The 72089-nt window shown below is 40.2% G+C and overlaps 1 protein-coding gene across 1 annotated transcript; it reads right to left on the bottom strand.

The window, feature by feature from the left end:
* Positions 1 to 19039: 19039 nt before the first annotated feature.
* Positions 19040 to 64296, bottom strand: PLPP4 (phospholipid phosphatase 4). The gene is made up of 8 exons (XM_030951393.1): positions 64149 to 64296; positions 48671 to 48779; positions 44703 to 44793; positions 42179 to 42242; positions 40847 to 40971; positions 25682 to 25852; positions 21791 to 21979; positions 19040 to 20471 (listed from the first exon to the last, which is right to left on the bottom strand). The coding sequence occupies exons 1-8, from the start codon at positions 64202 to 64204 to the stop codon at positions 20461 to 20463; spliced, it is 816 nt and encodes a 271-aa protein (XP_030807253.1). The 5' UTR covers positions 64205 to 64296; the 3' UTR covers positions 19040 to 20460.
* Positions 64297 to 72089: the final 7793 nt, after the last annotated feature.

The following is a 72089-nucleotide window of genomic DNA, read 5'->3' as shown; positions in this document are numbered from 1 at the left end:
ATTCAGTATCAGAAAATGCTTCTGCTCAGATTAATCCCTTTTCATGCAATGTTTACCAAGAAATATTAAGACCTTTGGAAATATTTGTACTTTGTTTAGACATAGCAGATCATTAGCCACTGGATTAGTCAGCGGGAAGAGGAACTGTAAGAAATATCATGTTGTTACCTAGAGAGAATGCAATGGAAAAGTAAATCAAATTTGTTGAGATTATTTTCATGCATTTTACCACTTATTTTGCATAACTTTATCTTTTTACCTCTTCTATTCCTCAGATGTTCAGATAATGAATGAAAATAATAATGTCCTCTCTAAGCCCAGCAAGGTTCCATGGACCCTTTTTTCCTCCAAATCAGTTAAGATAAGACAGAAAATTGTGTCACTGAAGGGCAGCCAGTGAAGGATTATTTATTATTGGATTAAATCACTGGAAAGTTCATCTGTGTTGCCTTATGTAAAAACAAGAAACACTTTGAAGCTCTTAAAGTCCACAGAGAGAAATGGGTGAGCACATTCACAGGCAGAGAAGGGGAATATATCCATTGTATAGCACAGAACTAAAAAAAAAGGAGTCATAAATCAACCAAACTCTTCCTACAGACACTGGGAAACCACTAAGAGCACCAGTTCCTGCAATTTTGGACAAGATCTTACTATTTATGGAAAGAAAAGCCCAGATTTTCATGAAGAGAAACATTTTGTGCTCCACAGGAATCATCAATCCAAACACCACTGTAGTAAAAAAAAAAATCACATAAAAATAATATAAAAAATAAAAAAGGGGGGGAAATAGAAAAGAAAGAACAAAAGCTTCTAAAAGTTCTCTGAGCAGCTTGTCAGCTACATAAATGAACACTTGCATGGAGCAAAACTTCCCCCAGCCTGCCTGTACTTGTCTTCCTTAAGACCTCAAATAAGCAGCTCAAAATTTTGCAGATTCTTTTCCCTTGGTGTCCCAAGTCCCCCCAGAATCCATCCAGATCTTTAGCATTACAGATCATTTCAGCTGTGTTTTCCATGGCTTTCCCTGCTCTCCAAGTGCAATATTCTGCAGCTGCTGCTATAGAATGAGTTTTCTGTTTCCCTGTGCACTGCCTGTCTCAGAGTGGAGAACTGCCTGGTTTCTGAGGTTCCTTTGCATTCTCCCCATCCTCTGAGTTTCATTTGCTCTGAAGTGTCACACAGAGGGCTGCCTCCAACTCCACGTCCATATCCTGAAATTTCAACCCCCTCTTTCAGCAAATACAAAGAATAGCTGGCAAAGAAGTGAATGTTCTATAATTCCCACCATAAGTGTAAGTAAAAGCTCATTTGGCTTTAATCTTTCAGTGCCTCATTTTCTCCATCTCAAAGCAGGATGCAGGAAGGGCAATAACTTGTGGTTCAGGAATAAGTTAATGTTAATGTTAACCCATACCACCACTGTGTGGAATATTGTGCCCAGGTCTTAAATACACAATTTTTCTTTCATATATAAAGATAACACCCAGCTCTTATGCAGTGTTTTCCACCAGCAGAGTTCAAAGTGATTTATAGAAAAGCAAGTAACATCTGAGGCTAATTTGGTTAGTTTGCTTAAAGGGAAGAAGTTGACATTAAAATGTAACGGTATGATATATAAATTGGAACTTTGCCACCGGATTTCCACAATTTCCAGGCTGCTAGAAGTTTTTATCAGTGTGACCAGGATTTGAGGAAAGCTCCAGAAACCAGCTTTCTGTGGCTAGAAAGAGAATTACTAGCAGAGGAAACAATTTACAAGTGCAGTTCTTACAAACAATTTTGTGAATTTACCTTTCCAGCCTTGAAATTTATTCTCCCTCCATCCCAGGGGCAGCACCAGCCCACTCATCTGCCACTGGAGGGGGAATTCTCCTACATCAGCCAGGTCAGACTCATGAGAACCCCACTAGAATCTCTCCAGCTCCTTTTCCCTATTTATTTTCCTTTTATTTTTCCTTTTAACACACAGATGTAAATTGCCATCTCTTTCCTGTGCAAAATACCAGAAAGAAAAATTCAATTATTCTTGCTGCTGAACTATATTTTTCATTTCTATTGAGTATTCTGAGCTGAAGTCTGCAAGAAAGGCTCAATATAAAGCAAATTTTCATGCAGTGGCACAAGGCCTTCCTTGAAGGAGCAATTGTCATGCATAAATCAATGGACTCATATCCAAGGTGCAGAGACATTCAGCTGGAGTTCTGCAAATCCTCTTTTCAAAACTGAAGTAGGGTCAGATGTGTTTTCCTGGGCTCTTTGCCTCATTGTACCAAAATTTTCCTTTTGAATCTTCTCTCTTATATTTGTCATGGTTAAATGATCAGAGTGTAAAAGAGATTTTACCCTCCCATGAATTTACATCCCTCCTTTCACTTGTAAAATGCTTTTTGCCTTTTCAAGTGGCATATTTGAGGTGTTTGTGTCCAGCTGTTCAGGGAGTTACCAAAATAAAGCTAAGGAAAATATTTCTTTGAAAAACACAGAAACACAGAAAGGAAATCAGACCCTTCACAAAAATGTCTTAATAAAAAATGTGTATTTTGGCAGTAACCTCTGGAAACAGATTGTATTCCCATTTTTGGTATTGTGCAGCCTAAACATACCTAATTATTAATTAATGACTGTTCACTGATTAGCCTCAGTGTCATTTTTTCTGTACACTTGCAGAAATCACCAAACTTGTTATTGAGTCCATGCACATCCTGAAGTATTACAAGGTCATGATTACCCAATTTCACCCCCATTTACGTTTAGTTTTATCCTAAGTGAATATTTTTAGGCTAATCAGTATCTGTTAAATCAAAGGAGCCATTCCCTCTCTCATCAGCTCATGCAAACCTTCCCTTGCAGCAGTTAGCTGTGCTTATCAGAACCACCTATATTTAATATAAGTTCAGGAATTTTTGTCATTTGAGGACAGAATATGCCAAGAAACTTTTTCTTAATACATGCAGCATTTAGCAACAAGAGAGCAGAACAACTTCAAATCAAAATACATTCGTTTCTTTTCCTTTATGGTTTTTCATCTATAAACCTTTGCAATTAAAGAAGCTGCTGCTCCAGTGTGTTCAAATAATGCCTGAAATTCAGAGATACAGAGGTTTTATGGATAGAGTGATACATTTTTCATATACACAAGAGAAGGTGCAGCCCTACAACTATGAAAAAGTGAAAAAAAAAATTGATTGGAAGATTATTTGTGAGGGCTTTGGGCACAGTTAAATTCCAGAAATGATGGAAAATGTCAGAGAACTGGGCTGTTGAGGGGCTGTTGACCCCAGCTAACTGAGGAATTCAACAGACCTGTGTGACAGATCTGCATCTCTTGGTTCCTCCTCTCCACACTTGGACATCTAAAAAACCCACAGAAATTAAAGTATATTTGTTCCTGTGTGCAGCTGTTCAGTCTTAGAAGGCTCCCTGTAAACCATCATGATACTTGTGCACAAAGAAATTATTCAGTTTTAAAAGGCTCCCTGTAAACCATTCTGGTATTTTTACACAAAGAAATTATTCCAAGTTTCAGAATTAACTTGTCCCCCCTCTGCAGATGGCAATTTTTCACCCTCAGCTCCTCATAGTGCCATTAAATTGGTGGCAGCTCTGACTGGAGAGATCACGAGATGAGCAATGGTGTTAGTCCTGTGATAAATCCCCAGGTTTTGTGCTGAGCTGGTGGAATTAATACAACAAATTGCAAGTGATGGATGTAAATGATCCAAGGAATCCCAGCCTGGAGTAATTGCCTGTAAATTTGCTGAGTGTTCCTGCCTGGGAGATTCTTTGCAGAGCACAGGGCAGCTGCAGGCAGGGCTGCAGCCTCAGACTCCTGGCATGGCCTCAGGTGACTCTGCTCACTCTCTTGTACCTAAATTCCAGTCTTCACCTGGTCAAATTAATGAATTATTAACAAAAATCACCTTCCCAATCTAAATCAATGAAAGCCGTTCTTGTATTTGGTCTTCATTTCCATAAACATTTTTAAGAACTATTTCCCATTCCCTGGTTAGCTTTGTACTCCATACACTTGTTTTAATATCACCTTATTTAATATTTGTTTTAAAATTAATTTATTAAACTTCTTTAATATTGGGGGCTTCTTTCTTCTTCTGCTTAAAGACCAAGATAATGGCAGTATAAACAGAAGCACTTTCAGAGGAAAATCAAAATCTGAATGCTTTCCATTTTCCCTTTCATTAACCTCCCATGACACAAAACTGCTGCTAAGCCTCTTGGTGTGATTCACTGGTGGGACAGAAATGCCCCTTTCTCCAAAGAGATAATATCCCTGGATATATCAGGAGAGGGGCCCAGACCAGCACTGCCTCTGTGCCCAGGTCTCTTTCAGGGCTGGGAAATGTTTGCTGCAGGAATTTCACCCTGGCACCAGGAGCCTCCTGCCCCAAAATCCCCACAGCCCCTGCAGGCTGCAGAAATCAGAATGCCACTCTCATTTCTGGGCTTACTGAAGTGTTTGAGTAAACTCACAAGATCTTGTTCCATTTCAGATATGCTGGTGAATATCCCATTTATACCATTCATGGTGAATATACCATTTATGGCGAATATACCATTTATACCATTTATGGTTAATATACCATTTATGGTGAATATACCATTCATGGTGAATATACCATTTATACCATTATGTGCCACCATGCTCTGGTGAATATCCCATTTATACCATTCATGGCGAATATCCCATTTATACCATTCATGGTGGATATCCCATTCACGGTGAATATACCATTTATGGTGAATATACCATTTATACCATTCATGGTGAATATCCCATTTATACCACTCATGGTGAATATACCATTTATACCATTCATGGTGAATATACCATTCATGGTGAATATACCATTTATACCATTATGTGCCACCATGTTCTGGTGAATATCTCATGTATACAATTTATGTTGAATATCCCATTTATACCATTTATGGTGAATATCCCATTTATGCCACCAAGCTGAGCTCTGTAAGTTATCTTTAGTCCCTTGCACAGGCTTTACATTTTTAAATCAAATTACCTGACACAAAGGTATGGCTTATTTTGACAGAGTGATAGGTTCATTCAGTCTTTCAACACAAATGAAGAACAAAGCTGTATTTGCAACCCAAATCCCAAACCCACCCAGATATTCTGAAATTTCACCCACATTTCCTATCAATTTCAGGAGTTCCAGGATTTGGCTGTTCCACATCATTTCCTGTAAAATAAAATATGTGGGTGCAAGGCTTTGAGCTACCTTAGTCAGATCTTTACTTAAAAAGTGGCTAAAGGTTTGAAAGCTCTGTATGACACAGGTTATCAGGAGAAAACCAAAGGAGACAAACTCTGGAAGCTGTTTAAAACAGTTTACACCCAATAACAGCAATTCACATCACACAGCTAATGACATGAATGACATAAATGTTTCCTAGGTAACAGATTTTAAAAAACAATTGCTACATTTAATTATACAAGAACTACACCTCTCCTAGATAATGATGAGAGAACAGAACAATTTCAAATTTCTGTATATACACAACAGCAAAAGCATGAAAATCAAGGTCTGAAATAAACAAGTTATTACATGAGACTAAAATCTGGAGAAGTTTTGGTTTTTTGGGTTTTTTTAATAGCAAATTTCAAATGGTGCATTAGAAATTATTCCTAATTCAAATATCTCTCAGATTGGAGAACTTTACAGAGGGAAAAGATACAGACTTTGTTCTGATAGCATGATGGACAAAGTTAAATATTTAATGCAGACCTTTTACAGACTGTAAGAAATTAGAGATAAGAGACTATTAATTAAGTTCAAATTTGCAGTAGCCTGAAAATTGAAGGTTCATCTGTTTGTTTTGTACTGGAGCCCCTACCTGCGAGCCCAAAAGAGCTGAGGAGGATTTAAGTCTCTGTTTGAATACAAATGTGTCATTAGAAGCAAAATTATCCATTTAGAACATGTAGGCAGAGGGTTCCAGGGGCCTGAATCATGCACTCACCAGAGCTCCAGGTGCACTTTTAAAGCTCCCTTGTGAAACTGGATTTCAGCACTTTGTCAGTTCCCTTTTCTGATTTTAAATGTGTTCCTGTAGATTATTAAAGATGTCTGTGTTTATTTTGGGCTAAGCTTTGAGATATTCTTTGACTTGCTGGGAAAATGACCACAGCTCACTTGACACCACTCCTATGGCCTATGGTGTGATGGTTTAGAGCTCTCCCTAAAACCATTCTCTCCATTCAACCCTTCCCTGATTTTATGATAATATTCCTTAAGAATAACACCTCCTTAGCCAGTGTATTTATTAAAGTATCAAGATCTTTATAATTAGCATTATTGGCAAGGGGAGAGGATTTCTTCTAATTAAGCTATAAAGCTAAGCTAATAAAACCAATCATCCTGTGCACTTATGTAAAATTTTAATTTCATGTTCATCAGTTTTTAGCTCCCTTATAAAGTCCCCAGTGAGCTAATAACCTTTTGTGTGCTCTAGAAGAAACGTCCATTTTTCTTGGGGTTGCTTTTAAATACTCACACTGAAAGCCCATATTTTCACATGGGCCATTGCTTTATTGGGCTGTTCAGTGGCAACTCTTTTATTGAGCCCTCCTGGCTCTGAAAAGAATCAACAAAATTTGCTTTAAAGGAACCTGCCAAGTGCTGAAGGATCAGACTTTCTGCCCCTGAACCCAACACACTCCCCAGTGAGGTTTGTGCTCTCACTTCCTTGGCTGTGCCAGCACCTAGAGCCAAATTCTGCATTTTATGCTCAATTGTGCATTTTATTCAAGCTCAAAACTGCCTCAGGGCTTAAGCTGATTGAAATCAAATGTTGCCTGGTGTCTGTTTGTCCCAAGGAGCATCTCCAGGCTTCACTTAGAGTCAAGGTCACTCCTCTGCCCTGACAGATGCTGCTTTTCCTCTAAAAAACTCAACACAAACTGTGGAGGGAGCCTGGTAAAAGAACAACTTCCCAGTTCTTGTGGGCCTTAAGGCTGCCCCTCCAAATTTCATAATTAATACTGCTCCCTCATAATTACAAAGCAGAACAAACCCCATGTGTTTGCTTTCTCAGCATTCTATATTTTACTGAGCTAAAACCACACATGCACAACCGGCTGCGTTAGGTGGGCAAAAATAATCAAATGATTTGCATTCAGACCAAGATAACCCAAGATCCCTTTTCTGGGGGTAGATGCCTTCTTTCCCCACTTATTCCCCTTCAGAACCTCTTGGCTCCTTCATACAGGGAGCACAAGCCCTTTGCTTTGCAATGGGAATGGGAATTTGTAACAGAATTTGGAATTTGCTCTGCCAGAACGGAGAGGGATTTTCAGCTCAGTGTGTGCAGTTCTTCTGTTTGAGTTGGTGCTTCAGCAAGGCAGGCACAGTCAATAACACATTTTTAGAGGGCTTGTAGATAATTAGATTAATGAGTTGACTCTCCTCAAACACACGATTTTGCAGTAAGCCTTTCTGCTCATCTCTTTATTGACTGGCACAGTAATAATATCTATTGAACTCCACTCAACCATCAGGTAATACAAACATATTTTTGCCCTTGGAGGCAGTCAGAAAGCACAGGCACACTATCACTGCAGTACATATATTTTCTGAGACAATTAGCAACCTCAAGGTGGTGTTAATCAGGAGGAAATAGGGGCTAAGTAAGTATTAAATTATCTCTTCCTACAATAGATTTCCCAGAGGTAAGGTGACCATGTTAGAATTGTTTTGTAGGGATCCGTCTAATTCTTTATCGTTCTTTGTAATGGGATGTCAGACAATCCTCAGGGTAAAAATCCTGCTCCCTCTGAAGAGCCAGACAAGCAACAGAGTTAGAAATGGTAAGTGCCTTTTTCAAAGCATCTGATTTACCTCAGCTGGAATTCAGGATTTTAGCATGGAAACCCTTGCCAGTGTCCTTTGCTGGTCCCCAGTGAACAGATAGGAGAAGCAAATCTCATTGACAAAAACACTGTGAGTAGAAAACTGTAGAAGTATTGGTTGTCAAGGATGGTTGGTTGTCAAAGCCTTGGAAAAATGGAAGAAAAGGGGATGCAAACAGCTCCATCCAAATTGAGCCAAAGAAGCCCTGATGCTTTCTTCCATTTCACCAAGCAAAGTGAGTGGGAAAAGTCTTAAACATTGGCTAAGCAAGTCCTTTCTGGGACCTTACTGTGGTGAGAAAGGAAAAAAAAGTCCAACACACAGAAGTGCAACTGGTCCAGAATGAGCCCCTAGCAAGGCAATCAGCATCTCCAAAGCAAAGGGGAAACAGTCCTCACAGACCAGGAACTATAAACACAATAGGAAAATAAAAATTACTCAGTGAGGGGGTCTAAGCTGAGCACATAAGGGAAACTTCATTAATACAACATAAGGGAAAGTCAACAAACAAACAAAGGCTACACCAGGCAGTGCTCTAAGTGCAGAAATCCAAGAGATTGACAAGAAAGGCAAAGCACAAACCCCCAAACAGAAAAACTGCAGCACAGTTGGCTGCCAAAGGGGTTAATGCCAGCACTGCCTTCTTCCACCAGCTTTTGCAAAGCTGCAAGGCAAAAAGCATCTGCTTTAGCGTGCTGGAAAGCAGCAGAGAGAGCAGCACTGGGGTTGGGAGCACTTATTTCTCAGGAAACCAGCAAAACAGAGGGACTGCTCTGCACCCAACGTGACATACTTGATGGAAAGCAGCAAACATTGCTGCAAGTGATTATGAGTGCAAGAGCAGCGGCCTGCCTGTGCCATGGTTTGGATGCTGGGAAATGTAGCAGGGTGCAGAGACGCCTCAGGCAATAGAGAGCAAACAGCCAGCTCTTGCTGAAACTTGGGAAATAAACGCTTATTGAGGTTTTGTAAAATATGGTGGCTGCCATGGGGAGGTAAAGGGTTCATTAGAACCCTTAGAGGTCACTGGAAAAGCAGGGAAATAAAGCTTCCCATGCAGAGAGTAAGGATAGGTTCTGAGAGCGGGCAGAGATTAGAGCTGAAGGGATCTCTGTGGTCCTTGAAGCCCTTAACTCCCCTGTTCCTAAAGAAAAAGAACCTGATTGTTTACTTACACACCCAACTGGATCCCCAGCACAGAGGAACACATTCTGCTGCCTCCAAAGGCAAAAATTCTGAGAGAGAATGAAAATATCTAAAAGCTGCACACCCCTGGGGTGTGGCCACAGCTCTCGTCACTGAGAGCAGCAGGCACCAGTTCCCAAGGATTCCTCCTAAGGAAAGGCAGTGAGAAGCTCAGAGAAGCTGAATTCTTATCTCTATTCACTGCTCCTGTTGTTTTGTACATGTGGAATGTCTTATGGAGATTGTTTACCCAAAGTGATTTGTTAATTGATGCTGGTGAAGGTTGTTTTGATTCCTTGGCCAATTGGATCAAAGCTGTGTCCTGGCTGTCTCAGACAGTCAGGGGTTTTTCTTTAGTATCTCTTTTAGTGTAGTATTTTTTAATATAGTGCCTCTTTAGTATGAAATTTAGTATAGTATTAGTGTAATATAATATAGCTTAATAAAGCAATTGTTCAGCATTCCTGAATCATGGAGTGAGAGCACATAAATCCCTGGCTGGGGGATCACCTGCATCTACTATACTGGGGTTACGGATGACATCCCTAAAAATTATATTAAAAAAATCTCGAATTCATAGTATCTATTTTGAGCTCTGCTTGGTGCCCCAGAAAGGAATGTGGCAAGTGGTATAAGAGCAGGCAGGAGACAAGTACTCCAATAATGTAAAAAGCTGTGAAAAGCAGCTTTGGGAAATGCCTGAGCTGCTAGGCTTCAGCAGCAATGGAAAAATCTCTTGACAGGTGTCAAAATGCTCTGGAGGCAGCACTGCAGCCCCTTTCAGAGCTGAGGGCAGCCTTGGTGCCCAGAGATGAGCTGGGGCTTGCTCTGCTGCCCCATGCTCACACAGCAGCACCTGCAGGTGTCACCTCCAGGGCTGGCACCTCAGGGAGCCCCTGAGGCAGAGCTGGGGGGCTGAGCCCTGCAGGAGCTCCAGGGGACAGCTCTGGGGGCTGACAGAGCCCCGGGATGGTTTGGGCTGGGAGGGACCGTGTGGTGTTCTCAGGGGTCCCAGGAAAAAGGAAGAGATGAGAATCTTGACTCCATGTTTCAGAAAACTGATTTATTGTTTTAGGATGGATATTATATTAAAAGAAAATGATATATCAAAACTATACTAAAAGAAGAAAGGATTTCATCAGAAGGCTAGCAAGGAAAGGAAAAGAATGAAATTATAATAAAATCTTGTGACTGACCGCAGAGTCTGAGACAGCTGGGCTGTGATTGGTCATTAATTAAAAACAACCACATGAGACCAATCACAGATGCACCTGTTGCATTCCACAGCAGCAGATAATCATTGTTTACATCTAATTTCCGAGGCCTCTCAGCTTCTCAAGGAGAAAAAATCCTAGCAAAAGGATTTTTCATAAAATGTGTCTGCAGCAAGGGACCTTAAATCACACCCAGTGCCACCCTGCCATGGGCAGGGACACCTTCCACTGTCCCAGGTGCTCCCAGCCCCAATGTCCACCCTGGCCTTGGGCACTGCCAGGGATCCAGGGGCAGCCACAGCTGCTCTGGGCACCTCTGCCAGGGCTCAGCACCCACACAGGGAGGAATTCCTTCCATAAATCCTGTCCAAACCTACTCAACACAGGTCTGAGAGCAAGGAGCGAGCTGAGATGCTGCTTAAGCTGCTCTGGAATGCAAGAGCTGCCCCATTACACTGATTGCTCTGCCATTGGTCATTAAAATTCACCAGTAAATATTAATGTTGGCCACTTAGCCAGCTTTTCCAAGTAATTGATGGATTTTCTTTCTTGGGTGTTTCCAGACTTATCACTCTGGGGACTTAATTTTCAGTATGTAATCTGTGCTGGATAATTCAGGCCAAATTAATGTAGGGGAGATAAAAGCTGATTGTACATTAACTGTTGGTAAAATCTCCAGAGGTACAGAAGCACCACTTAGGAAGCCAAAATCTACAGCTCCTGCCAAAACCCACCTGGTGCTTTTCTGCCCAGGAGGCAGAACCCCCTCGAGCACAGGATGTCTGTGCCCAGCTGCCCAGGATCTTCATTTTGCCAGCCCTTCCCTCTCCAGAGACGCAGCAATGATCTGTTTTCATAGCACCATTCAGGCTTTCTCTGAGTAGAGCTCACACAAGCAGGCTGCAGAATGTGCTGCCATGAAAATGTCAGTCTTTGAGAGCAATTAATTTTGGTTTTATGAAGTAATAGTCCCTGTAAAACATTCTGTTCTGGTGGTCACCTGAGAAACACTGATGTCACCTGCAAGGGTTGAGTGGAGAAATGGAACATTTGGTTCCATTGGCTTGGTTCTATGAAATTTAATATACAAGAAAAAAAAATAAATTAGAGATTCCTCATTTCTAGTGCAGAGGCACTCAGGTAGTTCCATTCTACACTGCCTTTGCTCCTGGTGTTTTATTTTATTTTATTTTCTCTTAATTTTAGGCTTTGCCAGGCATTTTACAGGTCCAGGGTCAGATTTCCTGCTGCAGTCACATTGTACAACGCTATTGCTCTTTACACATTGCTCTGATTTTAATTTTGGCCAGCAGCTAGAGAGACAAAAGGAAGCTTCACCATATCCTAAATGGCCTGGAGCTGGGAGCCAGGCAGTCATTACAGGACATCCATCCAGCCAGGCAGAGACAGACTCATTTGCAAATGAGCAGCCCAACCTCAGTCTGCGTGGTTTGAGGGATGGAAAAAGTTTGCAGGATAATTTATTAGTGCCATTGTCTGCAGCTTTCCAGATGTTCTTGTCCTGGAGCATACACAGAGGAGGAGCTCCCAAATACATCAATAAAATAGTTTAGAGATGTTTTTCTGCTAGGAGGCATGAAGCTGGAGAAATTGAAGGTGTTCTTCCAGGAGTGATTTAAATTAATGAATGACTTCAGATCAAGGCCAGAGGGAGGGAAAATTGTCAGCACAGCCCTTCCTGCTTGTATTGAGGTAGAGCAGGTCCCTAACCACTGCTGCATCAGGGAAATGATAGATAAAAATAATAAGGTGATAGATAAAATAATAAACAAATATAAAAAATAAATATAAAAGAATAGATTAAAAATAAGGTAATAGATAAAACTAATAATAGATAAAATATAATAATAGTAATAATAATAATAATAATAATAAATAATAATCTGTCCCATGGGCTGGGAGACATTTCCCTGAATGCCCAGAGAGTATCCCAGGGACAGTTCTGTAATGCTCAGTGCAAACAAATGCTCTCCAAGCTGATGATATTCATGCAAATATTTTGTGACATACTGCCACTCATCCAGCATGACAAAAATATTTTCCTTAGAGCACACCACGTGAAAGAGGAAGGCGTTTTCACTGGACTCATTTAAACAAATAATTAAACAAAGAATGAACCAAAAACCAGCTCCTGCCTGTTGGGGTTTAATGCCAGAAGAGTGAAAGGAAAGATGAGAGCTGCTTTCATCCCTCAAGCCCTTTCATGTCCTTTGGATGGCATCAGGAATCAATAAAAATCAGAAAAAATAACCCTCATAGGTAATAAAGGTGATTCAAGGCATGTCCAACCCAGATGAACATCCATCCCCCACCTGCATTTAATGGGCAGCAGGAAAGAGTGAAAGCCTGTATCAGACCTCGAGCACCAGTTTGAATAATTGACATTAAGATTTGTTGAAATGGAACAATTTGACTGACCCACTTTTGGAACTTCAGGCGACTTTATCTCACATAAAGAACAATTTTGAGTTTATGCTGATGTTTTTAGGAGCTCTGTCATGCCTGCCAGCTCACCTTCTCACAGATAAATTCACAGAAAATAATGCACAGTATTAATGCCAGAGTCCCACAAATTGATTTGGCCTGCACTGATTCCAGCATTGATCAAAGGAAGCTCTTTTTCCTAATCACCACATTAATTTTAATATAACCTTTTCATTGTCAGGTTTGTAGGCAGATATCTGCATTTGTCCTAATCAGGGATTCACTTGCAGCTGTAGGTTTAAAACTTCCTCTAGAGTAATCCAAGTACAGAGTTCTGCGTTGGTTATAAAAAAGCCCAAAGCCCCTAAACCCCATTTAAGGGCTGATGTTGACAGAAACCTGGCTCAGACCCCACTCACATGAGGCAGCTCCAGATTCTCTGGGTAGACCCTGAGCTGCTCAGCTGTGTGCCCTGCACTGCTGAAAGCAAAAAAAGAAACCATCGTTTGACTGAAATAGTGAGGGCTTGCAGGAGAATCTCTCTCTCTCTCTCAAATAATCACCTTGGGGCATCACTGTTTAATAACACTGCAAATCACTGCAGATCACTGCAGATACGGAGAGAACATTTTTGAAAACCTCACACCTAAAAGCTCAGCTTCTAGACTTTCCTGTGCCGTAGCCCTAGCTCGCAGAAGCTGCTGGGGGCACTAATGCAAGGGTTTAGAAATGGCCCAAAACATAAACACACAATTTATCCTGAAGAAAAGCACGGGGTGTTTCCTGAAAGCACATCACTGGACTATAAAATGTGAGCTGTGATGCTGCACTGGGGGCAGGGGTAGAAGAGAGAAGTGCATGTGAATTTCTCCTACTTTCCTGAGCATTGTGCGATTAGCTGCCCCCTTTAGACCTAACCTTTACTCCTTTAACAAACCCAGAGACTCAATTACACCTCTTACCTCACTTTGAGACTAAGTGAAAATATATCAGGACAGGGAAGTGACAGAAAAGCTTTTAGTCTGCTTCAGCTGACAACAAAATGTATTTTTGTCCCACTCTCTCAGCAAAGCCATTGAAATTCATGTCAGGGGATGGGTTTAGGTCCTATTGCACCTGTTAGTTCTGGTGTTTAAACAAATTCTTCATGATGCTGATGTACCTGGGTGAATATCAGCAAAGACAGATCAGAGGAAAGCAAACTCAGCCCCTCATGTAGGATTTACCTCCTCCATGGAGGGGCTGCAGATCATGCAAAATTCTCAACAGCAACATTAATTATTGCACTGACTCTGGCTATTTAGTGCATTATCACAGCCCAACGAGGCACTCCTGCTATGATTTACCTTGTAAGCACTGCTCTTCATAGCTCCATTTACTGCTTTGTAAATGCTCCTCATTGCACAGCCATTACCAGTGCCATTAAACTCATTTAACCACGCTCTCACCACTGGAGTGTTACAGAAATGTGGCAGTAGAAGTAGTGTAACTTTTCCTCTTTATTTCTGCAAGGACAGCATTATGGTTAAACATGTATTTATTTGCATAACAGCTCTTTATAACTCCTGAGAAATGTCAGTATTAAATACTGTAAGTATTAAATTAGTATGTGTTCAAAACCCAGTTGGCCTCTTCAGTATAATCACTTGATAAAAGGATGGAAGAGATTAATAATATTGATTGCTTATAAGCCAGTACACTTGAGTTAAAAGCTAGCCCTTTTTAATGCCAGATAGGAGAACACAAACACTGATTTGAAGGAAAAAAACAAAAGCTGAAAAAGTTTCTTAGGTGATAATTCTGCATTGTTACCTGCTGCAGAAACCTCTGGCAAAGGGCCATACAGAAACAGAATCAATATTTCTGCTCCCCCCTTTAGCCATAGCACAGAAGCTGCTCTACAGTTTCTCCACATTAAATCTTGCAGTACTTAAACTTCACAAATTCCCAGCTGGAATGCACTCACAACTGACTTATTGCCATTTACTTTGGGAAGTCCCAAATACAGCAGAGGCTGCTTTCATCACTTCATGGAAAATGTAAATCCACTTACTGATAATGAATTCCTGTGGCATCTCTTCCTGCACCATCCACAAACTCTCTGTGCCTCCGCTGCCAGCTCTCACCCAAAATGTTGCTGCAGGGGCTGGGTTTTTGTGTGATAATCCTTGTTCCCCATTAGCCTGAGCTAAAAACTTAGATCAGCTGCGCTCACCCCTCTTGGGGACAGCAGCACAGGAGTTTTCTTTCAGTGTTTAAAATGAGGAGAATTCAGCTGATGCTGAAAATAAACTGGTCAAAAATCAAAATGAAACTATTTCCCATCAGGACAATTCACAGAAGCAGAGGTGTTGCACTGAAGTTCCAAGGGAGATTATTCAGACCAGAATGGAATTAGGAAAGGAGCAAATTAAGAAGGAGCAATTCACCCACTCAAGAATAACTCTGTTACTCTGGGCTTTTCTTGACATCAGAAGGTTGGAAGCTTCAAAAGAGCACGGGTGGATATAAAATTGTACCTGGCAATCATTCTCCCACAGGCTGGCAAAAGTTTTTATACACTGAGATGTAACAAGAGATTATGTTTTTTTCCACTAGCATATTCTTAAAATTATGAGTTTTGTTAACACAAGAAATTAAAAATATTTCCCAACCTTTATGAAATGGAACTCCTGTTTCCCAAACAAGCTTCAGAAATAGGATGTCTCTCCCTTTACCCTGTGCAAAGGTTTGTTTGAGGAAGCCAGCTCCAGTCTTTTCCACACTCAGTGACAGAGGATGTTTAAGCTGCTTTATCTTTGTTGAACAATGCTGCAGATATGAATCCCGTCACATTCACTCCCTGGACAAGTTTACACCTCTTAGATTACAGTGACATTGTGACATTGCAACGTTCTTTTCCCCTTTCCTTTTTTACTGTGTTATATTGGTTTCAGCAGGAGCCCACATCTGAAACTTTCATTGTGGCTTCAACCTGTTGGGCTGGGAATGAAGATGAAATGGGTTTTTGTATACACAAATCGCTCTGTAATGCTGATAAGGGTGATGTGAACAGAATACAGACTAACAGAAGAGAATTGTGTATTCAGCCTGCCTGGTAAAGGAGGTATTTTTCAACAGTCTGTTGAGTAGCAATAAATTATTTGTAAATAACACCCTCAAAAGAGTGGGGGCTCCTTTCTCCCAGTAACCATAACACACACAAAAACAATTAATAAAAATCTCAAGATTTTTGACAATAATCTGCCTCTTGGGAGCCTTCAGAGCCCTCTCCTCTGTGTGTCCAGCAAGGGGCACTGGGCAAGCCTGTTGGAGCTAATAAATCAAACTTTCCCTGGCTTACATCTCTTCCAGCAATTATGTGATGAGCTTGGATCTTAATTAGCAGCTCTTCTCTCTTAGTCTGAATGGTGTCAGAAGGTCACTGAGAGTGATGCTAACCAGGATGTTTTGAGGTGTTCTCTCCAAACCAGAAGTGTGACAGGGCACTCACCAGTCCCTGCCAGATCAGGTGTGAGTGTGCTCTGCCTATAACCTGAGAAATGAGAAAAACAGAAATCTGCTGTGAATCAGGGGGAGAATTCACTTGAATTCAGGAGTGAAAGTGCGTTTGGAAACTTCCCTTTACTGGCTGCCCTTTCTCACTGCAACACTAAATGTCACTGTCACATTTTCTGGAGAAATGCCCTTGCCCAGGATTGTTCTCCTGGGAAGCTGAGAAGCCTCAGAGAAAAAGGAAAACAATATGACATCATTTGCTTCTCCTGTGTTTTTCTGCTTTGGAATGTGGTTTGGAGATTGTTTATCCAACAGGTGATTGTTTCATGTGAATTGTTTTAACTTAATGACCAATCATGGTCCAGCTGTGTCAGGACTCTGGAGAGGGTCATGAGTTTTTAATTATTATCTTGTTAAGCCTTCTGTAAGTATCCTTTATCTATTCTTTAGTACAGTTTTAGTATAGTATTCTTTAATATAATATAATACCATAAAATAATAATTTAGCCTTCTAAGAACACGGAGTCAGAGTCATCATTTCCTCCCCACGGTGGAGGACCATGAAAATACTACAACTAAGAGCTGCAAAAGCCTTAAAATTCTTTAAATGCCCTTTGGCTTAAAAAGTGAGAAATTCTGTGTATTGGAGAATGGCAACCTGAGTTGTCTGGCTGGAGCTTGTCTGGATTCAGTTGGGCAATTCTGCAATTTCATCTTGTCCTTTTTGGAGCTGCACTCTGTCTTGTGGGTGAATGTTGCTTATATATAAGTGCATTAATTGGACTTGGAAATCTAATTAAGATGAAAAGGAAGGAAGACAGACATCATCCAGAAGGTGTGTACATGTCACCATCAATTCTCTTCCCCTTCTCATCACCAGAAGAGAAGCTGCTCTGCAGATGGAAAGAACCAGGGGCCCAAAGGAGCTCAGAGAGCACAGTGCTGTGGGATGTAATTAAAAAGCACAATTACATCTGTGAACAAGAAGCCAAATAAACGCAAGCCAGAGATAATCACTGTTATAAAAACCAGAGTGTCCTTGTGCCCCATCTACTCCTAGGAATAAACTTGTTTCAGACCACGTTAAAAATCTAGTACAATAATGCATGGCTGCTGCAAATCTGCCAGTGAAATTAAGAGCTTTTTTGGCAAACTAACAGAGATCCAGTCCAAAGGTTTAAGGTTCCTGGAGCTGCTTCAATTGTGTTTCATGCTTGACTTTGTGCAGTCCTCCTGAACTGGCTGAATGCATCTCTGCTGTTTTTACCCAGCCAAAGCACTGAGAGAGGATTTTCTATTTCACGCCCCATTCATACCTTGCTACTCAGATTATGTAATGTGGGTTATCCCAAATGCCTCTTGCTTTTCCCTTTGGAAAGTTTTTTTTTTTTTTTTCCAGAAAATAATAAAGGGCAGATCTTCACTTCTGTAACTTCAGCATATATCTGTTGCAGCTCAGACGTTTTTATTATAGCTATCTGGGTTCAAAATTTGGACCAGTCTGAATGCTAATTTATTATTTTTGTTTTGTTATTTCTGCAAGTTTCAGAAAAAAACCTGTAGTACCTGCAAAAAGAATCTCTGTTAATTCAGTGCATTTGGAGTTACCTACCCAGTCTTGTCATTTTAATTTTATATAGGTTGAGCAAATTTTAATTTGATGGCAAAATGAAAATGTTTTTTTCTCTGTTCAGGGCAAGTTCCTGAGCAGGGAGTAATTTGCACACCTGTAGAACAGGAGTTCTCTGTATAATAAACTGAAATAAACTGGGTGCATCCCAGTGGAAACTTCTAATTTAATTTTAACCTCTTAGGACAGCAATTTAGGTATTCTGCTTATGAGATGAGTGTGGAGTGTACTCTGGTACAGGTGAGACAATTTATCTTGTAAAGATGAGTAAGAGTAATAAGAAATTTGATTTCAGATAATGCCTGTGGGTGCTACTCCTAACTGTCCAACAACATGGTCCTGCTTAGCAATTTTAAGACAAAAAACCAATGTAAAGGCTTTATTCCAGCTCCAGGATGTGATCTGCTCAGTGATCCAAAGCAGTTCTCCTAAAGCAATTAGAATTATAGTACCACAAAACAAAAATATGTCTTTTTCATAGATTCTGTGTATTGGAGAATGGCAACCTGAGTTGTCTGGCTGGAGCTTGTTTGGATTTGGGGGTTTTTTTCACCCCAATCCATAGCCAAGTATTTTTTGCCATGGATAGAAAGAAGGAAAATGAGGTTCTCTTTTCACATTAAATAGAAATAATTTGTTGGGAAATGCACAGGGAAATGCACAGGGAAAAAAAATAGAGGGCCAAATTAGGAAAAAGCAACAAAATCTGAATGAATCAGCACAAATGCTCTATTCCTAACCCAGTGCCTGAAATTTGCAGTCACTGTGGGGACATTTTTCTGGTTCCCAGTCTCGTGGTTTCAGGATATCCCTGCTGTGTTTGATTCAATTCTGTCCTCCTGTTCTAGCCTAACCAGTTTGTTATTAAATATGGCACTTGCAGGGTTATTTGGGATATGGAATGGGACCAAGGGAAGGGACCTGTTGGGTTTAGCTGGATAACAATTGGAGAATTTCACCCTTGCAGTCTTACACTGTATCTTTGCCTGGAGGAAAGCTGAAGAGCATTATTTTGTTTAAAGGAGGGAGGCTGCTCCATTTTAACATCATCAGTAATGACTCTTTATCAGTAACACTGTTTCTTTAGGGCTTTTTTTTGTGTGATGCTCTACATGTTTTATTAACGGGAATAACTAGCTAAATTATATTCTTCTCAAAAAAATGATAACACACAGATGTACAAACCCACATTCATGTGTTGTTTTATTGGTGCATTACAACATTACATTTCCTTCACACTGAGAAAGCATGAGATTAAAATACATTGATCCACAAAAATGCCTTCCCTACGCTGACTTTGCACTGGTGATTGTGGCACCTACAGATCCCTCCACAAGTTTCATTCCATTAAGTCTTTCATAATTTTAATTACATTTTAATCAAACCTTTTACATTGTCTCCTTTATGACTCTCGATTGAATTATTCCCATTAAAATGTGTTATTCTTTACTGCTTTTCTGAGATCACCAATTACTCCTGCAATTTCAGGTTTTATGCTGTATTACACTTCATGTTCCAATCCTTCAGCAGCCACTACTCACTTGAGGGCTGGAAGAGCTTTTCCTCCTCCCAAAGACAGCCTGCCTGTACCAAAAGCCATTAAAATACTGAGAATGTGTACAGCACAGTTAGAAGGCCCCACTCCATTTTGAGAATAAGCCAGATCTATACAAAAACATGCAAAATGCTCTATGCATCAGTATTAAACTTCTAATTTTGATTGAAGATTTATTCTTTTTTAAACATTTGCATATAACCTGGAAGACTAGGGTTCCTGCTGAAAGAAAGAGCTGATGGCTAAGCCTCACCCTGGCTCTGGGGCTCTCAGTAATCCTCCCACATAAGTAATAGAAAACTATATTTGTTACAGAATTCTGTAGGATGGTTTAAAAACTTCGTAGGAAGATTAAACCTCCATTGAACTCTGTGGATTTCTAGAATAAGATCTCAACCACACCACAGGAGTGTTCTGTCAAATCCAGCGCAAATGCCAAGTAATTTTGCTTTGCTGATGCTGGTATTGTGAATTGCTGTATATTCACCAGGAAAACCATAGCTAAGTTCAACTGTCTCTGCTGTAGAGCTCAGAATTCTGTAAGTGAAGCATCCTCCCTCTGGCTCAGTTAAACTGTACCAGCTCTGCTTTTTTCTGATTTCTACAGAACCTCCCGGGTTCACTCCTGTTACCTTCTGTTCCTTAATGTCACTTCCTATTTATAGCCATTTCCAAATATCATATAAATTTATACACAGCAAGGTTGCATCCTCTTGTACATAGTTATCAGGTTTATTTTTAAGGGGACCCTAATTTACTTGCTTTTTATAAAAATTCAAGTGTTGCCAATCAGGAAGCAGCTCTTCTCAAAAAAAAAAATCTACAAAGCTTTGCTTTGAGGAAAATAAATGGCAAGCCTTACATAAAGACATTGAGCTGTTTGAATCACAAAATGTCTACGAGGCTGATGCATATTCCAACAGGAACACAGAAATTATAATCATGGCAGCAGTCTCCTCCAGTCTGAAGCACCGTAATTGTGGTCGTTGATCAACATTATCTTGATTGCTCCAAGAAATGTTCAACTGCCAGGGTGTGCATTTTTCACAGGATACCTAAGGAGAAAAAACCTGGAATCTGACATTCTGCCATCCAAAGGTACATCATCTCACAGGAATGTGATGTATACTGCATAGTGCATTCCTAACAAACAGAATCCTACTGATAATAAATTAGCTTCGGTCACACACTTGTCAACCTTTTCCATGCCAACAGTGGTTTGATTCACGTGAGCTCCGATTCAGGTACCAACCTTGGCAAGCACCATGCCCAAGAGCATGGTGGGCTGAAAATGTGGGATGGGATTGGTGGAAAACTGTCTCCAGCCTTCCTCTGGGCATGTTACAGTGCTGGAAACCACCACAGGCATTTGTGGTTGTGCACCCAAAGTCACGAATGAGAATCTTTGCATTTCCTCAGGTCACCAATGCTGCAGTGAGTCACTATACAAGAATGAGCATGGCACAACGAGATCCACAGAAAACTTTGTGTTTCTTTGTCCTCCCACTTTTAGGGGGTTTTAAACATCTATTTGAAAGATTTCAGCTTGTTAAATGCAATGGGTGTTTTCTTTCGAATTTGTTTTGATGGTAAATACTGCAAGAGTTCTCAAAAATTGCTGATAGTGCAATACCAAGTTTCTAATCCATCCTGTATGTTGTTCTTAGTCGGCAATTTTAATAGCATGGAGCTTCTTGAAGGTGAGAATCATCTTGTGGAACTACTAATGCACAAGGCTTGGCTCTCACAAGCACTTCACCAGCCACATCTTTTGCTCTCTTAGTCATTAGTAGCTCAGAACAACCTTGGCAAAACTTGACAATTAATACAAAGTTCCACCAGCATATGGAGATTTTTGTTAATGTCAGAAGGCAGCAAGATAAACATAAGGATGATGCCCTAAATTATCAAATTACAGATGTTGAACACCTGATGAAAAGTGCTCTGTGTACTCGCCACCCATCAAAATCAATGAGTGCTGAAGATGACCAGAACTTTGTAGAAGATACTCAGTACTTCAGAAAATCTGTTTTCAGATCTAGTATATACTCAACCAGATCCCAAAATTACTCTCTTAACCATTCTCCACATGAGATTCTTTTTAATAATGTGCTTTCCCCTTCCCTTGAGTAGTTCCACGTGCTTGCAGTAGAATGAAAACAGATAATTCAGCAAGTCAGTACAAACTGAAAATTTAGCTTTAAAACTATGATGGTGCCATGGCATTAAAAATAAAATATTTTAATTCCCTTTATAAAAAGGAAAGAAACAAAAGAAAAAATGTACATTAAGAACCACTGTTAAGAGACCAGTTTGGAGGAAATGTGAGAAGGCTAAAAGTTCATTCTGCACATTTCTCAAAGTCATACGGGACCTTCAGTTATTCCCTCCAGAGGCAGCCCAGTAGCATTGTCTGCTGTGGGTCTCTCTTCTTTCTTCACTGAGGTCTGATCCAGCAGGCTGACATAAGATTTGTGACAGGCTGTATTGCCCAAAGGAGGGTAGTGCTGTCTGTAGCAAATATAAGCAAAAATGAGGCCAATCACCCCTCCAACGAAAGCATCTGCAGGAAAAAAGCAACAAAACCAGAAGCACGTTACAAGGGGAAGGGCAGCCAGGAGTGAAAACTGCAAATAAAAGACATTTGGTTGATGTGAAAGTGTTTAACACAGAAAATGTGAATTTTGAATTTTCCTAAAGAATTTGGAATCAAATACCACAATCACACCAGACACACAAAATCCATCCTTGGGAATTGTGCAATATTTTGAACACCCAAACTGTAGATGGTTGGCTCAGTTTTGGGAGATGAACACTGGGAATAGAATGGCCTCCACGGGGTATCAAACACTCCTGATGTTCCAGATCACAGCTGACCACTTGTGGGTGGGCAACCCAACCCATGGATGTTCACCCAGTTAAAAAAGCAGACTGCCAAGAACAAGCTCAAACTGGATGAATTCTTGCCAAAAGCATCTGAAAGGTCAAAGACAAAGCATGCCTGTTAACTGATTTAACACCTCTTGAATATCTTTCTTTGATGTTTTTTACTATCCCATACTCCTATCAGAAAATAAAGCAGATAAGTAAGGCTACTGGATGAGATATTTGCAGCTCTCACACTTAGGCAATTAAAAATTTTCTATGGAGGATTCCTTCTGTTTCTGGTTATTAAAATAACCAGAAAATACTCACCCCACTAAAATATTCACCCCATCTTGTGCTTCATTTACAATCAACAAGAGAAAAATTTCACTGGACAGACACACTCTGTGAAAGCCTCAGATTTAATATGAAGAATAATGAAGTGAGGCAAAAGGAACTGGTTAAAATGACCTGACCACACATTTTATTTTAACAAGACTGATTCAGCACCACATCATCTGTGTGTACCTGTGATCCCATTATTTTAATTTCAAAAAACCCAAAGTCTAATAAAAATAGTGAATCATTTAGTTTACTGGCAAAGAAGAATAAATCAATACAAATTATTTTTGTCTAAAGTCCTTAAATACAGATTAAATACCCTGGTTTGACATTGTGATTGTTATTATAACAAAGGCCATGTAGTTCAATTTTCAATGCATAATAGATGGTTTGTAATCAATAGAGAAGTGAGATGCCTTTTATCAGGAATGGCTGGAGCAAGAAAACCTGAAAAATTTAATAGTGAGGTGGATAAATTTAAGAGATGTGACTGTAAGTCACATTTGAGGAACAGGACTACATGGAATAATCCAGGAGATGCCTTCTATCCTATGTTCTCTTCTTCCACACAAAAGGACAAAATGAATCCATCACAAATTAATCTAACAGGGGCTCAAACAGGAATTTACAAGGTGATTGTGTGCAGACAGTAACTTATCCTACCCACACTGGAAGCTGACTGATTTCATCAGCCTGGCTCTACCAAACTATAATGGTGATAAAGGTACTGAGGGCAAGAATTTTCACTGTACAGCATCAATCAACTTGTAAAAACTGTAGCTATTGTGACAAGATTAATTTTCTACAAACCTGTGTTGGGTGCAATTCTCAGATAACTTGCACCTGCATAAACTGTTTTTACACTGTTAGACAGAAAAATGAAAACTATCTTTCACAACCAACTTCCCTGCATGTAGAAATTGAGAGTTTGAGTGACCAATCAATGCAGAATAACAACTTGTTACTAACCAGTAAAGGTAATTGGCAAGAAAACTCCTAACCAATTAGAGTCCCACACAAAGTCTGTAAATCTGTATAAAAATGAATTATGTGAATACAGAACGGGCCTTTTTCCACCATGAAGAAAATGGAGTCCAGTGTAATTTATTCCCACAAGTTTGCAGCTCCATCTCCTTAAAATTCAAAGGCAGAATAGGAGCAGCTGTGATGAGCTGAGTCCCAACCCCTGGGTGCAGCGTTCCTCCACCATGCACAAAGCACACCACCATCACCTGCCTCACCTTTCAGCCCATTCATAATTCTGGCAAGGGACAGTTCACACTGCAAACTGTTCTAAACCTGTACTCTCCACATTTCTTCCCACTCCTCCTTTTCTCTTTAACAAGGAGCTCAGGCCAAGTGTTTTGTGCGCCTCCTGCCAGCCCGGCGAGAACGCACCTCGTGCTCAGCAGGTTTGTGTGGGAGGCTCTCCCAGCCCCAGGGTCACTGAGAAAAGGAGAAATAGGTCCTGAAACAAGACAAGGCTCTGCTGGAAAGCAGGAGGCTCCTCAGAGAACATGTCAAGGCTAATGGCTGGTGATGAAGCAGCTGCAGGAGCACAGCAGGGTGAGGGAAAGCGTGGCTGAGATTGATTCTGCTGCTGAGTGATGAGAAAGTGCTCAGGGGGACAGAGCAATGCAGCAATTAATTGAAATTATGTGAACAACCAACAGAATGCTGTGTCTTTGTACTGGGATTTGGGGCCAGGTTTTGGTAGCAGAGGGAGCTGCAGGGGTGGCTTCTGTGAGAATCTCAATGTGCATCAGAGCCAGTACCAGGCAGCTCCAGGATGGGTCTGCCACTGGCCAAGGCTGGGCACAGCAGGGATGTGGGAGCACCTCTGGGACAACAGATGTAAAAAACTGGAAAAAATCTGGACAACTGAAATAGCAGCTGGAGAGAGGAATGAGAAGATGTGAGAAGGTCAGTGAGGAGAGAGGGGCAGGAACTGCTCCAGTCACCACGACAGCGACTGCTGAGTGATCTCTCCCTCAGCTTATCTCAACTCATGAACTTTTCACTGCATTTTCTCTCACCATTCCAGCTGAGAAAGGGAGTGACAGACCTGGTGTCCAGCCAGGGTCAACCCACCACAGTGCTGGAAAACAGGAAACAGCATGGAACCAGTATGGAACTGAAATTTCAGGTAATTGAAAGGAGCACTCAGGACCTTGAGGGGAGTTCAATTTGCAAGGCCAGCAGTGCAGTACTGGCAATACCACAGAAAGCCAAGGGGACCTACATAACAGCATCAGAAATACCATGCATGATATTTCTTACAAGAATACAGAGAAAAATAGGGAAAAAGTAATTACAGGCTGGTTTACTTAGCAGAAGACATGAGTAAAAGCAAGGAAGCTACAAAGGTGGCTATAAAGAAGGTCAGGAAATGGTAAAAGAAATAATTGATGGCAGGCTTTTCTGAATTGCCACACGAGTGTGTAATTGATAAATAGCACAACCTTCCCCATCAGTTACAGAACTTTGACGGATTCTGGGACAACAGTGCCAGATGCAGTGACCTGATGGGTGTTGCACTCCTGCTGTGAGGGAGGAGAGGATGCTGTGGCAGAAGCCTGAAGCTCTGAAGGTCAGTGCTAGCTAATCCAGCCTTGCTAGGAAACCCCAGCATCAATCCAGGAGCAAAGGAAATCTATAGCACAGCATGGTGTTTTAAATCACACCATGTACTGAAACAGGAAAAAAATCAAAGAAATATGTCACCATGTTCTTCTAAAGTTCTTCTAAACCTTCGGATGTTTACATTTTTGTAATAGAGTTTCTCACGCACTTTTCATATAAATAATAATTGTTTTACATTCCTTCCTAGAAGAAAGGAGAATTGATAAACTGTTAGTTTGACTGGTGTAGTTAAAAAAGTAGCAATTTCATCCTCCAATCCATAATCACTTATAAATATCAGAGTTCAGAAATAAACCTTTTTTACCTTAAACATCTCAAAGCATGAGCGTCGCTCATTTTGTGTCGTATTACAACAGAAATCCATGGCTAACTCAGGAAAAAAAGAGTAGGAAAATGGGGCATGTCCATGCCTGACCTTGCCAGTGGTGTTTGTAGTCACACATCCGTGACAGGGCGATCATCATGGCACAGTAGAGGGGCAGGATGGCTGCACAGAGCCTCCAGCTCTTCCCCCGGCCGCTCTCCGTGAAGCAGTGCAGCTTTCCAGCCAGGTAGAAGGTGGTGAAGCCAAGGCCTGAAAATGCAACTGATAAAGCAAAGCACATCACTGCAGTGAACTGTAATTACTGCTGGTTTGGTTGGTTGGTTCTTTTGTTTTTGCTTTTTTTTTTAAATTAAAGCAGTCATCATCTTGCGAACTTTTAAAAAAATCACATTTTTGGGGAAGGGAATGAGAAAAAATATTCTCCAACAAGATCCATGACACAGATGTATTTTCCACAGCAGTAGTGTTACCTATGGAGGAATGCAAGCAACCAGGAAAGGGAACACTCAGAAGCAATTTGATTTTTTTCTCATATATACACTCAGCTTTCACATAATCTGACATGTCTGCAAACACTGTGTTGCCTCTAGACATTCACCTATCCAACAGAAATTTAAATTTTTTCTTCCTTCAGCAATTTACCTTTTTCCTCTGGGGGAGACAGCAGACACTAAATTAAACATTTAAGCAAATTTTTAACTTCAGTCACAAAAGCTTTTTCATGCTTCAACCTTCAGCACATCTTTCCTGATTTTAGACCTATTCTAAAACGTTGAGGTTCAAAGCAGAAAAGGATTCAGACAGTTTGCACTGTAATTGAATTACATTTAAATGAGATTTTTAGGTTCCATTACCCAGTTTCTATAGAACATGCACAAGTGGCAGTGACAAGAGAACTCAGGCACCAAGTTTCTGCACTGAACTTTCCTGTTGCAGCTCTTGTACCTTCCAGAGAGACACTGGACAAGGAAAGAACTTGTTTGCATCATTTCATCTTCCAGATGAGTAAATTGAGTGATCAAAATGAAATCTGTCTCGGATATGCAACATCAAATGCAATCCTGAAGCAAAAACTTTCCCACTCCAAAAATATTTTTGTCTTCATTTTTCTATTTTTCACCTGAGGTTATTATTTTTTAGGTGAACTGATATCTGAAGGCAGCGTTCCCAGGCAGAAGAATCAATTGCTTTGTGGTTTCATTTTCAGGTAATCTGCAATGCCCAACAATCTAGAGGGCTTACAGGAATATTGCCCAAAGTACAAAGTAGGTGTTCAGTTCACACAGACTCATATTTAGGACTAATACCATTTACCAGGCAATTTTACCAGCAATTGTCAGCATGGTGCACAGCAGCAGCAGATGAAGCTAAAAAGACTTTAGAGAGAATCTGGTGATATTTTAAAAAGACTATTTCCCCCTAATTTGTGGGGTTCTTTTCAGAGTCTGCCACATTTCCAGAAGGAGGTGCTCATGGAAGAACACGGAAATTCAGCAGGTTCTATATTTTGTAATAAACACAAAGGTTGATCTTGCCTTAGGTGGTGGATGTATTCCTCTAAATTAAAAGGCAGAAAGAAGAGAGTCACAAACACTCCTCTAGGGGAACCCACACCTAATATAAGAGGGAAAAGAAATATAACTAATATACTCTCTCTATACATATCTCTCTCTATATATATAGATATATATAATATACTATATCTAATATACTGCAATAATATATTAATATATAAAACTAATATTGTGGTTGTAGAACTACCATTGTGCAGAGAAGCCTTACACTGCAGAGTTTCAGATTGACTTCCCTTACCCTGGAGAGTGCAAATCCAGAAAGAGCTGCTTGACCCAACAGTCCCAGTGCATGCAGAGTCAGCAGCAAAAACCATGGAATTAACAGCAAAATGCTCTGGGATGTGGGATATCCATTATAAAAGTAACTGCAGAATTCAAGACAGCTCAATTGCTGTGCACCCCATGTGGGCAGCTTTGCCTGATGACTCTGTTTTGAAAATGTCAGTCAAGAACATAAAGAAAAACAATTCACTCTTCAAGAATCCTGGGCCTAAAGGTGATATTTACACTAAAGAATGGATCCATCAGTAGAATATATTTGAGCACTTTTTCCTGCACCAGCTGGAGTCCATACATCACTGCAGCATGAAGTAAATGCAAATACACATATGCCCTGAAGGGTCACACCCTGCCTACTGTCTTAGTAAAAGTTATTAGGAAGACAGATCCCAAAGATTCAGCAGAGCAATACAAAACCACTTCTAAGCTGCCTTCTTCCAGAAAATAAATCAAACTCTTTTTATACAAAGAAGGGAAAAGCAATATAAAATACCAACCAGCCCTTTTTGGAGGCATTGATGTAAATGAACAGAAGAAAATCAGTCTGAATTAATTTAAAACAACATTAACACAAGAAACACGTTGATACAAATTACAGACACAAAAATTCAATTGATTTTAAATGTTGTAAGAGGAGAAAGGAATGAGGAAATGAGATATTTTTACCAACTGGTGTAGCTAACTCAAATCAAAGTCCTGATGCCACAAGTTGCTGAACTCAGGAAAAACTCTCATGAGACAAGCCACAGGTTCTGTCACGGCTCGTTAAAATGCTTTAAAATGCACTGTCACTATTTTAATAAATAAAAATACCATAGACTCAATTGTTCTGTTTGTTTCTATGATGTTCTTTTTAAAAAAAAGGACTTCAGAAGGAATAAGGAGGACGACAGCACCTGGAGACACCACAGATCCCATCCTGACACCTGATTCCCTCCAGACAGGCAATTTAGGTGAGCTGAAAAACCTGTCTGTACAGACCAAACCAATTACCAAGCTGAAATGCATAAGGTGAGAAACTGTAAACAAGAATCTGATCTAAAGCACCCCAAATAAATTATTCATTTAAAAATGTAATTGCTTTTGTGAGTGTTTTTCTGAAATTTAAACTACCTCAGGAGGATTTTCAGCCTCTCAAGTTTTAATGGATGCTTTGCTAAGCACACAATAAATGACTTTTTTACATTAAGCAGTTTTTGAACTAAAGAAAACCCCTCAACTTACTTAAATGACATCAAATTACAAAACAACCATCTGAATGGCCTTTTTAAGGATCAGATAAAATGATCCATCCCTTTGTCTGCAATGCTTTATTTTTGCAGTGATTACTGTGCATTTCCCAAGTGCAAACACAGACTATTCATCACTGGAATTGCTTAGCAGCCTACCGAGGAATTCCAGCAGCTAGGGCTACTGCTGAATGTTTTCAGTTTCACACTGAAATATTCAAAGATGTTCAAAGACTGAAATATTTATCTTTCTTGAAGGAAAAAGTATGATACCAAATGAGTGCATAAATTTTAATGCTGAAATTCAATTCAAAGAGCATTTTATAGAAGTACAATTCCCAAAGAATGTTATGAGCTTATTCTCACAAAATATTTTTAAATTCTTTTTTTCCAACTGGGACAGTCAATCACCTTCCCTTTGGCTTAGCTTTATTAATTTCTTTTCACAGAGAAAGACGGTTCAGCAGAAGCAACATGAAAAGCACATCACAAAATACAAATGTATGCAGGGACTTGGGAAACAAAAAAGAGATGCTGGTGACAGACACATGTTGGAATAAAAATAGACTTATATTATCTGAAAAGCAAGAGCATTAGTCATTATATTGTTTTTGCATCACTGTCACAGTGAATTCTTATGAACTTTTTTGGGTTTTTGGTTTTTTTTAGGTACCTTTCCAGATACCTCATCTCACCTGAAATTCCTAAGGTGGCTTCAGGATGCATCTCTTTGCCACAGAAAATGAGAACTAAGTTTTGATTTGTTCAGTTCATGACACCTTTTACAAAAGTACTAAAAGCAACCTGTTCTACAGCCTACTTTTCCATTTCCATGGGTAGAAACCTTGAAAAAAATCCTCCTTCTCTGAGAACACAGTAAAGAGAAGATTAAACCAGCTCAGATCCTGGAATTACTTTCAATAATTTCTCTTTTTAAGCACAGCCTAGGCATAAGCCTTAGATCATTGCCTCTTCAGCTCTAATACAAATTATGGCCATGAGGACATTTATGACATATTTAACAACAAATAATCCCTACAAACAGAAATTTTTTCTTTTCCAGGTCAACACTGGGAGATATCAAATTCCAACCAATGGATCAGGGCAACTTCCTGCTTTCCTGTTTTTCTGTAATTACATTATCAGTAACATCCTGGGTAAGGATTACATCCTGCTCAACCTCTTGTCATGCCAAGTATTTGCATCACTCATTCAGGGACTATTATTATTATTATTATTATTATTATTATTATTTAAAACTTATTTGAAGGAAATTAGCCCAAGAGTACAGATTAACATGTAAAATACAGTTAGAAGACAGGATGAAGAGTTTCTCCATGGATGGAAATTTTTGCCAGTGGAGGATCAGAATGCTTCTGTCAAACTCATGGTCAGCAGTGTCAAGGAGTTTACTGGAATAGACCAGTTTTAGTGCTGCAAATAATCCCCTTCATACTTCCAAAAGGAACTATGGAAACCCCAGGGCTGTGCCCAGCCTGAGCAGGAAGGGTTATACAGAAAATCACTGCTTCTCTTCTCATGGTGTGACACACAGCAGGAATAGAGAAATGTTATTTATTCCTGCAACACTGCAAAGTGCAAAGCAATGCAGCCTGATCTATCCACCATCTGCAAGAGGAACTTTTAATTTGGGTTTTATGAACAGAAGTAGAATTGGACAGGGGGAAGACAAGTGTCTGTGAGCCTTTTTCACCCCCACTTTCAAATGGACCAGGACTCAAGGAGGAAGTGGCTGCACAGCAGGATTGTGCTGTCACTGAATCCAATGGGCTCCAAACTTGCCAGAAATTCTCTTGAGAGAGACTTTTGATTAACTCTCTTGGAAAATCAGGGACTGGAAAATTGGGCATCTTCATTCCAAATTCAGTCTGGAATGAAGCTTGCTGGTGAAAACAGCAAAACTAGAGTTGCTCTCTGTTATGGAGTACACAGTAGATTTGGGATTAATACCTTTAAGCATACAAAGAAAAGGGAGAAAACTAACTTTTCAAAGTCCTAAATAACTGAATTGTCCAGCATGGAGAAGAGAAGACTCTAGGGCAACCTGGTCTAGTGGGAGCTATCCCTGCACATGGCAGGGGGTGGAACTGGATCATCTTTAAGGTCGTTTCCAACCCAAACCCCACAGTGCCCCTACATCCTTTGTGTAAAATAAATCCAGAATTTAAAAAAAATATAAATAAATAAATAATAATATTAAAATAAATAAAAATAATATTATATATAATATTATATAAAATAATTAATCAATAATAATTACTTAATTAATTAAGTTGGCCAGGTAGGATAAATCCCAGTGAGGAACCACTGCTCTACACCTCCAGGATTCCTGTATAAAGAAATCACTTTTTTTTTTTAATTCAGAAAAAAAGGAATATCTTTTTGAGGCATACACATAATCTGAACCTCAAACAGACTCGAAAGAGTTGATTTATAATTAAGGCTGGAAAACTGAACATTAAGGAGTTCATTTCCCAAGCCCCTCCTGAATTCCAACAGCCCTTGTTGTTGAGTATTCACAGGTAATTATGTCAGAGAAGAGGCAGAAACATTAAACACAACCATTCCTGAGTGTACTCAGAGTTTGAATTAAGAAGCCAATAAACCCCTCAGGACCTTTTTTTTTTTTGCTTGCATATCTAAGAAATCCTTTTCATATTTCCCTGGATTCTTTTATAAAAGGATGAAATATTTCAGTGAGACAGTGCCATACAGCTGTTAATTAAGAGATTTATCCTGAAAATAAGGGGAGTAGCAGCAATTACTGCCAAAAACCTGTGGCTTGTAGCTCATTTGTTACTTAAAATGTTCATTTTCAAGTGAAGGAAATATGATTATCCTCCATGAAATTGCTAGCTAAAGATAATTAACAGTTCAAATTTAGATACCCAACTATAATTACAAGTACTGAGGTAATATTTTATAAAAATTATCACAGGACAGCAAACATTTCTATTGAAATTCAATAATTTCTCCACTCTGAAGCACATACATCACTTTAATTTTTCAAACAAATGGATGTCTTTTAACATGTAAAAATATTTTCGTTCTTACAAGTGACTAATTTTAATTATTTAGTGGAAAAGGGGAGGAGGAGCCACCTGTCCTTTCATTCTAATGACATATTTCCCAGCCACCTTTTTTCTTTGTAGTGACACAGCAAGAAACACCACAAATGCTGGGTTAATTTAATTAGTGCTTCATCAGGCAAGTCTAGAGCATAAATGATATAATCAGATTTAATATCTCTGATGATACACAGTGACAAACATGGAGTGGAGCAGTCAATTGTGAAGAGATAGAGACAATAAAATATTCACAACCAGCCAGTCACCAGAGAAGTGCTGGGATGTTCTGAGAGTTGCTGTGGAGTCTTTACTTGGCTAAGAGGAGAATCCACACCCAGGCTGCTGTCACAAAATTTATAACTGGCTCAGAGAAGCAAAAACCAAGAGATTTCTCTCTTTTTCTCCCAAAACTGAGGAGAGGGACTAGATGGAAACCTAATTTAGGAGTAATCCTGAGAATGCTTTCAGCCCAAACCAGCAGAGTGCAGCTGGGGGGAATGGGACACATCCAAATGGGATTAAACACATCCCCAGTGCAGGGTTGCTCTGTGAACCAGGTATCAGGACTACAGCTGCTAGAGGTAAAATCTCATTTCCAAGAAATACCATACAACAATGCATAGAATCAAGGCAGATCCATGGATATTCACACCCAAATTATTCTCCTCCTCCTCATATTTAACTCCTACCATCACTTACCCTGCTGCAAGACGAATTTCTGCATACAGTGATATTTTTCATTGAGGTTCCAGCCTCCTTGCCATAAACAATGCCAGAAATTGATATCATATCCTATTGCTTGACAGCATAAATATCTTTTAAACACTGCCTATTGACTTTTTTGATATTTACATCAACTAGTCATTCAATTTGTTCAGACAGGATCTTCCTGTGTTCATCCACACAAAGTTACTGATTTCAAGCAAGTAATGAAGGCAGACAGAGCAGGGAACACGGAGAACAGAACAGAAAAGGGCAGAATATTTCAGTTGGAAAGGACCAACAATTATCATCTAATCCTGCTGCCTGACTACTGCAGGGCTGAAAAAGCTAAAAAAAAATAATTTCCAATTAATTTTTAAATCCATTGAAATTAATGTTAATTTTTAAATTGATTAATTTAAGTTAATTATTTTAAATTATGTTTTAATTTTAAAAAATTACCAAAAGCTAAAGCAAATTTTTAAGAGCAGTGTCCAAATGCCTCTTAAACAGTGACAGGCTTGGCAAACACTGCCCAGCTCTCTGGGAAGCCTCTTCCAGTGTTGGACCACCCCCATGGGAAAGAGATTATTCTGATATTGAGTCTGAACCACCTCTGGCACAGCTTTGAATCATTGCCACGTGTCCTATGGATCCCAGGGTGAAGAGATCAGCAAAGACAGGCTAATAACATGAAGAATAAAATAGCTTATCATATGGTAGAGAACTTCTTGCATGACTAAGCAAGTGATGTTTTAAATATTTTGATGTCTGTGGAATGTCCATGGGAATGCTCTGATAGCCTAAACATTGGGTCAATCACTCTGATTGCTATTTTCTGATTCATTCCCTCAGTAAAATCATCCAGAGATTTTTTTCCTTCCCTCCACCTCCCCTGTGATTTTTTATAAATACTTCCCATGCTATTTCATCCACAAATCCAACTTGCATTGCCTTCCAACATGGTCAGAAACCTTCAACATAATCATTCTCCAAAAGTTCCCAGTTGCTTATAAAAAATGTAGGAACCAGACTGAGAGGCTTCCAAACCCATTGTCTTAATCCAGGTTGAAACAAAGGAAAACTGAAAGTCTCAATAAAAAAACCACCAGTCAAATCAGTAGTTTTCAACAAAGTAGTATTAGTTTTAAAAATATTTTGCATAAATAATTGTCATGTAGGCTTTGTTTGAAAAAACACTGATGTCATTATTTGCTCAGTCTTCTGCAGAAGGAAGGGGAAATAAATTACCTAATAACTCATGTTTTCTATGTGGAACTGACAGCATTAGCAAAATCCAAATGAGGCTATTGCAGGTGCTCTTTTTCTCTTTCTGGCATAAATAGTATACTTGATTTCCTGCATTTATCTCATAGCTTCTATCTCAAGAGCCTTTTAATACCCCCTTGCTTTCAAGAGACCTAAATTAATGTTTTCAGAAAATGTTATGACTGAGATTTCTGCTGTTTGATAAATCAGTCAGCCACCTCTAAAGGGAGCTGCCCGGCATTTTAACTTTATCATTCAGTTTCAAGGGTTTTATTGAGTTATTTTTCTTTTGCTTATAGCAGAATTGTAGTTGGCACTCCTGATTTTAATGAAACTGTTCTGGATTCAGGGTTGTTTGCATTAGAAGAACATGATCTTGTGTCAGTCAGGTCTATCCCTTTTGCTGCTCAAAGGGGATTTGAGTGTTCAAGGAGGATTTGGAGACTGATCACAACTAATTCTTTTAGGGTGGAAAAGACTCACCCCAGCTCACAAAGGTGAGTGCTCAGTAGGGAGTTTTAAAGTCCCCATGGACACAGAATATTTGGGTTTACTTGCAAGTAGCTCTAATACAGGTAGAACACCCTCCTGCATACTCTGATTTATGCGCTGCAATGGCAGTTTCAAGGAATCTCAATGTTTGCCAGCACTGTAGTGAGATTTCTTCCTCAGAATGGTCAGAAAGTGATGTGCCAGCCCCCCCTGAGTTCACAGCCTTCCAATCTCAAATCAAACTTGTGCTTTCTGACCCATTTCACTCCAGAGAAGAGCTGTCACCACAGTTCACAGATGGAAATGGATCTTTAGATCTCTGCTGTGACTCAGAGACCTTTGAACAGAAAAGGTCAGGCAGAAGAACAATGCTCTTTACTTTAGATACAGCTGAAATCCACAGCAGCACAACAAAGTCTTCTGCAGCCTCTGAAACCAATACCTTAACCTTAGCTTACAAAATTTGCCTACAAAGCTAAGGTTAAGAAAAAAGAAAGGAAGAATTAGACTGAAAGGTAATTAAGCTCCACTCCTGCACAGATGAAAGCAAACTGAACAGATAAAATAACCAAGAAACAGCGATTTAATAACCCATAACCAGCAGCAGCTGCTGGGAGAACTGGTTGATTGGAGCTAAAATCAGAGATTTACTTACACTTGCAGCTCACTTTTTTAAATTCAGCTTTTTCCGTATTTCCACTTTGTCTCTACGTGTAAACTCTAGCTCAAAAGGCAAAGAAAATAATTTTCTTCTTCACTTCTAAAGGGCCATTACTTTCTCAAACACATCAAGACACCTTTGTTCATCAAGGAGGTAATTACAAAACATGACAACACAAGTCACTGCTATTATCCCCACTGCCTCTGATTGCATTCTTCATTTCAGATTCCTGACTGAATTCTCTGATTTCTTCAGCAATATTCAACAGTAATATCTACAAACCTCTTTCAGCAATATAATAAAAAGAAGAAAAACAAAAACACCCACATGAGAAATGAAAGCTCTGGCACAGCTCTGTGTTAAGATTCATTCTGTAAATATAAAATTGAGATGCTACCACAAAATCATTTCTTTAAAACTCTATTTTTTCCTTGCAAAAATAATCTCTAGACTCAATAAAGATTTTTATTAAAAAAAAAGGACACAATTTATCCAAAAGTCAACTTTTCCAACTAATTTAAGTAACTAAATTGCAGATAGAAAAATAAAAATCATGAGTGTTTTATTTATTTTGCTGCTGATATAGCAATTTTATACAGGATATGTTAATTTTTAATTGATTCTATTCCCATAAATCCATCCAATCCAATGTGAAATTGTAAGTTCAATTATCTCTGCAGCCACTGTGTTAAAATGGTTGATTTTTAGCAAGTTTGGCTTCCAATCAGTTGATGGGATCTTTCTCTCAGGGATCAGTAGCCAGCAGGAATCTCCTGAAGTCCAACACAGGGAAATGCAAATTCCTGGACTGGGGGAAGAACATCCCAGCTCTGCTGGGTGGTTGCCAGTACAAGGTGAACTGGCACCAAATGAAGCACAGGAAATTGCATTTAAATATAACAAACAACATTCTCACTGAGTGGTCAGGCACTGGACCAGCTTCCCTGTGAGACAGGTTGTGGAATCTTCACATTAAATCAAAACTCAACTGGGAATCACCTTCTGGAACCTTCTCACCCTGAGCCTGCTTCAGTTGTGGCTGGAACTGCACAATTTCCAGAGGCACCTTTATCCTCAGAGTTCTATGAATCCAGCTATAAATTGATGTAAACCAGACTAGCAAGTGATTATTCATTTTTTCTCACAGCAGACACATCAGTTTCAGGATGTCTCTCTGGGTTTTGTGGCCACCATGGGCTCTATCTCCCTCTGACCACCAACACTCAGCAGTACAAGCACCAAGGAGCTTGAAGTAACCTCTCACCAAGCCACTATTTTTGCTTCACTAGAAAGGTACCAAAACCAGTTTCATGCACCTTCTTCTAATCTAATTCCTTAGCTGAAAAACACAGCTTCTATAGTTCTAGGCCAACTCAGAAATAACACATTTAAAAATAGTCACTAAATAAAGCTGAAGCCAAAACTGGCAACTGCAATTTGCTTGCAAATGTTTTGAGCAGAGTAAGAGCCTAAAGGGAGTTATATCATGAAGAATTAATCACTTCCTCTAAGAAAGCAAACAGGGTCAAGAATCTGGCATTAAATTCACAGAGGATTTTTGGTGTTTCTAAATAAATTGTGTTGTGTTACTATTATTTACCCATATTTGCTTGTACAAGGACTCCATTACTACAATCACAGCAGCATATGGGACATCTCCCTGTCTATGATTTAATTTTTTCTTTTAAGCTAAACAGCCCATTTTACTGAACAATATTTGAAGCAAGCCTGTGATGCTGATTTGCTGCTTACTGTTCTGATAAGCAACACATGAATATAAACATTTCAGATGGAACCATGAAGTTGTCCTGGTTTTGGTAATAAATCAAGACTCATTTATTATCCATTTTAACATAAACACATACTACTATTGAAGCACTTTTGTTTGCTGCTGGTGGCGTGTCCTCATTTATACAGGTGAAATCTGGGTCAAAGATTCAGTTAGAATGCAATGGATCAGGTCTTTATGCTTTTGATTTAGAGCTCTGTATCTAAACTTGGAAAGATGATCTGGATTCATATTTTAAGCCAAAATTCATTTCAGACTGCAACTGGAAAAAGACATGGACAAAACCCAACTCATAAAATTTGGCAGAACCAGTTTATATTTGCGCCATTACCAGGATATAAAGTGAAAAGAGAATTTGCCCCTTCTCCAAACAAAGATATTTACCCAATTATAGCAATTATAACCAACCAAATATTAATTTGCTAACTGCAAATTAATATTAACACAGGATTTAGAAATCTGGCATTTTCTTTCATGACCCCATGGTAATATTACAAATGCTAAATTCTGTCACCAAAATAGACTCAGACCTCCCTGTCCACACAAGTACCAATGAAATGCTCATTTCTTGTAGCCTGTGTAAAGACTGGCACATTGTGAAATCTTCCTTGAGCTGGCAAATGTATAAAGCTACTCAAAGTAACCAAGAACTGTTAATTAAATGAACCCTACTGATTTCTTTTCCATTTTAAATTACTGCCTATCTGGCCTACCTGAAATTGCTTCACTGGATACAAACCTGGATTTACAAGCATTGTAAATTGATTTTTAGATAAATAACACTCCAGGACTCACTCGTAAGTTCCTATTTTGTTTGTGGAGAGATTTTGTCAGCCTGACACAAATGTCAAAATGACATCAAGCATTAGATGAAAAGGAAGAAACCAATTACAAAAAGCTGTCTATCCATCCCATTAGTACAACGTATGCCTACAAATTCAGCAATCTTTTCAGCTCGCAGTTGGGCACATGGCTCGTCCAATTAATTGTTCTGTGTTCATTCACCTTAATTTTCCTCTTGCATGTGTTGCATTCAGTTAAATTCTCTTTATCCATACATCACATTTTTCATCAGCTGTCATGCTGGGCAATCATTGCCAACAAAAGGTTTTCTGCTGATTTCTGCACAATTTGTTCTGTTTGACACTCAATCATTCTGTCTGTATGTCCATCCATTTGGTTGCTCATTTTTCATCTGTAGCTTCCTGCTGCTGTTTCCATCTTGTTGCAAGGAGGGAAAAAACATCTGGAGAGGTGGAGATGGCATGAAGCCTCTCCAGGGCAGGCTGCCCAAAAGTTCTCTGCAAGAAAACTTTTCAGAAGGCACACAGGAAGGGCACAGGCAGGAAAAAATGCTGCATTTATGATCTTTCAACATCACTGCTTTGATGAAGTATGGGCACAGAGAGGCTGCATGGTCCCACAGATGCTAGCTTTAAATTAGCATGAAATTGCCAATGGATTATAAAACCATGGAAATTATAAATATGGAATAAATAAATGTATATTTTGGAATTATTTTGGGCGTCAAAATAGCAGCATTTGTGCCACTCAGGAGCAACTCTGAGCTACTGGATATGGGCAGGAGTCTGGGCTCCTACAGCCAAAGGTCCATCCTTTCACACAAGATTGGCAGCACACTGGAAAAGAAGCAAAATAGGTTCCAAACAATCCAAAAGATCCAGAGATTTCTTTGATCCAGTGGAATGTGCAAGTCCCTTTCTGGCTTTATGAAACAGCCTGTGCTCCACACTTTTTTCTTCTTTTATGCCATGCTCTCCTTGGCCCAGGGAGGTGAGGCCAAGGAAATCATCTGTGCTCCAAGGAAGGAGAACTCTCCCTCAGGACACAAGTTGGCTCTGAGAGCGGCAACAGGCTGTTCACAACATTTTTATGGAGTAAGCAAGGTCAGGCCAGGCCATCTGGGAGTGCCAGTGCTGTCACTCTTGACACACATCCCTGCATTTTGCCCTCTCACAGCTCCCCATTTACAGCACCACAGATTTTCTCATTAAAGGCCTCGTCTTGCATGGATGAAGTTTTAGATTCTGTTATAACAAAGCTTGTGATTGACAGCCTATCCTAGAAATGCGTTAAGAAAAACTGTTTCAAAGATGAGAATGGCTCTTGACTGAAGCTTCTAACCCCTCTTTATGAGCTGCCTGGCAGCTTTTACTTGTGATTTATTTTCCCTACGGGTTCAAGTGAAGTAGGAAATACCAAATTGTAGTGGGCTACTTAAAACCATCATACCAAGAGAGGTACTATAGTTTATGTCAACTCTCATCCTCACCACTTACATTTCTGCAGTCATGAAAGAGAAAAAAATAATCCCCCAAACACTAACAGAAACAAAAAACCCAAACAAACAACCCTTTTTGGTGCTGTTTCATGAATTTCACAACACACAGTGAAGGATGACAGAAATCTGAAGAGTGGAATTGCTTAAATCCGTGGGCAATACAACATGGAATTGTTTCCCTTTACCTTGTAACAATCTTGTGCTGAAGGAAGGGAGAAAGGTGCCAAGGAAAAAATTTGGACTGAGATTATGGAAGGAAACTTCATAAATACTCACACGTTAAGACAGGAAAAGCTAAGAGTTTTCTTTGAGCTAAGAAAATGCAAAACTATGTCACAATTTGCAAACACGAATTATTATATCCCAAACATCCTCATTGCTTCAAAGGTGTAGGAGAGCAGTATAATGGTGTGCTTCCCATAATGCCTTTTGGTTACCACCCTTTATACTACTGGGAATGAAGTAATAGCAAGAAAATAAATTTGTGATCACAGCCATAAACTGTTCTTGATAAAACTGACAATTTTGGTTATCAAAATAATTTTGCTGCAGAGAAGAAGGGTTAGCATTGTATGATTGTCAAATTAAATGCTTTTCTTCTCCATTATGAGACTAAAACATTTATGGATTTTTAAGGCTTGTCAGACTTAGATATTATAACATCAGGCTTCAAACAGCTAAGTAGTTCAAGCAGCTGCAGAATTGCCTCACTCTGATATACACTTACCAAGTGATAAAAATTACTGATTATATACTATCTCTTCATTCTTATCACATTTTAATAAAAGGCTTTGTGGTGGGAAATACAGTCAACTCAGCCACACTAATCTTATGTCAGTGATGGAGAAAGCTGCTCTCGTAATTTAGATCTAAATATTCTGGGACATCATTCTGCTCCAATAAATTAGGTGTGAGCTACAGCACCATAACTCAGTTTATACAACCAGTGCCAGGTAAGAGGAAAACCCCAGGATTCCTCCTGTGGCTGCCCCACTGGCTTGGAACTAAAGCTTATAACACACCCACAAACATCTAATACTCTCTTACTTATTTCTGTGACTCAAACAAGAAAGAAGGAGCAAAATCAGCTCACAATTTCATTCATCTCATCACCCAAATTGTTTGCAATATATGTATATTAGGCAATTTAAAATTACCACAGTCCAAAAAATTCCATAGATACAACTTAGTGGTTCTCAATTGGCAGCTCTTAGAAAAAAAAACTGTTGCTGAAAGCAACAAACATTACGTGCCAAAAAAAACCCCAAAGAAGCTTACAATAATCGAGTTATTTCACAAATGAAAAGAAGTTTTATCAGACAGGAGATAAAACACACTAGAACTCATCCTCTCAAGACAGAAAAAGGAACCTTTACAAACACCTAAGTTAGTAAAACTAATTAAATCAGGTAGATGAATTCTCAAAAAGCCACCTGAATACCTGTCAGGATGCAGCACAAACTGGGGGTACCTGATCAAACCACGAGACCTAGACCTCAAAGCCAAAAGAAGAGTGACTGTACTGTCCTACCTCTTTGGAATAGAACAAAATAAATATTTACTATTAGACAAAGGTATGCGCTGGGGAACAGATATCCCTCAGAACCACAGTGTTCTGGAACCTTGAATATGCTTCACTCTGCTGACAGTCCTGCTGTGACACTGAATGCTCTCAGGTGGCTCCCAAGATGAGGAAGGGTCACAGGCTCACAATTTTATTTCCAGAAGGAAATTTCTGACTTTCGGTAAGTCAGAAATTCAGACTCCTCCAGCAAAAATCAGGTTCACGATCCAGAAGAAAAAGAGCAATGCCTAACCACAGAAAGGGCAGCTTTTTACAGAAGAGGCACTGTGTTTAAGTGAACTTACAGGAAGAGTGGATGCTTGGAAAGCTTTTTCTGCCTTCAGAGACCAGGTCTGGATCACCTGTGCAGTGCATTTCAGAGTTCATTACTCCATCTGGAAAGCAGCGGTAAAAGAAATCGGGACGCGGTCTACAAAAAACACCATGGATATTAAAAATACAAAAAAAAGCTGTAGTACCAAATAAACCTCACAATGATTATTACATTTACTGCTTATCACACACATGCAGGCTAATCTTGCCTAGAGTGATCAGTTTTGCACAAAGTGTAATGACTCCCAAATTTTCACAGGTCTTGCTGAAACACCCAGCTCAGAATATCCAAAAATCAGCCACCAAAATCCAAACCAGCCTTGATGCTGACTGTCTCAGTGCACTGAGCAAACCTCTGAGCTTCTCCTGACCCTGTCGTGAGCTGGGCCTGTAGGTTTGACTGGTGTCATACTGATCCTGAGCCAATAAACCACGTGGAAAAGAAAAGTGAATGATCACAGATTCAGAGACAAGCTGACAGCAAAATACTTGGCTTGGAATGCAGGATAAATGAGCTTATTCCTGTCTAAAGAAGTGGGTGTATTCTTAATTATTTTAAAAGCACCCATCAAATAAAAGTGCCAAGTGCCATTACTGTCAGGGCACCAGTTCTGCAGCAGAGAGGGTTCATCAGAAACCAAACACAAATATTGCTTCCTCAATGAAACAAAACATCCCAGCAACAAAAGCAGCACTGGGCTGTTACACAGTGCATGAACTCAATTCAAATGTGTATTTTTCAGCTGAAATTATTTAAAATTTTGATAAAGAGTCAAAAAATACCTAAAACATATTTTCTAAGCCCTTGATTCAAAATAATGCTTCCTGAAAGAAATGTTCTACTTAGGAATGCATTTACTGCCTAGCTGCCAAGTTTGTTTTGCTGTGCATGTTGATGTCACCTGGACACAGAATATGCTTCTCACAAAATGAATTTATTCCTATTTAATCAGACAAGGGGCACTGGCATCTGAGCTCCCACATGCTGTGGCTCTCTCCTCCCATGCTGCCAATTTAATGAGCTGATTTCAGCTCTCACCACTCCTCCCAAAGCCCTCTCTTGTCTGGGTCTGCCAGCCAGTCAAACAAGCAGCAGAACATGGCCATGGATCCCTGCCACAGTGGGGTGTCACCTAATGAAGTTGTACAACACCTGCACCGGGCCAAGGACACCCCCACAGGGCCCCTCTGACTCCATGTGCTCTGGAGCAGCAGCTCTCTATTTATTGGGATTTGCTGTAGCTGTCAGTCTGTCTCCATTCCTCTCAAGTTAAACCCATCATTTAGAACATGACAGGACTTACCTTCCCACTATTAATTTAATAGTATTTGTGCAGACACCATTCAGGGCTAGAGCCAAGGAAACAGCTACAAAACACAATGAACAAAGAGAACAATAATAACCTAAGTACCAAGCAATAAACTGCAGCATTACAGCATTTGATTTACAGACTTAAACCATTACTGGGCTGAAAACTGAATGATCTTTTTTTTAGCCTACTGTTTTTCTTGTTAGCCAGACTAAGGACAGACCTCAGAGCATTGTAATAATCATTACTTACTCTGTTCTTATTTCCCTACACAAAGCTAGTTTTCCTACCACGCCATTTGCACAGGCATAAGTCAATAAATGGAAAAAAATTAGAGGATGAAGTACTGTGGTTTGCAATTTTTGAGTTTTGTAATTTACCAGATTAAACTCTCATGCTCTTTTTGTCAAGCAGAATCCCTGTATAGACCAATACTCAAGATATATAGATATATCTACACACACACTTGTATATATATTGTGTGTGTGTGATGCAATTAAACACATCACTTTCAGACTAAAGCATTGACTTTTGGCCAAAATTACAATTGGATGACTTTATTTCTCTTTCAAAAGGATTTGGATGTTTTGATTAAATATTTCAGTGTTTTTCCCTCAGGTTTGCTCCCATGATTAACATTTTTTCTGATAAAATTGGAAAACAAGAAGGAACTGTCATAGTAGGTGAGAATTAATCATCTCTTCTATTCGTGCTTGGAAAGTCTGGGGACTTGGCATGCAAAGAACCTCATCTCAAGCCTGTGGAGATCTTTGCCTTGATTTCACTGGCACTTGGATCCTGCACATACACACATTTTAGATTAAAAATAATTTAATTTTGCAGTCCACACTGTAGCTCCCTGTTGCAAACCAGGAGCCAGTGAATTTTATTTCCCATCAGAAAAAAAATTATCAGGCAAATGTCTGATTTCCAGCAGAACATTTACAGTAATATAGCTTTGACTATGACAGCCACTGAGCTATTTTCTCCTTGGGCTGCTGCCCCAGATGCTGCACTTCAGCAGTACTCATCCTGTATCCATAAAACCTTTGCCTGAGGATATTACAGATCATAAAAATTTGTTATAGTGTTATATTTTTTTAAAGTTAAGAAAAGAAAAAAGTGGGACCTTCATCAAAGAAAAAATAAGGGTTTTCTCAGAATATAACAATAGCTGACAGCAAAAATGAAAGAACAAGTCAATCCTAGAGACACCCATACTCTTAAATAAATTCTTTTTTCAACATCTGTGCTCACGGTGACCACTCAATTCTATGCTCTGTTTTCCCCCTCCATTGTTTTGTCTCAGTTTTTATGGAAATTGCACGGGAAAATTTTCCATAAAGTCAAATGCAGATGACCAGCAATGCTACAGCACTACACTGCCCTTCTTAAAAAACATGTCTGCTTTTGGAGACAGGCAGTAAAATTCAGTCTTTTTGTTGAGTTTTGTCTTGACTGTTCCTTGTACACCTGACAGAGCTGTGCCTTCACTGTTGCACATTCCTTACACTGGCAAGCCAAGCATCAAGTGAGAGTGAGAATGTAGGATGGTAGAAAAAAAATCTATTTGTTCTGCTGTTGTTTCCTTTAAGAAAGATCCATGTTGCCCATCTAAAGTCATATAATCCAGCCAGTGAGAGATTCAGGCACTCCCAGGGGAAGGCTTAAGGGCACCTAAATTACCTCCTCCTTACTCCAGGTGCAATTATGAATATCTCAAACATAAAGCCAATACAAACATTCACAGTTCTTAGTGCTTCAAGGTATCCCTTGCCAGTGAAAGGGCTTTAAATAAATATTGATCTCTGGCAATATCTATATATATAAAAAGGATCTGAGCACATATCACTGTAAGATTTCAAAAGATAGGCACAGTCAGAATTAGCTGGAACAGCTTAAAACTTACCCTTTCCATTGTCCTCTGCTCCAATTTCCTGCCTACAACTGTAATGAGACTTCACCCCTAGCACAGCCACTACTGCTCACAGCCCAGGATTAAGTGCACAGCTAATTCCACTGGCAGTTAAGGATGAAACAACAGCTTCTAATTAGAAGAACTGAGCCAAGAGCACGGATTTTGCAATGGGTAACAGTAAATTGCAGGAGAAGATCAGAGAAAACAATGAGAGGAGTAATTTCCTACACTAAACAGCTGAGTTGGACAGGACTTTCCAGTCAAAGCCTTGATTTAGAATAGCTGCAAGTATAAATAAGAGGTAAGTAATAGATTGGGTGTGACAAAAAAAATATACATCTGAACAGTCTCTCAGATGGACCTGTCTTTGCTGATCAAATTCCAGTTCTTGCTAGCTAGATTGTGGAATTAAGGCACAGAATTTGTGCTTCTACAAACACATAAACTCAAAGGCTTCTGCGAGATGCCCTGAAACTGCACTGAAAATTACTATAATGGGCTGTAATGGAGACAGGTTTTCTTCAAGGCTTGGACTACACTTGGAATCAATCTCTGAGAGCCATCAGACACTTTTCCACCTTGAAGTACGACATACATTACCTAAGAAAGCCTCTTTAATTTCGGTCTTGTCTGTTCGACGGATTATTTTCACCACGAAAATGACTGCGAGCGGCGTGAGGAAGGAAATTGCCTGTGAGAGATAACAAACGCCATGTGTGAGAGCATCAATTCCTTCTCTGCCCCACTGATTGATAATTAGCTGCTGCCAGCTCCATTTAAACTGAATGATCTTTATCAAACTCCTGACCTTAAGCAAAGTGGGATGATTTGTCTTTGCAACTCCAGGGTGACGAGCACATTAATATTCCAATACAGCCCTCAGCTATAATTGATTTGTAATTGCCCAGAGATGCATTTAAAATGTCAGCTCCTCCAATGAAAAAGTAACAGTCCATAAGGTCCACAAAATTCCAAAATACAGATTTTGGACATTTTTTCCTCAGTGTGCATTGCTGAGGAAGGCAGCCCACCCACCTGGGCTCAGTAAGCCCCTACTCAAAACAATGGAGAGCAGCACCAACCTCCTGGAATTTTAAAATGCCCTTTATCTTTCTTTTTGTTTTCTTTTCAACTGTCATGCTTGAATGCATTGGGAAGATTATGTCTTTATGATTCTTTTGTTTACAAGTGTTGAAATGTGGAGCAAACTGCTTTATTTTGTTCAAACTTAGAAAAACAACACCTGACAATCTACAGGTTTAGTCACTGGTTAAACAGAATATCCTGTAATTGTCAGTGCTGGAGGACAGGAATCCTCCTACCAGGAACCTGAAATGGCATCTGTGCATCAGTGCACACATTTTATTCTCTTTTAAAAAAGTGAATTTTACTGAGGTTGAGGTTTGAGTTTGGTTTTTTGTTGGTTTTTTGGGGTTTTTTTTTGTTTGTTTTGTTTTGTTTTTAACAAGGAAAAAATCAAACTTTAAATGGCACAAGAGGTGCCAGGTCTTAAGTAATATTATGCTTCCTTTACTGAAGCTGAACTGGGCCTTACTCTTTAATAGTCCCAGTGAGTGAAAAACCAGACCAGACAGATATATTATGGCAAAAGACACGTGACTCAATCTTCTTTTTATACCACAGATTAATCCCAGTCCTCACTTTATGATTTCAGACAATCTGAGTAGGAAACAACACGACAGTAGGCTATGTTTGTAATTTTGGCTGCGCATCTCGCACCAGATTGTCCTTGCCAGCATCTCCAAAATACTAACTCAGTGAACCATGCAGATTAAAACACAGGCTGGTGTCTGTTCCCCTTTTCTACATTTAGGAAGGCAGGCACCAGAATTTGTGCAAAAAGAGGAGTCACTTCCACTTAAAATCTCCCCCTAAGTGTGTGTGAAATTCAAGTTTGGATGCCAATGTCACGTTACTGCTCCAGAAATATTCACTTCTCTCTGTCCCCATCAACAATTTAATTTCTACTTTCGGAGACAATGTGGAAAAAAAAAGAAGTTGAAGTAAATCCTAGAATTTCTAGTTTCATTCTTAAAAATAAGTATTGCCACCAGGAAAAAAAAAAAAAAAAAAAGATGAAAAATATCTGCATTCCAGGACTGAAGAACATGTAGAAATATAGCCAAGGCTGACAGGCTCATAGTGGTGGTTTAATGGAGTCAGAAATCTTTTGAAAAAGCAGGAGCATCAGAAATTATCAACAAAGAATAGCATTCAAGTGGCAGCTTGTTCCAAACCACTTTCCCATCCATCCTCAGAAATCTGGTAAAACTGCAGATTTCCTCATATTTTACAAGCATGTGAATTTTTTAGGGAGATGAACTATTCATGTTCATGGTGTATTGCTGCTCCTCACACAAAAGCATTAGCTGGAAGGTGCTTTTTATTCTGCAGCAAAATGCACACAAAAAGAAATTTTGGCCTGTGACAGGCTCCTTTTATTTATTTTGCAAAAAAGTTTCTCTATGGCTCATATCTAAAACAGATTTTGCAACATTCTAATGAGCAATACTCTCCTCTGATGCATCTCAGCTATCTTTCCTTTCCCAGCAGTGAAATATTCCAGCATTGCCAGGCTTTTGTGAAACATGGACAAAAACTCTGTCATTTATTATTCATCCTGGCAATGCTGAAGTTACAGGGACACAATTCCACTTTTCCAAGGGAAAGCTGGCAGTTACACCTGCACTTTCCAAGGCAAGGAATATCCTTTGATAGAGAGACAGAACCAGGCTCAGCTCATTCCAGTTTTTGCTCCTCATGCAGAAGTCAGCATTGTCTAATTTGGATGTGCATTCACAACCTTTCTCTTTAATTCAAGTCTCTCATAGCAAATAAAATAATCCAGCAATTCATAAAGTCTTAGAGATTGCTTTCTGATAAGCCATACTCATAATTTCAATATTGGAGTACAGCAGCGCAACAAATTCCTTCCATAATGAAAGCTTGTGAGCAATGCTAGAGTCAGATTTTTCTTCTTTCAAATTTAAAAAAATAAGAGAAAATATAGAAATTACCCATGTTTCTTAATTTAAGAAGCTGTTGACTGTTTAAAATCTGAGCCAGAAAGAGAACCCAAGCCACACAAATGTTACTGACACAAAGTTGTCTCTAAGTTCCACCCACCACAAACTTTGCCAAAATCTGGGGCTATGGGAACATATTAGATGGGAATTATTATTATGGGAATATTATTATGGGAATATATTATAATTATATCCCAGAATTGTGCTTCCCAGTGCCTATTGCTTGGGGAATAAGAGGATGGATTAATGATTACCCCAACTGGTTTCAAAAATAATTTCCCCACTGCAGCAAAACCCTGTACAATGATTCACTCTTGGTTCTTGAACTGAGATCCAAACAGATCAGAGAAACCGTGTAGCAAAGTAATGCTGAGCAGGAGGAAAAACCACACAATTAAACTCAGTCTTTCCCAGCACAATTTAATGTTTGGCTTGGGGGTTGTTTTGTTTGTTTGTTGCTTGATTTTGGGTTTTTAGGGTTTTTGCACAGCTGTCTTCCATTTCAGGAAAAACATACATTTTCTCCCATCCAATATTAAAAAGTCCAAAATAGAGATGCTCCTTAATGCAATATAAACAAAATGTTTGTTTATAAAGGCAAATTTAAAAATCAGGCCTTCAGCCTCTGTCTTAGAAGGCTGAGATAAATGGTCACCTCATATGCAGGAGGTGCCTTTAAACTGTTCCTTAATTAAAGTTTTATTATAAATGAAGGATTAAGCATTTATTAAAAAGTTGAATAGAAATTATATATCTGATTTGCATTTAATCTGATTTCAAGTTTGAAAAGTAAAACCCTGGGTTCTCTGAAGAATCAGGAAAAGGTGACTTTGAGGCAGCTGTTGGAAAGACTGAACTACCACTTTTACAGCCTGAACTACAGCCATAATTTCAGCATTGCTGAAGTTGTCTATTTTACTGCAGTCATATATAGAGATTATCATGATTATTAATCACTGCTAGTGAAGGTTATCAAAATTATGAAGTTTGATAACCAAATTCAGCCATCCAGCCTGCATGTGCTGAGCAGGGAAGAGCCAGAAGAGCAGTGACAGCAGGACAGCTCTGTGATATATTTAGTGTTGGCAGAAGCTAAAACAAAGGTTTTTCCTCTAGGGAAAAAAAAAAAGATTATTCAGAGTCCAGTATCTCAGTGCCTAACATAACTAAAACAAATTGGACCTCAAAATTTAAGCACTTAACCTTCTAAGAGCATGGCAAGGTTTTGTCAGGTCACCCAACAGCTAATTGAAAAAACTTTCTACTCATTTCTCTCACATCCCTCCCAGCTACCACTGCTCTCAATCTTAAACTGAAAAATCAACATTCATAAATTCAGTCATCTCATAACGCTGCTTTTTAAAGACTTCCCATCATTTGCTACATTTCGGACAACATTGGCTGGGAAAAGAGCTGCCTTTTGGGATTAAAGGAACTTCCTCTGCTTGTGAAATATTTCCTGCTGCTTATCAAAGGAACATTTACTCAGTTTGCAGCCATCAAATGACCTTTGGTACTTACAAACATGAGCCGTGTGGGGATGTTGTCTGATTGCACCAAGGGATTTTTGTACAGCCAGATCTCCTCTGGCTGGATCACTCGCTGGAATGGATCCAAAAATTCTGTAAAACTGAAAAAAAAACAATGAAAGATACAAATTTTTCACAATTTGAAGTGATGACCAAAAACCCCTAGAAGAGTTCTGTTCATTTAGAATTTCCCCAAATTTGACTATGATAAAGCATGCATGAATTATCCTTATTAATATATAAATATCCTTATTAATAAATTGCTACACTGCCATCCTACCTCACTGCACTTTAGAAAGACAAACTTTATAAATACACCCTTCAGAAAATGGGTTTTAAAAGTCTACACCTTTGAAGATGTTCAACAACTTTATAAAAGTTCCATAAACACTACTGTGGAGAATAAATTGTTCTTTTTTTTTTTTGGGAAGAGTGTGCAAATAACACTGTGAGATTAAATAAATCATGTACTCATTTATTATCAATTTACAATCATGTAATCCAGCCTTTTATAATTATTGTTTATAATTCCTAAAAAAAATATATAACAAATGTAAAATATTAAATGCCTTTCAAATGTCAAGATTCAGCCTTCAAAGCACGACAGTTGCATTTGCAGGATCACAAAGCAAAAGAAAGAAGCAGCCCAGAAAATTTCTTCTACTGATAGAAAAAAGAGATAACTTCAGAGAATATCTCCAAAAGAGACTTACTCCTAAAACAGTGATGGGCTGTAGAGCTTAAGAAGAATCTAAGTCTACCAGAAATGTTTCATTCTACCAAAACAGTTTTAATTTCATTATTGTGTCTATTAGCCCTCTTACAAAGCAAAAAAACCCAAAAGAACAGAAAACCAAAAAAAAATTCACCCAAACAAACACTCTAAAAAACCACATAATTCTGTAATTATGCTATTTTGCAATTAAGAGCATCAAAATAAAATGTTGAGGTCCCATTGTTCTGTAGAAAGCAATTTGTGAGGGTATCATTTGTCATGCACTGAAAGAAAAAGCAAGAATTGTGATCTGTGGCTGCAGCTGGAAGTTTCAGAAGCTTCTCATGACTACCTAAATTATCTTACTTCATTTAAACCATATTCCTTTTTCCACAGAGCCCTCCAGTGCTCTTTTACTTTTCTTGGCTTTGAATTAATATCAGACAGCCTGGGAAGTTTGGCTTTTGCTTTCCACTGCTCATTTCAGGTCTGGTAACAAACCAGCACTTGAGGAATGGGTGCTGAAGAAGGACACAGGGAAAGTTTTCTGCAGGATGGTCTCACCTGATATGCCAGAGCCAGAACTCAGAGGTGTAGCAGCCCAAAGCTTTATTTACTGGAAGTCTTCCAAAGCTAAGGGCTTTAAACCTCTCCAAACACAGGTTTTACATCAGTAGCAGGCACATCAGGTGACTTTGTAAAGAGAAAAAGCCCAAAGCAATTTGCAGAGCAGAGTGAAATTAAACCATACTCACACATGCAGCCCTCCCCAGGGAAGACAAACCTCAAAAAACCCAACTGGGTCAGCAATTTCCTAAAGAGGAGCAAGCCACAGCCTCTGCCCATGGCAGGGAAAGGAACTAGGGCATCTTTAAAGGTCTCTTCCACCCCAAACCCTTCTCTGACCCCTTTACCTGAGCACATTCAGACTCCCTGACCTCTTCTTCCTCTCCTTTCCTGTAGTAATTACACATCCTCTGAACAGAGGGAGACATGGCTCTCCCAGGAAAATCCTGGAAGCTGTGTAGAAGCTGTGGGAAACTTCAGAGGAAAGAATCCAAACAATGATTGTCTCTCTTTCTGTAACTATTGTTTATAGATATTGTTCTCCAGAGTGTGCTATTCACCAATAGTGTGAGAGAAGATTCCTAAAGGCCAATCGGGTCTTAAATCCACCACTGTTTCTATAAGAACTGTAGATTTCTAATAATAAAGTGTCCTTTTCATGCCTTCTATGATGGAGTCTCTGCATCACCTTTGGCTGTCCCCAGTACCCTTCCAGTGATACTTTCCTAAAGGAAAACAATCAAGTTTAAGGACCGAAGAAGGTCAAACACAGCCTTGTCACTTGTAACAGTATTTCTGTTTCCTAAACTGGCCTACATGGACAACAAGATTGTTCTGGGAGCTTAAGGAGTCTGGCTTTGCAAGGGGAATATTTACTGCTGTACTCAGCTTCTCCAGCCCAGAGTCTGAGCCTGCTGTCCCAAGGAAGGCGAAACTTCAGAAGTGTCAAAACAATTTGTTTCAGCGTTTTCAAACTGAAAACAAAGCTTTCTTAAGTTTAAAAGACAATGGCTTGTGCAAGACATGAAAATAGGAAACATTTCTAAAGAAGAACAGCTCTATATCACCCATATGAAAAATTCATTTTCTAGTTTTCAACTCGAAAAATAAAGGTCAACTCCTAGATAATGCAAGCAGGTTTGGTTCCAAATTTCAATTAAGAGAGAGTCCTAAAGTACATTATTTGAATTATTTCTGGTTAACTGCAGAGAGCAAAGCACACACAAACATCTGTGCTTCAAGGTGATCACAACACACCAGTGCACTTCTGGAAAATTTGTCACGTTGGATCAGAACTGTAATTAATTTGATGTTAAGACATTTGACATTATGAACAAATGCCAACAGAGTTAAAGGTTTGGGGCTCTTCTTGATCTTTTGTTTCCTGCCCCTTGTGATGTAAGACAGCTGAAATTATTTTTGTTTAAATTTGAGGAATTTTTAAAAAATCGAACTCAGTTCTCCCTAGTGCTAGGACCGCAAATACACACTGTCATAAAATTTAATGCCTTTAAGAGCAAAGTAACTCATGCTAAAGAGATGAAAATGTAATAAATAACATAAATAGGATCTGATTTCAGGTGAGGACTGATTTTTTGATTAATATATACTCATCTGTACTCATTTAAAGAATGAGTAATTTCAACAAATTCATCAATGACTGCAATTATTATTATTTTATGCAACAACAGCAGTTTTGTATCCACTATATATTAAGTCTGATTAGGTTTTCATCTATTACTTTGACTTGTGTTCTGAATATCTTCCCAAAACTGTGTGCAAATTTAGTGCAACATTATGCAAAAAGAAACCCCAGGAAACAAACAAACAAAAAAGTTTTCTGAAACTGGGCAAAATAATTTCAGAATCACTGTGGAAGGAGAAAAAAAAATAGCTGCAGAAGGCAGCAGATGTCTCTGTGAAAAATACAGAAATAGAAAGTAAACAGTTAAAGGAAAGAGACTGTAAAAAAAGAAATAACTTTTTTTTATCTTCCCAAAGAGCTCAACTGCTAATTAAATTTTTATGCCAAGACTCATAAGAGAACAATTCTCTTCTTTTTTGAAGCATCACCAATGGGTGAGTGGATATGAGATTCCACTAGCTTGAAGGCAATTCCCTTTGTACTCCATTAAACAATCATGAGGACACACTGGCTTCTAAGCTGCCTGACACTTGGATTTATGTTCCTTTGTCACAACCAAAAGTGCAGTCTATCACTATTCAAAAGTCAGCTCAAGCTTGTTTTAAGGACTAGATGTGATGAGAAATGAGTGTAGGCCTTGGACAGAGAAAACTGGTTTTGATCCTTTTGTGTTGTGGCCCAAAGTACAACCTCAGCCGTGGAAGTGTCCCCTGGTGGGCCAAAAAGCTTCCTTTGTTTTAGCACAGAAAAATTTAGTCTTAGCTTTTTAGCCTTTTTTCTTCCTTTTTACATATTCACCCAACATTTTTAACAGCTTAGCAAGCAAGATTTCAAACACTTCAGCCTGATGACATGTCTTTAAGGCATAAAAGCATTTCCATTAACTTCAGAGCCTTTAACTGTGACTTTCAAAGCAACCCAAGGGAAAGAGGAGCCCAAACTCCATTAAAAATATCAATGAGCAACAGGTGCCCCAGTCCCTGGGGTTGCTTTGGCCATGCCAGCACTGCTGCTTACAGCTCCACACTGAGTAAAAATGCTGCTCTTTTCCAGGTCTTCGAGGTACAATAACTTCATTTCCATTTCACAGCGTGCAGCCCTTTAGGATCATTTCATGCCAGCACCACATCACAGCCAGAGCCAGGTAACAGCTCACTAAAAGCAGTTTTCTGATGTTATGGACTAATAACTTGTGGTTATCTTTTTATGAAACCATTCCCTGATAGTGAAGGAATCAAACAGAGCATAAATATCTTCACAAAGGTTTTGACCTGAGTTTCCACAGTGGTTTTCATCCCCCATAAGCAGCAGCAGGATATTGTGTGGCACCTCACCTTACCGTTTCCACCACTGCCTGGCCCTCAGCTGCATGAATCACAGCAAAGCTTAAATTTCTGCCTGGTCCTGAGCATCAGCTAAAGAGGGGTTGGTTGGTTGGCAGGAGAAGGGGGAAATTGGGGGTTTTGCCTTTTACTTTTTGTCTCACAGACAAATCTTGTCCCAAACACCAAGTGACAATAACTGAGAGGACAGAGCAGTAGACTTGGGATGGCAAAGCACCAGGAGAGAATGAACAGGATCTTGGGATTGTGACACCCAGACACTCATGAATGCCCCTCCTCTTTTCTAAGCTCCATCTGTTGATAACCAGATTTTATCCTCAAATGGCTCTGTCTGCATGTCCCCACTGGGGCAACCAACAAAAAGATAGAAGATGTTAATCAACTTCTCTTATAAATCACCTCTGGGGGTTTCTGGGGAATAAATTTGGCTCTGACGACCATTCCCTGCCTGCAGAATTCTGCATGAGCAAACACTGCTGCCTCTCCCAAAAACACAGGTTAGTTGAGACTCTTGGAACTCCATTTTGCATGTTTCTACATGGATATTTTCTCTAGTATTCCCCAAGCTGGGTCTCACAGCTAGTAGTAAAAGCTTGCCTGGTGTGCCTGCCATGTTAAATTGTGCAATCAGCTGTTCTGCAAAGTTGAGAGTGGTGTCAGTGGTGCTGAAGTTGGTAATAGTTGACCTAATTACAGAGGATGTGCACAATTTATAACTCAGGATTTGCTTTAGGGGCTTCCCACTAGTGATCTAGGCTGAGAGAGAGCCCAGAGTTTGCATCAGCATTGTACACTGTTCACTCACCTTGGCTCACATTTGAATTCAAGACTTCAATTTTCCCTTTCTGAAACACCCTAATAGTGGGGAAAGCATTCATGTCATGTTACTTGATGTACCTGGAGAGAATAACTGATTCTCAAGCCATGAGAAAACCCAGGTTTTTTTACTGCCTACAAATAATGTTATGGAAAAAAAATACCATAACCTCTTAGAGGTTATTTTACAAATTCCTGCAAAAACAGACAAAATATGAAAAGCTTGAAAAGTTCTGTGGCTGGCATGTAAAATTAACAAAACTGAAGGAGAGGGGATAGTGATGAGGGGAGATAAGAAGCAAAGCCTGTGGTTTATCACCATGATTCTGCTCTCCAAGGAGCTGGAGCAATTCAGACTCTGAAATGCTGCTGCCTGTGTGTATCAGCCTGATGAGATAGCTTTGTGTCAGCTCAGAGGTTAGCACACGCAAAGACATCTGAGCCATTTAATATCTAAAGTAATTTGGGAAATCCACAGCTCCTCAGCCATCAAGAAGGGTTACAATATACCTGGCCAAGACTCAATTATGAATGATGAGCAAGGGAGAAGCTGGCATGAATTAAAAATATAACTTCAATAAAGTTAAGGCACAGCACTGGGTGTCAAGAGATTTGATGTTTCTTGATATGATTTTACAAACCAAGGTTGGGCAAACCATTCCAGTGTCAGTACCAAAGCAACTCTAAATTCTGCTTGTTTGTTTATTAATTGGACTTTATTAACTACACATGCCAAGTATGCATTGCTGACAAACGCCCAGCAACTTCTCCAGACAAACCAAAAGGAAAGAGTTAATTTAAATATATATTATAATTTTAAATATATATCCTAATTTATATTGCAATAGGTACTGAATGCAAGAGGTGTTCCCATCAGAACAGACCTTATGTTTTATTGGCTCCTCACAGACTTTCGTGGAAATGTGTTACTGTAAATATCATTTTTAACTGCACTAAAACCAATTAATTGCTGTACACTCACGCTGACACAGAAGCACCAGTATCAATAAATTATCCCTTTCTGAAAGCTAGAAACTTTTTATTTCCCAGTACAATGTCATGTAGTATTTACACCTGATTAACAATTTGTTTTTTCTGATTAACAATTTGAAACCCCCATATAGAGCTTTATTGGGACTGATAAAGACAAAGGGCACAGACAATATTTTTGGGGTTATTATTTAATGTCACTGGCAAATAGAGGATTGGTTCTGGAGGGTAGCTTTAGCTTCAGATGAATCAGAATGACTTGATGGAAAATATTTCTGAATACTTTAAATTAGCTAGCAATTTCAGTGTGACATTTAATTAGCACATATGCCTCCATTAGCCCTTCAGATATACAAGAAATCATTTTGATTAAGAAAAGATGGAAAATAAATTCTGATGTGGTTTTAAAACACACACATATTACCACAGCTGCCATATTTCCCTGAAGTTCTAAAAAAGGAAGTTTCCAGTATTTTCCTTCAGCCTTACTGATAGGTTTCCCAGATTTGCCTGACATATCCACTGATTTTACAGATTTATATCAGGGTAGAACTTCTTCCAAAGATGAATGGCCTCTCCTCCTTGCAGCCAACACTGCACTCAGCAAGGAGGCAACAGCTGTGGAGCCTGGGCTCACTTAAAAGCTCAGATCTCAAACTAAAAACAATGCAGGCTCACAACAGGAGTCCTGCAGCTTATGAAATCACATATAAATGAGATACACTCTTAGAATACATAATATGAAAGAGTAAACCAACAATATTTTCACAATGCTGAAAAAGAAAGAACAACCTGGAGAGGAGTTTTAGAACCTAATGTTAGGTTTTTTGCACTTCAATTATATTATCCCTATTTTCTCAGCCCCTGGCATTTGAATTCTCTCTAAGTAAAAAATTTCCACCCTGTGACACAGAGGAAAGGGAAAGGATTATCTGAGCACACATGAACAGCACAACAACAAGAGGTTAACATAGCTAAGAAGTTGTTCTTGTGCACCTGGAAGATTCCAAAAACTTCCAGTCCATGCATTCTCCTTAGGGGCTGAGCCTTTGATAGCAAGTGGAGCTAAAAATCACTGAGCATCATTATTGTGAATCTAGGAAACTCCCATTCCATGGGAATAAAATGGGTTTCCAGGCCTTAAAGTACTTAATTAGCTTCAATACAGCATTTTCAGCATCATATCTTCCTCACAGAAGTGGGATATTTAGAAGTGGAAGGAACAAAGAGGGAACAGTTGGGCATGCAGCACTGCAGCTTTGATCAGAAGAGCAGGAGACAGGAGTGACTATAAAGAGCCATGAAAAAAAAAACTACTGCAAAATGAGTCTAAGTCATATATTTTGACTTGTTTTTAATTTTTACAATTTTCCTCAACCTAATATTGAAAGTGATCTCTTGTATTTGCAAGGTGCCCCATGGCACGAAGGAGTGATAAATCTGACTCCATTTTCTCAGAAGGCTAATTTATTATTTTATGATACTATATTATATTAAAGAATACTGTATTAAACTATACTAAAGAACAGAGAAAGGATTCTTACAGAAGGCTAAAAGATAAAAAAGAAAAACTCATGACTCTTTCCAGAGCCTTGACACAGCTTAACCCTAAATGGTCATTAAGTCAAAACAATTCACATGAAACCAATGAAACAATCACCTGCTGGATAAACAATCTCCAAACCACATTCCAAAGCAGCAAAACACAGGAGAAGCAAACGAGATAATTATTGTTTTCCTTTTTCTCTGAGGCTTCTCAGCTTCCCAGGAGAAGAATCCTGGGCAAGGGGATTTTTCCAGAAAATATGACAGTGACAATAATCTTTGCAGCTTTGCTTTCTGGTCAGCAGAGTATAAAATAAACCATTCTGAAACAAAACCAACTTTGTTTTGGCATTTAGCTGCTCCTGGGGTGAAAGAGCCATTCAGCCCTTGTGATCCCTGCTCACATGGAGCAGTGCTGCCCTTGGAAAACAAGGCAAGGAGGTCAGAGCTGCTGCTTGTTGTGTCAAGGTGCAACTCTTCAGGCCATCCAGAAATGTACCAGAAATAATCAACAGTGGTAGTTTTAAATAGAAATAACCAATTTAAATTTAAATAGAAATAAGCAATATCAGCCAAGTGAAAACTATTGGCTCCTGCGTTCATTGCATTATCTCTTTATTTATTAAAGAAAATTATTTATGGTATTAGTTGTTGCCTCTATCCTCTGTTTTTATAAATATACCCTATGATACAAGATATTTCACAAAAGCCATTTTAATGTGTGTTTGGGGAGGAGAAAGTAGAGGAAAACAAAATAATGAGTTTTGCAGCCATTAGAAGTGTCAAAGCTGGCAGCTGTACATCATCCTAAAGTGAAAAACAGAATTCATATCACAGGCTTAAATTAACTAAGTACATGCCTGAATAATGAACCCAAACACACTGTAGACAGTCAAAATTTTCTTCTTGATGTTTTTAATGCTTATTTTGATTACATCTCAAACGGTTTTCAGTCAAACTCTCCACAGTTCCCTGCACAACTACACAGCTTCACAGCAAATTGATGGAGATGAGTCTGGTAAAGTTTCTTTTCTTTCCTTTTTTTTTAATGTCTGCATGTCACATACTATTGATTATGCTTGGGCCCAAAGTGAAAGCTAGGGTAAACTCACAACCATGCTGAGTTTCTCTCTCTGAGAAAAGCTACTCCTCTCAGTCATCTCATCTCTGCCTCTCCCTCACTCCTCCTCCTAATGATAATGCAGCACTCAGGCATCCCCTGTTCAGTACCATCAATAATTCTGCCATCTATTTCCAAGTACTGGCTTTTCGAAATCACTGACAGATTGGGAGACCATAAAGATCTTGATTTACAGTGCCAGATACGAGTACATTTTCAGCAGTAAGACTATAATTTTCATTAAATTCTTTCCCATAAGAACCACAGTTGTGCCCTACCTTGACTGTGCTTAGATCAAAGTATAAGAATCAATTTATTAAAGAAAAATTTTCCCCCCAGGAACCCTATCAGTAGCATTCTCCCTAGAAAACACCCTCAATCAGGCTAGAAGCAAATAAACACGAAGCGCCCAAGCCTGTGAGTAAATAGGATTCAACAACAAGATTCAACAAGAGACACAAAGTCTCCATTTACTCCTCAAAAAATCTGGAGCAGATGCTTTGGCATTTACAATAAGATCCTCTTTTAGCATGTATTCAGCTGTGAGTTTAGCCATGGAGATCAACTGTAAATCCCATCCTATTAGCAGGACAATTAGAATTCCTGCCATTAAATCCCCTTCCCTCTTCCCATCCTTTCACTCCGTCTTTCCCCCAGACTCAGGGAAGACAAATGAAATAATTCAGCTCCACAATCTAGAAGTATGGATACAACAGTCTGTAAAAAATATCTGTATTTTGCTCAGACCAGGGTCTGCACAGAAAGACAGGTAGGTACAATTTCTCCTGAATAACTGTTATCAAAGTCAGTAAAATCCTACTCTACTCCAATAAATAAAACACAGAGCAATGGAATCAGAAGACTCAGCTGGCTGAAACACCAAGCAGCTGAACAGCAGGATGGCTCTGAGTGGATGCTGCTTCATCACTCCCCTCCTCAGCTGGATGGGGGAGAGAAAATTCACTGAAAGACACCTGGGTCAGAGTGAGAACAGGCAGAGATCCCTCAGCAGCTACTGTCATGGGAAAAACAGACTTGACTGAAAGAAACTAGTCTAATCACAGCAAGAAAATGAGAAAATAATACCCAAGCCTTAAAACAGCTTCCCACCCTTCTCCCCATGCTTAATGTGGAATTTTTTCTCCCTCTTCCCTGCAGTGGTAGAGGGGATGGGGAATGCAGACTGAGATCAGATCATCACAGCCACCCCTGCAGCCCCCTGCCACCAAAACCTGGTCATAAAACCCAAAACAGCCCCAAGTTGCCTGTGAGCTCCCTGGTAATTCACACACAGGGCAGGCACACTCTCATTTTGTTCTGTGCCTCCTATGACACCAGGTATTACTGGTATTTAGGGCCTTTTGTTTTCACAGTAACCTGTCCAGGACACAGAGCAGAGTTAAAATTCAGCTTCCTTTGTGGTATAGCAGGGAGGTACAGGAGCTCCATTCCAGCTCTCCCATCCCTTCAAAGGTGTGGCTGACTCTGCTGAGCACTGGAACAAGTCTGCTGCTCAATATACAACCTCTGATAGGTGCTCTCAGGTCCCAAACAGCAGAAAAGCTCTTTTCTACAGCAGGTCTTGCCCTTTCCTCTTCATTAACCCTACTCAGTGTATTAGACTTCAACCTGCAGCACAAAACAAATCTTTCCCTCACTTTAATCACATGTAAATTACAGTTTACAACGATGCACCTGTTTTAAAGCAGGTTAGCAAGCATATTGATGTTTTCATTTCCTATTGTCATTACCGTTTGTGAAACTAACACTGAAAAAGCGCCAAGACTGTTCAATGTGTTTGGCTACCTCATGACAAAGAATTTATCAATTAACTGAAGGATAAGGGTGAGAAAAAGAAGGATTGCCCTTGTTTTCTTGATGAGACATTAGGCTGTACAGAAATTAAGTCCAAGACTGAGGATCAGAAGCCAAAGATCAGGTTCCAAACAAAGTCAGAATTACGGGACAAAGTTGAGAACAGAGGGCACAAAACCAGTAAGAAGTGGACAAATACCTACTTTGAAACATTCGCTAGAGAGCCAAGGCTTAACGGGGGCTTTGAATTCTTGGTCCAACTGATTGGTGTAAATTCACAGCATTTGAGTCAGAATAAGAAAATAAACCCTAATGTCTCATTCTGGTGATTTCTTCTCAATACCATCTTGCTTTTGCCACCTACAGTCACAATTTTCAGCTCAGTCTATCCTCCAAAACTCCCATGCACAGGAGAGATAAAAGGCAAACCCAGTCTGGGAGAAGAGCAGTGCAGAAGCGCAGCACTGTAGAATTTCCTCGGGTAATTGATTTTCTGTCTGTGTTAACAAGACAATACACAGTATCATTTATAAAGGCAACACATGCAGGATATCCAGAAGACAACATCCCCTGACAAAGAAAGCTACTTGAAAGAGCTTTGCACACCAAATTATTTCATGCATATTCATAGCTTGATTAAAATATTAATACTGCAAACTTGTAAGAAACACAACAGGCGCAGAAACAGCTTTTATTTACTTACACCAGAAACTGAACATGACACACACACAAAGGATGTCAGCATTACTCAGTGCTGGAAACTCACACATGTGCAATATATATCTGTATATTAGCCTGCAGATAAACATTTATTCCCAAGGGAGGCTGCTAATGAGACTCTGCTGTGGGGAAGATATCCAATTACTCCAAATGACATTTATATTTTAATCACATCACATGCACTGAAGAGCTTGAGGTTTGATGGAGCAATCCTTGAAAGACTTTGCCTTTTTAATCAATTAGCTCTCTAAACATCAGTGACGTGCTGTTGACAAGTCCTTGGGTTAAATATACAACAACACACACAAATCCTCTCTCCCTGCCAGGAGGAAACAGTGTGGTCTTCTAAAACTTCTGAAACAAGTGCAAAAAGTTTTCCTCCTAGAAAACACCTAAAACAGAACACTAAGAAATAAAGACACCCCTCAGGCTCGCTCTGAGCTACCACTCAGTGAATTCATTTTAGGACAGATGAAAAACTTTGTTTTAAGGGCAACATTCCTGTGTAAAACTATCAGACTTGCTCACAAATCCTTTTATAATTGGCTTATCTGAATAAAACCAAGTCAGGCAAAACAATTTGCTTTCTTCAAGCAACCTGTAAGTGACAAATGCCACTGCACACATGGAGATGTAAGTTTGGTCATTTTTAACATGTTTTAGCATTAATCAGGCATTTTAAGATGCTCCAAGTCATAGAAATAAGTACAAAAATGAAGAAAAACACAGCTGCAAGACACTAATTCAATCATTCTTCAAATTAGCATTGGATTTTTCCTGTAAACAGTATATCCTCATGGCTGGTACATTAAACAACAGGCCACTTCTACTTCTGAGGGTTTACATGAACACCTCACTCTAAAAATAAAACTCAGTTCTGTACTCACAAATATTCCTTAATAAGTAAAAACCTAAACAAAAATATGAAGTGGGAATTGATCAAAGTCAAGATTTGATTGGAAAATATTTGAAACTTCATAAAGTACGAGTCAAATTATAGCATGAGAATTTTCTTCACCTTGGAATTAACAAACCACCCATGTTCCATCAGATCAGGTCAGCCCAATCAAAAGGTTCAAGGATAAATACTTTGAAAGCTAAAAATTAATTTGATAATTAAGAAACTGGGATAAACTGTGGAGCAAAACAGAAATATCACTATCCTTGCAGTTGGTAATTGCAGTCTGAGAGCTATTTTGCTGAAGGTACTCAAAGAATACCTATTTAACTTTGCAGTAAAGTTTGTATTTAGGTATATTTTTTTTTACTGCAATCACTTGTTTTTGGGTTTTGACTCTTTGTTGTTTGGAGTATGGGTTTGTTGTCTTTTTTGGTTTTTTAACTCCTGCTTCTCAATTTCAGGCAGACAGAGTCTTTCTAATAATTCTCTTCTAACTAATCCCTCCTTCAATACCACTAAATCCTGAGGGCTAAAATGCCCTTTAGCACAGATCTCTGCAAAGGCAGAGAAGCTTGAGTTGCTAAATTTCAATACTTAATCTGGTCTTTAATTGCTAAATGAGCTCTCAGCAATTGCCAAGAACACAACACCTAGAACTGAGGCAGTTGTTATCATTATCCTCCCTAAATGGCTGCTGAATTCAACCAAATCAATACTCAACTACCAAAAATGTGCATTGCTTCTAAGGGTGCCCATCTGCAGGATAGAAGAGATCTTATATAACAAGTACAGGTTTCTGCCTTTGATGGAATGACTGACGTTGATAATTATGGCAACTGGAGGGAAAAAAAATGCCAGTCTTAAACATAGAAAACATGGTTGTTCTTGATCTAAAATAACATTCAAATTGGCAATACATTCAATTTCAGCAATCATCAACAGAAGTTTTCACACCTCCATTTTTATGAAATGACATTTATTACCAAGCAAAGCTCCAGAGTGGAATGTGCACCTTTTTCTTGTGCATTCTGTGGTACAAAACATGCCAGTCTATTGCTTTGAGTGACACGAGCAGTTAGGTTGAAGCCCAAAGACATCTGGGAGGCACAGATGGTTCAGAACTCTCAAATAGCTGTGGAACCATTTCCTTCAAGGTCAGGAGGCTTCTGACACTGCAAGGGCTGGTAATGGCACAAAGCCATCAAGACCTTTTCAGAAAGAGCTCCAGCTCTTCTGTCCAGTTCCTCATTTCCTGGCACTCAGCACAGAGATGAGCTCAGACCCAGCCCCAGCTCATTTCTGCTAATGGCACTCCTCTCCCAGGGAGGTGGAACCTGCACAGCCTTTCCATTCCTAGAAATCTCTTCTGCAGCAGAGCTCAAGTTGCTGCTGCCCGGATTCCAGTCCCAGGGTTTCCAATTCCATCAGTGAATGTTCACTCCTGAAAAGACATTCCACTGAACTCAATGCTCCGTAAAAACCTTTGCACTGGCTGTCTGTAAAACCACAGGAAGCAGAGTGTTTAAACCTCTGCAACAGAAAAGTTTCAAAATGTAATTGCCACTTTAGAAAACTGAGAGAGCTACTGAATATTATTGCAATAGCAAAAGATGACTTCTGTGTCAATATTATCTGAACAGGAAAGGTCTTTTCTTTTGGTCTACCTAGAGATTGTATTCTTGCAACCATTACCAGCAAATAAAGTGCAGTTCTTCATGAAACTAAACGCTGACCTGAATTTGGAACACTACTGTGCCCATCACTTTCAGATGTCAATGAAAGCTCTGAATGACCTATTGAAATACCAGAATTATTCCCCAGAATCCCAGTGAGGCAGGAGCTGAGCTGTGTGAAAATATGAGAAATTCTTCCATAGGCATTTGCCATTAGGGTGACTCTACCAAGAGCTTTTCTGTTAGCTACCCCTCCTCAGAGGATTTAAGAACCAAGGCAAAAAGAGTGGTGAAAATCATGGAATCTTTTAGAGAGGAAATAAAGACACAAGAGAAGCACAACTAAGAAATGACTGATAATGATGGCTCATGATTTCCATACCATAGTAATAAGCTACGTGAAGAGATCTCCTACAGGGGTGGTGCAGGTGATGAATTACACACACAATCATAAAGAATTGAAAGGTTCTGATGTAGCATCAGCCTCTGAGGTCTTTGCTCACCCTCTAACTCCACGTATTCCAGAAAGGAGTTCTGTTGACAGGAACATGTCTACTTTCAAAGTGAGATGCAACTGAACTGACAGATATCAAAGGCACCTCGCAGGGTTTTGTTGCAAATCAAAAGATTTGCATCAATATTCAAGAGAAATGAGCACCAAGGAAAAAAAATCAAACGCCAGTAAATTGGACAAGTTATTAATTAACCATGAGAGGTTCAGAAAGGACTCATCAAAGCATTCAGTGTCACCGGGTCTAACTCAATATCACAGCTTAACAGATGTCCTACACTGCCTGCACCTGTGACCAGCAGCATCCATCCTCAGGAAAACAAACGAGCAAACATCAGAATCTGATCCCGGTTCTGTGATGCTCCTGAGAGATCACAAAGACTGAGAATACTCATCTTTAAACATTAAGCAATGGAAATGCAAACTCATATAGAGTGGAACTTTTCCTTATTAAAATGCCTGCAGAACACAAACTCCATGAAAGAAACGGGCTGAAATACACAAAGCAAAAGCATGCATAACTGCTTTCTCCTAAAAAAAAGGCTAAGGGAAAGAATGGTCCTGCAGCGACAGCTGCACATCCTTCAATAACCAGATTTTCATGACTTTCCTCCCTGCCCAACAGAGTGCGGAGAAGCTTCCCAAACCCTTTCTCACACGTTCCACCTCCCGCTCAGCCCGCGGTCCCTGCTCAGCCCCAGCCCCGGCGCTGCAGCCCCGGCGCTCCCGCTGCTGCCAGACCCAGCCGTGGGAGCGCATCCACAGCCCCGCCAGGTGAGACTTTACCCCACAGACTGCAACCAACCCACCAGCACCTCTGAGGCTGCATGGTTTTGGCCGGGCACTTTTTGCACACTTCTCCCACAAACGGCAGCTTCTCCAAGAAAAATTCCACTCGGCAAAACGCCGCGGCTGGGAGAGTTCCTTCAAAGAAATATTCCACCCACGAGCATCCCAGAGAGGGCACCGGCGGCAGCTCGGGCATCCCGAGGGATGGCCGGAGCCCAGCGGGCGAGCCCCGCACCTCCATCCCGCCCTGCCCGCGGCACCCGGCCGTCAGCCGGCCCCGGAGCAAAGTTGCCGCGGTGCCGCCGCCCGCCGCTACTCACACGAAGACCCCGAAGAGCAGCACCCGTATGCCGATCTCGATCGCCAGCTCCCGCATGGTGGGGCCGGCGCTCCGCAGCCCCCTCCGCCGCCTCTCACGCCCGGGGGCAGCGGGGCCGCCCGAGGCCGCCGGTCCCGGAGCGCCGGGGCCCCGCGCAGAGCCCGGCCGGGCGCGGCCCCGGCCCCGCCATCCCGCGGCCTCCGCGCTGTGAGGGGCGCGGCGCTGGCGCGGCGGAGCCCAGCGCCGGGGGAGGGTCCCGGTGACGGTGCCGGTGACTAACGCGGTGTCCCCGCTCGGGGGAGGGTCCCGGTGACTAACGCGGTGTCCCCGCTCGGGGGAGGGTCCCGGGGATCCTGGGGATTTCCCCTGCCCGCCTCCCCGCCCGCCCCCGCGGCGCTGCCGAGCGGAGCCGCCGCCGGAGCCGAGCCCGGTCCGTCCCGCCCGCCCGTCGGGGCCGCCCTGCGCCACCGCCGGCACCGGGATGCTGTCCCCGCCTAGCGCGGGGAAGGGGCGCGGTGAGAGCGGTTTTTCTGCCCCTTTTAGCGCAGAGCTCCCCATCCTTCCCTGGAGGGCCATAGACCCATCGGTGCGAGGGGCTGACATCCCAGGGCACCGCCGCCATACGCTGGGTTGCAGCTCCGGCCGTGGGCTGGCGTTCCGATGCTCATCTCTGGCTCGTAATGTAGCCCCGCGCTTCGAAAAGATGGAGAAGAACAATAATAAATGGGACCGGCGGGAGGGAGCATCGCCTCGCACAGATAATACCGGGTGTTCATAAAAACTGGCATTGCCGGCCCGTTTGCAAAGGACAATCATGCACCACATCACCCGGGCTGAGCTTGGTCCATTCTATGCTTTATCTCTGTATAAAGGACTAACAGTGTTTGAACACTCTCTCCTGGATGTATTTATGTAACAGGCTTTTCACCTGCTCACACAACCGTGCCGTTTTAAACCCCACTCCTCATTGTTAATGCAGATAACCCAGCGTGGCACCCCGGTGTCCCTTGGTCGGACTCTGCATAATGTGTGATAAAGCCTAAAGGTGTCATTAATTCAGTGCCTGCCCTTTCACAGATGAGTTTAGCTAAACATGCAGAGGTTGTAGTTATATGAGACCCCAAATTTCTGGGATGGGAGAAAGGCAGCAACAAAACAACCAATGACTTGGTTTACTCCTGTGATCCCTGCAATCCATCCACCATTCCTCTCAATGGCATTCTCTGAGCTGCCCAAATCCTTCTATTGCCTTAGTCTGCTTTTGCACAGAGTTCTTTTAACTTCCTCCTCCTTAAAGTTCCTAAACGTGGAGAGACTCCTGAACATCTTTAGTGTAAGAGAGTTTCAGCCTTAAGTCATGAAATGCAGCAAACTAATTCACATTTAAATGTATTTAATTATCTGCTTTCTTGGGGCATTTGAAGGGGATGTCCTTCAGGAAAGTGTTCATAGCTATTAACACTGCACACAGCTACAAAACAGCCATCAGGACTGCAGCAGGAATCCAATCCACTTTACTACATGATTATTGCTGGAGAATTAATGCCAGAGAGGCTTTGTTAAACCTGTCTGCCTAATATAGGCACTGTGCATTAAAGGGAAGCTTTGAACTCTGAATTCACTGCTAAGTAGTAAAACTTTTATTGACCATGTTTGTGGAAGAACAGAGACGTCAGATTCTGTGCTAAACTCATCTACAGAGAAGTACACCAGTGCTAGATTTGTTGCAAGGAGTATGACTGAAACCCAGAAAACGCAGATGTGTGACTGGCATTGGAGAGAACTAAAAATGTTACTCAAAAGAGATCTCTCTCCTTTGTACACCTTATTTCATTAATGTTCAGGCAAAGCTCAGTCAACTACCTATAGTCTGGATTTAAAAAAATGTGACACTCTCAGGAAGCAAAGCTAAATCATGAAATCTCCATATTCAACTGGTGGTGGTGGTGGTAAAGGACATGCCACCTTCCTTTGAGGACACTCAGCTGGTTTTCTGTTGTCAAGTACTTGTACTTCCTCTGGTTTGTGGTTTTCAATCCCTCCAGGGACTGAATGTGTGCCTACATTCCTGATAGGTGTGCACAGGAATAATCTTTGTTTATATTAATAGACAGAAATATCCTCATAATTTGTGTGACTGAAGCCAGTCATGAAACAAGGAGTTCTTACAAATGAAACAAGATGCTGCAGAGATCTGCTTGCAGTGTTCTGCCTCTCCAACACGTATCAGCTGATGGTGATTTGTGAAGCATAAATACTTCAGACGGATTTTTATTTTTTTTTTTTTAAACTAGACCCAGCTTGCAGCTGGCTGCTGCACAAAAACTTGCTTTGACTTTTAAACTGAGCATGAGCTATAGTGGTAAATAGCAAGAAAAAATTTTAGGCTAGGTTGTGGAATTAAGCTACAAGGCAGCAGGAGGTACAGCACAGCCACTGCACTCCAGCTCATTCCTAGAGCAAACCACAGTGACCCTGGGAACATCCCAGATTTTTATCCATCTCTACATCAGACACAGCAGTGCTATTTATGTTTTTAGGAGTGACTGCAGAGGAGAGAGGGCTGATCCCACCCCAGTGGAGGCAGCTATTGATTCCTTTAGGTGGCTAACTGTGGTTCTCTCTACTTTTCTCTCACAAAGATTAGTTTCTCTTTGAGCCACCTGCAGCCAGTTTCCAGTCCTCAAAGAGATGTTCATAGCCAGAAGGAGCAGCACAGTTGACCTGGCTTTCCTGGAGATTACAGCCTTTTGCCAGGATGTGTGCATGCTTCTTACTGCCTTGGGGCAAAATCTTACAGCTCATGGTAAGCTGAGCTTAAAAAAGCTTGATTTTTCTATCAAAGCAGGTAAACTTAATCCTGCCAAAAGGCTGTGGGAAATAGCAAGCTTGCAGCAGAAGGGACATGACAAAAACACAGGTGGTAGTAGCACCTGAAACTCTGAAACCAGGCAAGAGTCTCAGCACAACACATACAAGTGACATAATTCTGTATGTTTTAAGAAGGATTCAAAGGATGTTAAATAAAGTTTTCATGCTTTTCATAGTTCTGGCACAAAATCAGGAGCAGCTTGGCAGAAAACTCTCATTTTGGAGTGATTTATAGTCAAATTTGTCACAGGACATAAAACTAATGTGGGTTCAGATCCACTGAGATCCAATATTAAGACATGTCTGGATGAACAACTTTTCTAGTTTTTCATTGCCTGAGTCTGTAGGCAACCAGATGTTTAAGCAAAAACTGCTGGTCAAAGAAACACTAAAATCCAGCCTGACATGACACCAGGGCAGCTTTTTATTCTTTAGCAATTACAGTACAATTTTAGTTCTTTCTTATATTGTCTTTACTTCTGTCAGTATTTTTTTCTTTTTACCTTTAACCACTTCTTCTCCTGCCTGAGTATTTAAATCTAGGAATAGACAATTCCTAGATTTAATGAGGAAAAGCCCTTTTTCCCCTTCCTTTCCTGCATACACATTCCCTGTGCACAGTCTGATCTGTGCTGCACACCCAGATACAGTGCACAGCCCTTGGCTGGAGATTCAGCTCTAGACCAACTCCAAAGTCATGGAGGGTTTGGTAAAAAAAAGCAGAGTCAAGACTGAGATAATTTTATTTATTCTGCACATGTCTACACAGATGCATATGGCAATGGGAATTTCCCATTATCATTGGATTTGGCTGTTATTCCACATAGATTGGGGCTGGTCTCTTTCCTAAGTAGTTATTGGTGCTCTGATGGACAAAAGAAACTTCGGGCAATAAAACTCCAAAGGAAGTTTTAAAAACCTCAATCAGCCTGATGCAGCCATGCACATCTTAATTGCCCTGGATATCATATTTTAAACATTTATAAAAGCAAATCGTTAATGCTTCTGTTTAGTTACTGTGCAGGTGCCTCCAACTGGCTCCTGATTGTGCCTAATTAAACAGTTCTAAACATTAATGCATCAGCGAGCTTCAGCAGTTGCCGTTTAATGAAGTTGTGTCGAAATGTTTCATCTGGGAGTTTTTTTGGGGGGTGAATGTATGTGCTTGGGGCCATCTGGTGGAGCAGAACTACAATGCACGGAACGTGATGCTGCCCAGCCCGGGGCGGACTCACCTGGCCACTCCCGGGCATCCCGGACATCCCAACCCTGCCAGGACATCCAGCCCTGGGTTATCTCCTTTATGGACTCACCTCTCCATTCCCAGGCATCCTGGACATCCCACCCCACCAGGACACCCAGCCCTGGGTGCTCTCCTTTATGGGCTCGCCTCTCCACTCCCGGGCATGAGGAATGACTGATGGAGCTGGAGGTGTTTGCCCTGGAGAAAAGGGGACTCAGGGCTGCCCTCATCACTCTCTGCAGCTCCTGAAAGGTGCCTGTGCTCAGCTGGGGCTGGGCTCTTTCTCCAGGCAGCTCTGACACAACCAGAAGACACAGTCTCAAGCTGCACCAAAGGGAAATACAGGTTGGATATCAGGAAAAAGTTTTTTACAGAAAGGGTGATAAAGTTCTGGAATGGCTGTCCAGGGAGGTGGTGCAGTCCCCATCCCTGGGTGTGTTTAACAAAGCCTGGATGTGGCACTGGGTGCCAGGGTTTAGTTGACGGGTTGGGGCTGGGCTGGACTCGATGATCTTGAAGGTCTCTTCCAACCCAGAGATTCTGTGACATCCCACCCTGCCAGGACATCCAGCCCTGTGTTCTCTCCTTTATGTACTCACCTGGCCACTCCTAGCATCTACAGAACAGCCAGCCCTCTGGGCTCTCCTCTATCTGCTGTCCATGGAATTTCTCTACTAAACCCTGACTTGTTTCAAAATGTGTCCTTTATAACTCTTCTAGGCCAAGAACTGACATATTATCAGCCAGCGCACCACAGCCCCTAATAATCAGCACCTTGGGGAAATTTGATCAGTCTAAACAATTAAATTCATTTATACATGAAACTCAGATAAATTATTTATGAGCCAATTGACATTTACAACACTGGTGCTGTTAGTACTCAGTATACTGTGTACATTGTTATGGGGTTACTGTTGTAAAACTATTCATGCTCCCATAATAAACTTGTGATAAATTCAAGTCTTTGACCTTTACAATATTTAGGGCTCTTGTGCAGCGTTTAACAGGAGACTGTGACTTAAAGCAGACATCTGCTATCTTTAATGTTGAGTAACACTTCATGCCAAGAATGGCCTTATTGACTTCAATGAAATTGTTGCGTAATTACTTTTTTCTCTTCTTCTTTTTTTTGGTCTTCTAAATGTAGTAGAAACTTGCCAACCATCGCTGCAGTCATTTTAAATTGCTCTTGACTTGAAAGGGAGTACAATGATGCAGGATAATTAAATAGAAGAGGTAAATGGAAGAACAAGTTCTACATGAGTAGAGGAAAACAAAATAAAATGGCCAATTGTCTTGGACAGGAGGGAGCTGCAAAACAAGCACTCCAGAGTTTGAACATGGCCTCATGGTTTGGTACTGGTAACAATAAAGGGCTGTTTGTTCATCTTTCACTTGGATTCTTGGAAGCCTCTATCCATTTCTCCTGGATTCTGTGTAATAAAGAAGCCAGAACTTTAAAGCTGCTCACAGCAGGAATTAGTTCTAACCCAAATTTACTGGAAGTAGCCCCAGGAAGGGTAAAGTAGGGTGAGACAGTGTATTAATACACTTTCAGGCTGCACTCCCCTTTAGGAATGCCATTTGTTGCTCTGCCCCAGGAACCCCACACTGTGACTGCACAGGATCTGCATCCCCAGCCCTGGGAATCACTGAATTCTGGGGCTGTGCTCTCTGCAGTGCTGCCTGAGGGCTCCAGGAGCAACGTGCCAGGGGTTTCCCAGCAGGAATCACGTCTTGCTGCTGTTCTGGGGGCTTCCTCAGCCACTGATCATGTCAGTGATTTGTAGGAGCAGAAAAACAGGATTTTCTGCTCGATGAGAATGAGACCAATTTCTAAGTTGTAGCTCTGAGCAACTGCAAAAACGATTTCCTAACCCAGGAAACAACACCAGGGACCTAATTCCTCTTTAAATTCTCTGATGCTGTGAGTGCATTGTGGCAAAAGGAGCATTTTACTTTTTCCTCACATCAATTGGAGGCTGGAGTGCCTGGTCAGGAAGTGTAGAAATGGAAGCACCCTTAATTCCATGGCTAATTGGGATACATTGATGATGTTTTGTCAGACTCATAACACAGGTCAGAGGAGAGCTGAAACATCCTGGTTCCTTGAATGCCACTGAAGGCGAATTAAAATTATATATGAACCCTTTGTGCTGTTTGAACTGAGGTGGCAAAACTTTGTTTCCCTTCTTGAACCCTGGAATTTATTCTTCTCAGAACTTATTAAGTCATAATTTATGTGCTTATTTAAATACCAAAGTCATTTCTGTCTGGCCCATCTAGCATGATGTAGGCTACTGGCAAATAAAGATACTTGGTTTAATTTGTGTAATTTTCAATATATATTAGAGGAAATACTTTACCAGTGCTCAAGAAGATGAAGGACAGAGAAAACATTGAGGAGTATTAACTTCTGGCTGCCTGGAAAATGCATTCTCAATTTCATTATTTGCTGAAAGATAAGCTTGGTGCTTATTTTTGCACTGTGACAGCCTCATTTTCTTTGCCTTCTATATTATCTATATTTAAAAAATCAGCAGCTCTGCAACTTGAGTAGGCTAAGGAGCTGATTGAGTCTGTGTGTATGTGACTGCTAATTTTGCACATTTTGCTGCAGTTCCTCAAAGTAAAGACTGCTAATTAATTAAAGGGCGATTGAATCCCAAGCATTCAGTGTTCCAAGCCAGTTTGGTCATTTATGTTGCCTAGCAGGGGCAGTGTACAGCACTCCTGTAATAATCCTACAATTTTGGACACCAGCAGCTCCCTGAGCTGGCACATCCAAATACATTTCTCCAGCTGAGCCAGAGATTGCTGACCATATCTAAGTGGGAAATGATAGCATCTGTTGATAATGATGAAACTCAATCACAGGCAGCTGATTTAGATTATCTCCCCTCAGCCTGGCGCCACCAGCGTGGATGCTGGTCACTGGTTATGTCACCAATGTTTAGGTTTCATTTTATGAGGCAACTTTGTCTCCTCTCAGAAGTAGAAATAAGGAATTTCTGTCACTGGGCAACTCCCCCTTAGAAAGCCGAAGGCAAATATTAAATATTTATTTGTCTTTTAAAACATATTATGCAATTTTATGCATTGATTTATAAATAAAGATAATTAACAAACTCAAGCAAAATCAGTTCATGCATATTTTACTTTTTGAGACTGCAGACAGATTTTAATCAACTGGTTTTAAATAATGAGCTTTTATGCTGTTTAGGGGTAGAAAAGAAGCTGTTTAGCATCATGCTACACCAACACTGCTGTGTGTAAATATTCAACTGCAGAGCTACTTTTGGCAAAACGATGCCTTTCTGCCTGAGAAGTATCCACAAAAGAATCCTGTTGTGGATTCAGCCACAAATTACAAGGTTTTGAAAAAGATTTAGACTCAAAATTAAATTGTGCGGTTCCTATAGAATTCCTTACTGACCAAAACTGGTTCTTTGCTTTTATCATAATCAATGTGGAGTCACAAGGGCAATAATGATTAGCTAATTATTGTTGGGGTTTAGGGAAGAACATAATATTTCCCTGAATGCTTCATTTCTGCAGACAGAAAAGAACAGGGCAGCTCTGTTGGCAATTCAGCTCTCAAATAAACCAGAATTTCTGTTGAAGTTTCCAAGGCTTTTAGTGGAAGGCTTGACATGTTCTGTGCTCTAATTTGTTCTAGAGGGAATATTTAACTCAACCTCAGTGGCAGTGGGCTACAAGAAAGCAGTAGGTTCTTACCAGAGTTAAGGTAGAGGTTCTTTAACTGGGTTGGCACAGAAATTGCAAAGATATACATGAGCTAAAAGGCTTTAAAATCTTCAGGAAGGC

Source organism: Camarhynchus parvulus, chromosome 6 (assembly GCF_901933205.1).
Source record: "Camarhynchus parvulus chromosome 6, STF_HiC, whole genome shotgun sequence".
In the NCBI taxonomy this organism is placed as follows: Eukaryota; Metazoa; Chordata; class Aves; order Passeriformes; family Thraupidae; genus Camarhynchus; species Camarhynchus parvulus.
The sequence above is the reverse complement of the archived record's forward strand: the minus strand, read 5'-3'. Positions and strand labels throughout refer to the sequence as shown.

Excerpts from the sequence above, each read along its gene's own strand:
- PLPP4 (XM_030951393.1), bottom strand. The coding sequence starts at position 64,204 with ATGCGGGAGCTGGCGATCGAGATCGGCATACGGGTGCTGCTCTTCGGG. Across the intron at positions 42,243-44,702 it reads AATTAAAGAGGCTTTCTTAG|CTGTTTCCTTGGCTCTAGCC; the intron begins GTAATGTATGTC and ends TGTGTTTTGTAG. Across the intron at positions 21,980-25,681 it reads CTACAAACACCACTGGCAAG|ATGCTTTCGTTGGAGGGGTG; the intron begins GTCAGGCATGGA and ends TTTTTCCTGCAG.